The sequence below is a fragment of the Gossypium arboreum genome, chromosome 11 (genome assembly GCF_025698485.1).
Source record: "Gossypium arboreum isolate Shixiya-1 chromosome 11, ASM2569848v2, whole genome shotgun sequence".
In the NCBI taxonomy this organism is placed as follows: domain Eukaryota; kingdom Viridiplantae; phylum Streptophyta; class Magnoliopsida; order Malvales; family Malvaceae; genus Gossypium; species Gossypium arboreum.
In genome coordinates this window covers 12,127,249-12,199,337 of record NC_069080.1, presented here as the reverse complement: position 1 = coordinate 12,199,337, position 72,089 = coordinate 12,127,249, and the positions used below count along the sequence as shown (strand labels likewise).

General features: G+C 33.9%; 4 protein-coding genes across 5 annotated transcripts; 2 read left to right on the top strand and 2 right to left on the bottom strand.

The window, feature by feature from the left end:
- The first annotated feature begins 32,936 nt into the window (after positions 1 to 32,936).
- Positions 32,937 to 35,531, top strand: LOC108471117 (tlg2p-like protein a). Its single transcript, XM_017772707.2, has 8 exons — positions 32,937 to 33,432; positions 33,539 to 33,812; positions 33,962 to 34,051; positions 34,175 to 34,246; positions 34,552 to 34,629; positions 34,698 to 34,763; positions 34,846 to 34,926; positions 35,159 to 35,531. Exons 1-8 carry the CDS (start codon positions 33,242 to 33,244, stop codon positions 35,264 to 35,266), a joined length of 960 nt encoding a protein of 319 aa, XP_017628196.1. The 5' UTR covers positions 32,937 to 33,241; the 3' UTR covers positions 35,267 to 35,531.
- A 1,302-nt stretch (positions 35,532 to 36,833) lies between these two features.
- On the top strand, positions 36,834 to 38,628 carry LOC108471452 (two-component response regulator ARR2-like). The gene is made up of 5 exons (XM_017773068.2): positions 36,834 to 36,936; positions 37,121 to 37,273; positions 37,354 to 37,707; positions 37,782 to 37,867; positions 37,938 to 38,628. The coding sequence occupies exons 1-5, from the start codon at positions 36,834 to 36,836 to the stop codon at positions 38,496 to 38,498; spliced, it is 1,257 nt and encodes a 418-aa protein (XP_017628557.2). The 3' UTR covers positions 38,499 to 38,628.
- A 78-nt stretch (positions 38,629 to 38,706) lies between these two features.
- Positions 38,707 to 41,722, bottom strand: LOC108471339 (COBRA-like protein 7). The gene is made up of 2 exons (XM_017772972.2): positions 40,918 to 41,722; positions 38,707 to 40,373 (listed from the first exon to the last, which is right to left on the bottom strand). Exons 1-2 carry the CDS (start codon positions 41,471 to 41,473, stop codon positions 38,959 to 38,961), a joined length of 1,971 nt encoding a protein of 656 aa, XP_017628461.1. The 5' UTR covers positions 41,474 to 41,722; the 3' UTR covers positions 38,707 to 38,958.
- Positions 41,723 to 45,393: 3,671 nt separating this feature from the next.
- Positions 45,394 to 49,020, bottom strand: LOC108470471 (probable galacturonosyltransferase-like 7). 2 transcript variants are annotated; one of them, XM_017771791.2, is made up of 2 exons: positions 47,381 to 49,020; positions 45,394 to 46,265 (listed from the first exon to the last, which is right to left on the bottom strand). In XM_017771791.2, the coding sequence occupies exon 1, from the start codon at positions 48,505 to 48,507 to the stop codon at positions 47,404 to 47,406; it is 1,104 nt and encodes a 367-aa protein (XP_017627280.1). In that variant the 5' UTR covers positions 48,508 to 49,020; the 3' UTR covers positions 45,394 to 46,265; positions 47,381 to 47,403. The 2 variants fall into 2 exon arrangements, with proteins under 2 accessions (XP_017627280.1, XP_017627281.1); XM_017771792.2 differs by lacking the exon at positions 45,394 to 46,265 and adding an exon at positions 46,628 to 46,972.
- Positions 49,021 to 72,089: the final 23,069 nt, after the last annotated feature.

Below are 72,089 nucleotides of genomic sequence, written 5' to 3'. Positions count from 1 at the left end.
GCTAAACCGACATTTTTACAAAGAAATATGTGAAGCTCGGAAGAATGATGAGAAGTTACAGAGTTAAGCGACACAGTGTGAGTCAGGTAATGATTCTGAATTTCAGATTGGTTCTGATGATTGTTTATTATTTAGAGGTAGGGTATGTGTACCTTAGAATTCAGAGCTCATACAGAAGATTCTACGCGAGGCCCACAGTAGTACTATATCTGTACATCCGGGGAGTAATAAAATGTATAATGATCTGAAAAAGATGTACTGGTGGTCGGGAATGAAACGTGATATCTCTGAGTTTGTATCAAGGTGTTTAATATGTCAACAAGTTAAAGCTGAACATCAGGTACCTTCGAGGTTACTTCAGCCAATCACTATACCGGAATGGAAATGGGAAAGAATCACTATGAATTTTGTAGCGGGGCTACCTTTGTCTCCGAGGAAAAAAGATGCTATTTGGGTGATTGTTGATTGATTAACAAAGTCAGCTCACTTTATTCCGGTACGTATGGATTATTCTTTAGATAAACTAGCTGAACTGTACATATCTGAGATTGTCAGGTTACATGGAGTGCCTGTCTCCATTATATCAGATAGAGATCCCCGATTTACGTCTCGTTTCTGGGACAAATTGCAAGAAGCCTTGGGTACTCAGTTGTATTTCAGCACTGCATTTCATCCTCAGACAGATGGTCAATCTGAGCGTGTAATTCAAGTATTGGAAGATATGCTCCGATGTTGTATACTAGAGTTTGAAGGTAATTGGGAAAGGTATCTACCTTTGATTGAATTTGCTTACAATAACAGTTATCAGTCTAGTATTAAAATGGCTCCGTATGAAGCTTTGTATGGTAGAAAATGTAGAACACCGTTATATTGGATAGAGCTCAGTGAAAGGAAGATACATGGGGTTGATTTGATCCGGGAAACAGAAGAAAAAGTAAAGGTTATTCGAGATAGTCTAAAAGCAGCTTCCGATTGTCAAAAATCATATGCCGACCTTAAGCGAAAAGAGTGTAACAGTCAAATTATTCAGTGGTGTCGGAAATAGTGATTCGAGATCACTAAATCCGATGAGTAATTTTAGAAATTTTAAAAAATAATAATTATAGGCCAAGCGCGAACTTAAAAGAATTATTTTTTAATTAGTGAATTTTGCGACTTTAAAAGAATTAATCAAGAAATTAGGGTAAAAACGAGGTATCGAGACCTCGGATTCATAAACCGAGCCATAAATATTTTTATAAATATTTATGGAGTGTTATTAAGTTAGTATTAAAGTTTCGTTAGAAAATTTTAATGTTTGGTCAGTCAATTAATTAAAAAGGACTAAATTGAAAATAGTGCCAAATTTATTAAATTGTGATTAAATAGTTTAAGTGATTAAAAAGGAGGGATTTAAAAGGAAATTGGACCCAAATTGTATGGGTTGGACGGTTGGGCAAGAAAATCAACAAAAAAAGACAATGAGAAACAAGGGCAAAATGGGAAATTTTGTAAATTAAACATATAAAACAAGACAAATTTGAAAAATCTAGAGATATCATCATTTTTCTTCGGCAAAAACGCCATGGGAGGTCTGAAAGCTGCTGGTTTTTCATACTTTGACATATGTGAGTTCAATTCTTTCCCTTTTCTTTGATATTTTTATGTTTTTGTGACTTTTACAATTAGGTCCAAGTGTTTAATTCATTAGTTTTTGATTTTATGAACAAAATTAAAAGCTATCATTGATAAGTGTTGGCTGTTTATGATGATATAAAATGAATTTGAAGCTTTGATTTTGTTGTTTGATGATTTTATCAAGTAATTTCAATAGAAACTGATTTTAGGACCTATGTGAAAAAGTTGTGAATTAAGGTTTAGTGTTAAAATTATGATTTTCAAAGGTTGTGTAATAGTTTAGAATGATGGAATAAAATGTTAATTGAGAAAAATTAGCTTAATAGATGGGCTAATTGAGCAAGGACTGAATTGTATGAGCTGTGAAATTTAGAGGAAAAATGGTAATAAACATCTTTAACTAAAACAGTTTTGGACAGCAGCAGTAGGTTGACTTTGAAAAATCACCATAAATTTTATAAATTGAATTAGAGGATGAATAAAATATGGAATTAAAGCTTATTGAGTCTAGTTTCTTATAGAAGAAACAGTGTAAGCAATTGAGATGTAAATTATGAGATATAATGAATTTTGTGAGACAAGGTTAGAACGAATTCGGGTTCCCCTGTTTTGACTTTGGAAAATCACCAAAAATTGGATAAAATTAATTAGAGGCTCAAATTTATATGCTTAGAATCCTTAATGAGTATATTTTCAATAGAAATCAATGGAAACATTATCCGAGTTCTGTACTGTGATATAATTAATTTTTAGTGAAGAGAGGTCAGAATCGTAGGATAGTGAAACAGGGGAAAATTAAATTATTGGCTAAACCAAAAAATTCTAAAAATTTTATGGTGGAATGATATGTGAGTCTAGTTTTAGGGAAAATTTACGGATCTTAATTTCGAGCTCTGTAGCTTGAATTATAAATAATTGAGTGACTATGACTCGTGTGAACAGCTTGATGTGAGCATTAATAAGTAAATTGTGAAATTGTACTTACAAGAATGTTATATACATTAAGGATGTGGAATGCAGAGGAGGAGGAGGAAAACAAATGATATATGTTCATAAGAAAACAGTATAAGAATGATACATATCATGACATATATATATATGACTAGTTTCAATATGCTGCTTGTTGGGTATGAAGTTGGATTGAAATGTCTAAGGCAAGTATTTTATTTTCGCGCATCTGAAATGTGGTATTTTATAAAGATATGATCTAGCTTTAAATATATATGCTTGATGATTAAGCTGAAAATATTTGGTAAGATGATAATCATGGTATAAAAGTATAAGTGGTACCATAATAGACAAGGTAAAATGAGTATGAGAGACACATGTATGATGACATACAAATGCTATGTTTGTAGTTTAATTGAGAATGTTTAATCATTAAATGAATACCATGTTATATGCTTTTGATTTTGTATAAGTGTGTAAGAGATTAAGGTCGACCAAGGCTTGGAAAATAGCTTAGATATTGACCACACAGCAGAGACACTACTGCAGTGTGTCTCACCAGATATGGAACACGACTTTAGGACACGGCGTGCGATGTGGCCGTGTACCCTAAATTGATGATGATGTCATGAACAGAAAGCTCCACGGACAAGGGACACGGGCGTGTCCCAAGCCACACAGGCGTGTGGAATCCACACGGCCTAATCACACGGGCGTGTGGGTACTGTTCACAAGTAAACTTTTTAAAAAAAATTAATTAAGCGAAAAATTTTACAAGAAATCAGTTGAGCTCCGACTTGATTTTAATGTTCATGTTGGGCTTCAAGGGCCTAAATAAAGGTCGTTATATATATATATATATATATGATCTCAGAAATTGAATAGTAATATTTCGATTAATCTGTAAATGTTCTGTATGTATTGGTAATACTCTGTAACCCTGTTTCGGCGATGGATACGGGTTAGGGGTATTACAAAGAGATTGAATTTCAAGTCGGTGACAAGGTATTTCTGAAAGTGTCTCCTTGGAAGAAAGTTCTTCGATTCGGTCGAAAGGGTAAATTGAGTCCAAGATTTATCGGGCCCTATGAAATCATAGAAAGAATTGGACCGGTCGCTTATCGATTGGCATTACCACCGGAACTTGATAGAATCCATAATGTTTTTCATGTATCTATGTTACGACGATATTGATCAGATCCTTCACATGTTATTTCTCCGATAGAAGTAGAGATTCAACCGGATATGACTTACAGTGAAGAACCGGTCAAGATATTGGCACGAGAGACAAAAGAGCTTAGAAATAAAAAGATAAATTTGGTGAAAGTATTGTGGCCAAAGCACGGGATTGAGGAAGCAACATGGGAACCGGAGGAGGCAATGAGGAAACAATACCCAAACCTCTTTACTGGTAAGATTTTCGAGGACGAAAATCCTTAAAAGGGGGGGAGAGTTGTAATGGCCTAAATTCAAGGTTATCGGAACAATGGTTTAGTAACCATAGATCCAATTTAAAGAGAATTTTATTTCAATATTTTTGCTTGAAAATTGATATGATAGGAAAATCATATGAAAATATTGATAGGAAAATTTTATCGATTTAGTGATTAGTTAGAAAAAGAAATTATTGAAGAAATTGGGTAAAATAAGGTATCGGGACCTCTATCTAGTAAAACCGAGTCGAAAATAATTTTATAAATATTTATGAAATGTTATTAATGTGGTATTAAAATTTCGTTAGGAAATTTTAATGTTTGGGTAGTCAATTAAATGAAAAGGACTAAATTGTAATAAGTGTAAAAGTTGCTAGAGTGATTAAATAGCTTAAGAGTCTAATGAGAAAGGATTTAAAAGGAAATTAGACCCAAAATTTATTTGGGCTGGACGGAAAGGGTATGAAATCAGCAGAAAAAATTGATAAATTAAGGGTAAAATTGGAATATTGCAAAATTAACTAAATAAAACTAGGACTAAATAGGAAATATCTAGATTTTTCTTCATTTCTCTTCAATTCCAGCAGCTAAAAACGCCATAGGAGGGTTCTCTAAGCTGGTATTTCATAATTTTTGCACCAAGTGAGTTAATCCTTGCCTTTTTCTTGTAATTTTTGTGTTTCTAAGACTTTTACAACTAGGCCCTACTATTAAATTCATTAGTTTTTGATTTCATGGATGAAATTGAAAGTCACCATGGTTGAGTGCTGTAATTTTATGATTAAATAGAATGAAATTAAAGCTTTAATTTGTTTATTAGATGATTTTATTAGGCAATTTCAATGGAAATTGATTTTTAGGACCTAATTGTGAAAATGTTTGGAATTAAAGTCTATTGCTGAAATTCTGATTCCTAAAGGTTGTAAACTAGTTTAAGGTGATAGAGTAAAATGTTAATTGAGAAAAATCAGCTCAATTGAGAGGCTAATTGAGTAGGGACGAAATTATCATTTATTAAAAGCTCAGGGGAAAAATGGTAATAAACAGCTTACACTAAAACAGTTTGGACAGCAGCAGTAGACTAACTTTGAAAAATCACCAAAAATTGTAGGAATCGAATTAGAAGATGAAAAAAATATAGAATTAAAGCTTATTGAGTCTAGTTTCTCATAGAAGAAATATTGTAAGCAATGGATTTGTAAATTTTGAGATATAATGAATTTTGTGAGATAAGGTCAGAATGAATTCGGGTTCCCCTGTTCTGACTTTGAAAAATTATAAAAAATTGAATAAAAATAATTAGGGACTTAAATTTATATTTCTAGAATTTTGAATGAGTCTATTTTTAATAGAAACAAACGAGAACATCATTTGAATTTTGTATAAAGAGATAATTTATTTTTAGTGAAGTAGGGTCAGAACTGTTAGACAACAGAACAGGGGTGACTTTGAAGAATAAACTGTCCTGATTGGCTAAACCAAAAATTCTGAAAATTGTATGGTAAAAATATATATGAGTCTAATTTCAGGGAAAATTAACGGATCTTAATTTGGAGTTCCGTAGCTCAAGTTATAAATAATTTAGTGACTATAACTCAAGTAGACAACTTTGAATAAACTATAAATAATAGTTGAATTATAGAGAATGTTGCATATGAACATGAAATGTATTAAATTGATAATTAAATTTATTTATTTAGATCCAGAAGATTCAAATACAAAGCTAGATCGAGGAAAGGAAAAAGTTCGGGATTAGTAGATTTTTACTGTTTACAAACAAGTATCAAGGTAAGTTCGTGTAACTTGAATTATATTCTGAAATGCTTGAATTTATATGTTATTGATGTGAATATGATTTGAGTGTTCATTATATGGAAATTTATGAAACATTGATATATTTGATAAAATGGGAAGAAATCCCGGTTGAATGAAAAGAAAATTCGATGGATCTCTGAAAAGGAATTGACGGTAAAAGGATCTAGCCCGGACGGGTGATCCTATCTGATATAGCCCTTTCAAGAATATGTGTAAAATGGATTTAGCCGGACGGGTAATCCGAATTAGGGTCTGAATTTAGCTTTGACTGGTAATTGGATCCAAGCTCATTAGAGTAATTGTCGTTGCAGGATTTAGCTTTGGACTAGTAATCCCGACAATACTCTATGAGTTTATATTGCGGATTTAGCTCGACCGGTAATCCCGCCGCAAGGTTGAGGTTCATGGAGTGTGCTCTCTGAAATGGATATGTCGCACATGAATATGAATTGACGGACCCGGAATTGTACAATAAATGTGTACCTCTGAAAATCCATCGAAATTCCGATAAATTCAACGGGATAAATATGGAAAAATAACAAGGAAATGGAAATCATGGTATTGACGAGCTCATCAATCATAGTATATATTATTGGTACATGGAAATTATTGTACTAACTTGAATGTTGAGTTTGTGCATATTAGGGTTATAATGCATTGAATGGATATATGGATGTTTATGGTATTGTATTGAAAATATTAGGTAAGTATAATTCTTGTTACATGAGCTTACTAAGCACAAAGTGCTTACCCCGTTTCCTTTTTCCCTATTTTGTAGTGTTAAGAGCTCAGAGGTCGGATCTGGTCGGAGACACATCACACTGTCGACCTCAGGATTTTGGTATATAAAGAAACTTTATTTTGGAAATCAATGGCATGTATAAGCTAACAAAGTAAATGTTAACGTGAAATGAATGTAAAGTTAGCCATTAGTATGGTTAACAAACCTGGTTATAGATAGGTGATGACGTTATCTTATATAAATGCATGAATCTATCATGAAAATATGTTGAATTGATTTGGTTGATGTGGATTGGTCTCGATTTAATATTACAGGGAAGGTTAGATATTTATAAAAGGGCTATATTGAATATAAAAAAAAAATTTAATTCGTAAACTCCGGTAATGCCTCGTACCTTATTCCGGCAATGAATACGGGTAGGGGTATTACAAAACTTGATGCGAAAAAAATCTGTAACTGCATCATGTCACTGGTGAAAGACATGCCCACCATTCCTATATCAGTCTTAGAACTGTTCATGGGTCGGGCTACCTGCTCAGGCCCGAAGGCCCTCTCGAAATTTAGGAGGGTTTGGGTAAAAATATTAGGCCCGGAAATGTGCTTGGGCAAAAAAAAAAGCCCATTTAAAATATGGATCAGACTAGAGCTTGAACATTTAAGGCTCAAGCCTAGTCCATTTTTAAGTTTATAATTCTTTTTATTATGTTATTTAAAACACGTTAAAAAATAAACATATACTAAATATATAATACTACTCTAATGTAAACATTAAAATAATGTTAATATGACTACATAAAAAATATAATATATAAATTTATTAAATATTAATATAATATAATATAAATATTTTAAAAAATAAAAAATAATATGGGTGGGCCTAAAATAGGCTTGGGTTAGTTTTTTGTAAATATGGACAGGTTTAGGGAAAATTTTAAGCCCCTATTTCTAGTTAGGCTGGACTTGAGCAAGCATAAAATATGTTAATATTATGCTTAAGCATGGTTCGATCCGACCCATGAACACCTCTAATCAGTCTTGATTGCTGACATGCAATCTCGATTTCAACACAGAGTGTCAAACATGAAAGCATGGTAGGATAAACAGATGGTGATGGAACAATTGTACGGTGTTTGAGATGTTTGTACAATGAACTTCATGTTGGATATGGTGCCCTAAGTGTAATATATTCATTTGTAAACTTGTATTTTTTTTGAACAGATTGGTTAATAAAACAATTAATGGATTGCATTAATATACTTTGTATAATGTCCTCATGTGGTTTTTGTATGCAAAGTAAAATAGAAGCAAATATTGGCTCATTGGTTGTCTAATATTTAAACTAATACTAAGCGGTATTATGTGATTGGATCATAATACAGAAAGATAACTTGTATTAACAAACTAACCTGAACCTAAACATGTTCTTAGGCTAATCGTAATGAGCACACCGATTGAAAGACTAATATGTCGTCTATCAAGTCCAATTGGGGAGATGTCTTATCTTGGGCATCGGAGGGAATAACTCCTAGAAGAGAGAGACATAGATGTGACTAGCTAGATTGACAATACATGAAACTGAACCTAAAAAGAATTGACCTTGAATCTGTTCATAGATTTATTCACTTGTGACGGTCAAAGTGTTAGATACCTTAATCATGAATGGATGATGGACTATGTAATGTATGCGTGACTCATATACTTTGATGTAAGTAAAAGATTGATTTCAAATAGATAAGGAACCAAAAGTTGGTGTGTTGGGTATATGACTTTTGCAGTATATAGTGTCATTCACAACAGTGGAACTCATAGCCCGAGATATAGGTAAATGATATCCTCTTATAGGCATTACATGGTAGATGAAAAGTAAACATTACGATGAGTTGTTCGTATTTTTTATGAATGACTTGATTACTATTTGATAGTAATTGACTTTTCATGAAAGAAGATATAACGGTTGCCACGAGATAAAATAGAGTCATATTGGGAGAGCGGGTTTACCCCAAAGAGATTAAAGATATCCTGTAAGGGTAACACGCTTATGACAAGGTCATTGAACAAGCACTGATCAAGTTACTTTTGTAACGATTTGTTATTAGGGAGAGCTCAATCGCGATACTATAGTGAAATGACTTTGTGACTAGATGAGTTTATAATTAATAGGTGAAAAATTAGAACTTAGTTATAAATCATTTAAGTCCTAATTAGATATGTCCCTTCGTTAGCTCATTGAAACATAAAATAAATTGCATGTAAAATCAAATAAACATAAATAAATAGAAATGGTAAAGTTAGAAAAATGGAAAATATTTGGAAATGAATGTGGTTTTCTCTAAATGAAAATGACTTGAAAATTTAATTTATGGTTTTTGAATTATTATTTAATTAATTAAATAATTGAAGTTCAAAATGGAATTAAATTAATTGGTCATTGTTAATCCGTTGAATGTTGAAATATTAAATATATTTTCTCACGATTCTTTTACAAAGAAAGTTGGAATAATTTAATTGGAATTAGAATCGGGTTAAGAAAAATATTTAGTCAAGAATTTAATTAATTAATTTAAATTAATTTATTATGATTATTTTAGGAAATAGAAAAACAAGTATTGGATTTGATTGAATTATAAAATACTAGATTAAATTAGAATTTAATTATTTATTATGTTGATACATGAGATGGCAAACCCTAATTTATTTAACTAGGGTTGTCGCATTTCTCTCTCCTAATTAAATTAGAATTTTGTTTTTCTATTGAAATAGATTTCTACTAATTCAACAAGAGCTTCACTTTTTCTCCATATAATTTGATGGCACTGATAGGGTTAAATACGTAAATTTGAGATATAGTTATTCTGCCCAAAAATAGTGAGAACTTATTTTCTAAGTATAAATTATATTTTTCGGAAATAAGAATTATACTGGTTTCTATTAAAAAGAGATTTATTTTTCCACTGAAAATAAAATAAAGTAAAAACTTTCTAGTTTTGTGTTTGATTTGAATTCGTTTGAACCTACACTCGAAGCAGTTTGTGGTATAAGAATAGCAAAGAAGGTCGTTCAATTTAAAGCCAAGAATGACAAGATTCATCTGGACGAAAACATAAGTGTAATTTCAATAAAGGGTTTATTGTTTTGAATATCACAAATTGGCTCAGTTTTCAAAATTTTAATTTTTTACTGTGCAAGAAAACCATTTTCAAACCGAAATTTTTTCAACATTTCAAGGGTGGTTAGCCGCAATACTAGAATACGCGCCAATGACTATGGTTAACTTGCAAACACTGCCTGCTTACGGTTCAGATGACCTACTAGATTTGGGAAAAATAATTTTTCCATTGCTTGTTATGAACATTCGATCCATGCATTAGGGCCTTTCCGATGGAACTTAGTTTTATAGGAAATATGCACAAATCCTACTTATTGCGGTTGCACAAGACGATAACCGGAATGTACTACTGATAACCTTTGCCATTATGGAAGGTGAGAACATGAAATCATTACAATTTTTCATGACGGACTTGTGGAGGCATGTTGTATCAAAATTGAGCAAATTCAAATAAAGTTTATTAGAAAAAAAATGGAACAATTACTTCACATTTTACATGTATCAAAAATGATGGTTGGATGGAGTTTTCCATTGGGTGAAATGTTGTGATGGCCTTCATTAACGTTTGGGTTGTTCGTGACAGTTAATCGAGAGTTTAATGTTTTTCTCACCCGAACCCACATTCTTATCATCCATTAACAAACTTAAAGGTGTATCAAAATAACTCAAAAATTTGTATTGTAGTGGGCCAAATTTGCCCGGCCCAAACAAACACAAAAGACCAAAACAAAATATAAAATAAATCAATAAACAAAAAGTTTAAAACACAAACAGCCCATTTCAGTGTCCTTTTACAAACCAAATCATTGCAGTCCAAAACCTAAAATTAATACATGACCCTAAGCCCAAAATTAAAATCCAAGACCCAAGTCACAAAACCAATACCCCATAGCCCAGTTACATGACCCATAGCCCAAAACTAATAAAACTAGTCCAAATTATATCAGCCCAAGTGGCCCAAGATTCAAAAATAGGGCAGAACCCTAGCAATCTGTTTGCGTCGCAGCAGCCCAAGCCTCCGTCATCATCCGTACCCTCCAAAGAGCCACGCCACGCCCAAAGACAAATCCGTCGATGCCAACGCACCCCGTACCTGCGAAGAACAGACAAACCACAGCAGTAGCAAATAGAAAAACAAAGAAAAGTTGTATTTTTTATTTTTTATGTTTTGATCTTTTGGGGATTTTGGCTATAAGCCCTGTGTATTTCGATTGTAAAGTCTCTCTTTTTTTTTGGGGGGATGAGATACGCATACTACAATACATATTCTAAATAGTAGAAAAGAAATCAAAAAAGTTATCTAAAGGTGATTTCAAATCTTTCCCTCTTTTCCATCGATTTGCTTGCATTATTTTAGCATAGAAAACGAAAAGGATACTTGAAACAACACCGATGAAAGCCCTCATGTCTCAGGAATTTTTTGATTCGGGCTAGGGTTGTTTTCTCTTGCTCTTCGTCGGATTTCGCCTTATTTTTGACAGAATAGTATAGGATTTTAAAGTTTTTTTTTTAAAAAAAAAAGGGGAAAGGAGTACTCTTACAGGATCTTTGTGGGCGAGGCATTCTTCAGCAAGATCTGACCCCCGTTCGTGCTCCTTCAGCAAAGAGAGTGAAGGGTTCTGTTTCTTTTTTTAAATTAAAAGGTTACTTGTGCTTTGAAAGAAAAGTAAATGGGAATAAGTGTTTCAGCATTAAAATAAGTCTGTGTCTTTTCATTAGGAGTGGGGAATTTTTGCATTAAATCCTTCCTTTTGTGCGAATATTCAATTGCACCTTATTTGTTTGGCCCTTTTTTAATTTGGCTCTTTAATTCATGCGCGTTTGTAATTTAGTCCGCGTTTTAATGCTGCATTGTGAGGACCGGTATATTTTCAGTTTAGATCCTTCTGCATTATCGCGCCTCGCGTATTGGTCCCTTTTTTTCATTTGTTCCATTTTCTTAATTTTCCCCTCTTGTTTTAGTTTAATTTTGATTAAGTCCTTTAGTTCATAGCCTTTTTGTGTGTTCTTAATTAATTATTTTTTTAATTTTAGGTCATGGCTATTCCATTGTTATAAACTGTTTTCTCTTAACAATGTGAACATCATGTTTTATACATTTTAAATATTTGTTTCCTTTATATTATTATATATGTATGTATATATTATAATAGTGTCAATATATTTTTATATGCATATACTGGCTTTGGTCTTTATATATATCCCGGCATTTTTAACGTATTTCTTTATTATTCAAATATGCTTTGCATGTGTTTGGCATAGGATTTGAGTTATTTTGGATTTATTTATATTACTACATGTATTTGATTCATATGTATTATTAAGCATGTATATACATTATCATTTCTATACAAATTTGCATGTACCTTTTTTAATTCATAGGTATACATGTCGATATACTTGTTACTTTAATAGATTTTTATTTTAAAATACTCTTTGTTTTATGACTTTTTCATTCTCTTTATGTATGTATACAAAATTATTTTAGAAACTCCTTTGATAATTTTAAAGTTATTTTTGAATATTTCTTTACATTATATGGCTTTTATGTTTTATATAGCCTATTATTTAAATGTTTTGAAATTATTTTATAGCGCATTGGTTTCTAATTGCTATATTATTTTTATGTCTTGTATTGGTTATTCTATAACATACGATGAATATTATTGTGGCATGCTATCATATGTATTGTTTTGCTTGAATGGTTGTTATATTATCATCTTTGTCATTGCATTATTATAGTAATTATTTTCCATGCATTTTTGTAATCGTATTACCTTTTTTGATTAGTCCCGCTTAATTATTAGTTTATTAATGGACCATGTCTCGTATGTACATATTACCCCATTCATCGTTTTCTTTTTGATTTTCGAAATGTGGTTTTATAAAATCTAAATTTTATGATTAATTTTGTTTCATTTCAAAAAATGCATTAATACGTTTTAAGCTAGTTTATAAGTATTCACTTAAAAATTCTTTAAAACGAAGACGATATTTGATATTTGGCAATCGTGGAATCGTGCCCTAACGTGCTGGGTTGTAATTTCTCGTTTGCTTAAAATAATCAAATATCCCTCCAAAATTTCACGCATGTTTTCTAAAAATTATTTAAAACGAAGGCAATATTCGGTGATTGACAATTCGGGAATCATGCCCTATCATGCTGGGTTGTGACTTCTCGTTTGCTCAAAACAATCGAATATTCCTTTAGGTTTTCACTAATGTTTATTAAAAACCTTTCAAAACAAAGGATGTTCAATGTTTGGCGATTTGAGAATCGTGCCCTATCATACTGGGTTGCGCTTTTTCATTCGCCCTAAACAATCGAAGATCCCTTTGAAGTTTCATTCACGTTTTCTAAAAACCCTTTAAAATGAAAGAAGTGTTCGATGTTTGGCAGTTTGGGGAATAGTGCCCTATCGTGCTGGGTTTCGATTTTTCGTTGGACTAAATAGTTGAGCATCCTTTCGTGATTTTCAAATTATAATTTTTTTAGACGCCGAAACAAAAAGATTTTTGACAATCAACTCGGGTTATTCAACATTTATTAAAAGGAGCCACATTCCGAAAAACATTTTTTAGACATAAGGACAGTATTTAATTGATTTGGTACCAATTTTGGGCGTAGTGAGGGTGCTAATCCTTCCTCATGCGTAACCGACTCCCAAGCCCATTTTTCTAAAATTTTCGTAGACCAGAGTCATTGTTTTAGTAAATCGCAAATCTTTTATTAAAATAACCAAATTTTTAGATGATCCGATCACACCCAAAACAAAAAGATCGGTGGCGACTCCCTTATTCCTGTTTTTTTAAAAGTCGATTCCCCCGTATTTTCATTAAATTTAAAAACTTAAATTTTTTTAAATCGAAAGATGGTTTCGACAGCTTGGCGACTCCACTGGGGACTTGAGAGTCGAGCCATGAAAATCGATTATTTACTGTCCTTTTGTCAAAAACCGAAAATGTATTTTAAAAATCATGTATCTTTCGATTGCATTCGATTGTATGATTGTTTCGGTGCGGGTCTTGTATAATAGTACTGCATTTCATTGCATGACCACCGTGGTCACACCTTCTAAGTGGGAGTAAGAAACTATGCTTTCGTGAGGTTTTCACCTCCGCATGGGCTAGTGGATTGCTTCCGGGGTACATCCGTACCTATGATTTCGTGAGATTTTCATCTCCGCATGGTCATAGGGAAATGTATCCCCCCGAACCGAACTCGATCTATATGAGCCTATAATGGGTGAGGATTGAAGAATCTGCTGGTTCGGGTACCCCTTTTCCTAGGACTAAACCATATATAGTAAACCTTAGGAGCTATCCTTGGGTGGAGCCGCGTCGAGCCTTAGTACTTACCTGTATATGCGTTATAATCACCGTTTATGTGCTTGCATTCTATCGCTATTATTTGATATTAACCGATGTTTTGTTTTGATTGTCTTTTTTGCATGACATTGCATACTAAAGGAGGTGTTAATCTACATTCAATTACTAAGTTAGAAAATTTGACATGGAGAATGAATTTCTTAGTAAAGTCGAGGATAATGCGGCTGTTCGTGCTTGGTCGAAAAGGCTACAATCTGAGAGAGGGGATAGCTTGGCAAAAGGGCATGTATCGGAGCTACGGGATTTCACTCGCGTCAATGTAGTACAGAATGAGCTACAAGAGTTGAGAGACATTTGGGCTAGTTGGGATGAAAGGATCAAGCAGTTGTTTTACCAAAGTTATGGTGATATATCCTACCTGCTAGACATTAGAGTGGATAAGCATTTGTTCCGAGCCTTGGTGCAGTTTTGGAATTCCGCATATAAGTGTTTCACCTTTGGAAAAGTGGATTTGGTACCTACTATAGAGGAATACACTACGCTACTTAGGTGTCCAAAGATTCAGGTCCGGAAAACTTATGCTCGGGTTTTTAGTAGTCAGGCTTTCGTGAAGAAACTAATGAGCATTTCTGGGATGAGCGAGCCTTGGGTCACCGTTCGGATTCAGCTAAAAGGAGATAACAAATGTGCCCCTTGGGAGAATTTGCAAGATTTGATCTTGACTCATCCAGACGAAAGAAAGATGGTCGATATATTTGCCTTAAGCATCTACGAATTAGTGATCTTTCCTAAGGCTTTGAGGCACGTGGACGAGGCGGTCATCGACTTGTTCGATCTCCTTGAGAAGGGAATCACTCCAGTACCAGCGATATTGGCAAAAACTTTCAGATCTTTGAGCTCATGTCAGAAAACGGGCGAGGGACGATTTATTGGATGTGCTCAACTATTGATGGTATGGTTTCATGGGCACTTTTGGAAGGTAGACAAGGTTTCCTACCGAGTCTTTTCCGAAGGTTATTCCCCTTTAAAGGAAGAAGCAGCTATATAGAGGAGAGAGGATATCTCGGAGGAGAAATGGATGGATATTTTTCAAAACCTTAAGGAGGGGGATATCGAATGGAGAGCTTATTGGATGGTCCCTGATGAGATCATGTACCGATATGGTAACTTCGATTGGGTGCCACTGTTAGGAATCTGGGGAGCTACCGGGTATACTTCGTTGATAGCCTTGAGGCAATACAAGTCGAGGCAGTTTGTACCCATGACCTACGGACTTGCTCAGAGTGAATTCTCTTTTAAGGGTGCTCATTATAAAAAGAGAGTTCGGGAGTTATCGGATGCTTGAAAGCAAACTTGTTGGATGAAAAGGTTAGCTGTCGGTTCCATGGTAACGCCCGAGTACAGTGAGTGGTTTAAGAAGAGGGTTAATGACAATATTCCTAGGCCAAACTTAGAGAGTGCTCGACCTATCGGGGAACAATTACAAGTCGCCCCATCAGAATTGGAAATTATAAGGCAAGACTTTAAGAAAAAAAGTTTGGAGCTTGGGAAGAAGATCGAGCAATTGGAAGAAGAAAAGATGCATTTAAGGTTAGACGCCGACGTTCAGAGGTCAGAGGCTGAGAAGTGGAGAAAAGGAAAAACCAAGGCTGAAGAAGACCTAGACAGCCTGAAGATGGACTACAAGAAGCTACACCTATCTATGAGGACTGCGGGCTTAGGTAAGACTTCCGAACAATGGCGCCATGAAATTTGGGAAGAAAAGGCCAATACCGACCGGTGGGAAAGAAAATTCTGAGAAGCTCAGGCGCGAAACGAAGATTTGGAGAAGTGTCTGTCGAAAAGTAGAAAAGAGCGAGGTGAATTAAGGGCTAGAGTAACAGAACTCAAGAAGTCTCTACATCAGTACCGAAATCGTAACACCGCAATAGAGCTGAGGGCGAGTTTGAACAAGATAGAAGAAATGAAAGGAAGAATAGGAGAGTTAGAGGCATCACTGCAGAATTGTGAGATGCAGATCCAGTTTTTCGAGGCAAACGAGGATCGTTGGAAAGAGCAGCTTCACCATGTGCAAGACCAAGTCAGAAATGATATTATCTTATGGGGAAGCCATAACCCGATTCGGAGGTAGCCGACTACTTGCGAGACTTTAGCGGTTCAGCGGACACACTGAGCGTGAAATATGAGTTGGAGTCGGATCGCGGACAAGAGCTGGCCTCGTTGCTTAAAAAAATTAAGACTTTAAGTGTTAGAGCGAGATTTTATTTGTAACTCGACTTTATGTAAAAGATTTTATTTTCAAGTAAAATTTTCTAAGGGCAATTGAATCAAAAAAATTGATGCCTCCTTTGCATTCATGCATTTGCATTTGCATCATATCACTATGCATAAAAGGCCATAAGAGTTTTCTAATTAATTAATTAAAAATTATTTCAGTAACCTGGAAACCAATGAAAACCAACCAACCACACACCACTATGGTACAAGGAAAAAATCAATGGATAAGAGACTCGAGAAATTGGAGCAGATGCAAAAAGAAATACAAGAACAAATGCAGTCTCAGATGCAAGAGCAACTAGCCAAGATTCAGCGAGAGATGAAAGAGCAAATGATGGAGTCCCAGAGGGAAATGATGAGTCAATTATCCCAGCTGCTGTTGGGAGGAACGGATAAGGGAAAGGGCCTTATGGACAAAGTTGAAGAAACTAACGAGGATCCTCAATACCCCCTGGCTTCACTCCGACGTATGTACCGATGAAGCTCGAGATTAATTTACCAAAACCATCTGTCACGATTATGCCCCAGCAAGTTCAGGCCGGAGCTTCGGTACCGATAAATTTCCAAACCGGCTCAGGCTCTAACTTTGTCAACAACCCGAACTATCCGCCCGTTCCCGACTTGGATGAAATTGCCGAAGAGGAAAAGGCGAGGATGGATTCGCAAAAACAATTGGAAGAACGATGCAGATGGCTCGAGGAAAGATTCAAAGCTATGGAAAGTGTGGATCATCATCAAGGGATTGATGCCAAGGACCTGAGTTTGGTCCCAGATTTAGTCCTTCCCCCAAAATTCAAAATGCCTGAATTTGAGAAATACAATGGAACGAGCTGCCCTGAAGACCACATCACTATGTTCTGCAGGCGAATAACGGGATATGTTAACAACGATCAGTTATTAATCCATTGCTTTCAAGATAGTCTGGTCGGGGCGGCATCTAAGTGGTACAACCAATTAAGTCACTCTAAGATTAACTCGTGGAAGGACCTGGCCCAGGCCTTTATGAAACAATACAATCACGTGACAGACATGACCCCTGACAGAATCACTCTCCAGAATATGGAGAAGAAATCGAATGAAAGCTTCAGGCAGTACGCACAAAGATGGAGGGAGGTGGCCATATAAGTTCAGCCACCACTTCTAGAAAATGAGACAACGATGCTCTTTATTAATACCTTGAAGACTCCTTTTATCACTCATATATTGAGAAGCGCCACTAAGAGCTTCTCTGATATAGTAATGACGGGAGAAATGATCGAAAATGCTGTAAGGAGCGACAAGATAGAAGCCGAAAAAAGTACCAGAAAGTCGATCCCGAGGAAAAGAGACAATGAAGTGAACAACACGAGCACATCTAGCAAAGGTCAGCCTAAGTCATTCACCGTAAATCAACCCAAGGTGGTGACCACCAATCAGCAAAGCTCTATAAGACAAGAATCCAACGCAAGGGAGAATACAGAAAGACCACAATTTACCCCTATACCCATGACGTATAGGGAGTGTACCAGAACCTGTTCAACGCTCATGTGGTCTCCCCTTTCTACCTGAAGCCACTGCAGCCCCCGTATCCCAAATAGTATGACGCGAACGCTCAATGTGAGTACCATGCGGGAATCGTTGGACACTGTATCGAAAACTGCGCAGCGTTTAAAAAATTAGTTGAAAGACTCATTAAGATGGGGATCGTGAGATTTGACGACTCAGCCATATCCAAAATAGCGGGAAACCCACTCCCCAATCATACCGACCAATGAGTGAATGGGATATGTGAAGGCTTGAATAAGAAGACCAAGTATGAGGTTGCGGAAGTCAGGACTCTGTTGAGGCGAGTATGGATGGAGATGGTCAAGAGAGGATTGATCACGTTGGATTCAAGGGAAGAACCTGAAGAAGAGAGAAATTACTGTGAGTTTCACGACGAAGTAGAGCATGAAATCCAAGATTGCGTGGAGTTCAAGGCCCTAATTCAAAACATGATGAACAATAAAGAAATGGAATTTTATGGAGAAGCCAAAAACCCCGTAATAGGAGATATATGCGAATCAGAGGGAGAATCGACGGCACAAAACCGAACACCTAACTATCCTGTGGTGATCATTTTGAGACCTAAAAATAATAAAGTTGGAGTACAAATGCCACCAACGGTCATAATCCAAAGACCTGCAGTCTTCCCTTACAAAGACAGCAAAAAGGTCCCATGAAATTATGATTGCAGTGTGATGACGCCGGGAAAGGAGAGCCCGATTGATGCTTCAAGAGGGGATCAGGACAAGGGATCCTATACACGTAGCAGGAGACGTTACGATACCGCGAATGAGGAGGCACAACCCACAAAAGGAAAAGCCCAGATGGTCGAGGAAATGGAAGGAAAAGCAACCAAACCTGTTAACGAGCCAGTTAACGAAGAATAGGCCAAGGAGTTTTTAAAATTCCTAAAGCATAGTGAATACAGTGTGGTGGAACAGCTACGCAAACAACCAGCCCGCATTTCAGTGCTGGCCTTGCTCCTGAGCTCGGAAGTCCATCGTAGCGCGTTAATGAAGGCCTTGAATGAAATGTATGTTCCCAATGATATCTCTGTTAACAAGTTAGACCGCTTGGTTAACAACATCAGCGCTGATAACTATATCTTCCTTAATGACGATGAGATACCACCCGAGGGCATGGGGTCGACTAAAGCTCTGCATATCACCACACACTGTAAAGGGTATACGCTGCCAGGCGTACTAATTGACAATGAATCCGCCCTAAACGTCCTGCCATTGACCATGCTGAGCAGATTAACTATAGACAGCTCTCACATGAAGGAGTGCCAGAACATCGTGAAGGCATTCGATGGCACGGAGAGAAAGGTGATGGGCAGAATCGAGGTACCCCTTCAGATTGGGCCAAACACATATGAGGTGGATTTCCTTGTAATGGACATTAAACCCTCATATAATTGCTTATTAGGGAGGCCTTGGATACATTCAGCCGGGGCAGTGCCTTCCTCGTTGCATCAAAAATTGAAGCTGGTGTCAGAGGGAAGGTTGATAACGATTAAGGCTGAAGAAGATATTATTGCAACTGTGAGCAATAATGCACCCTATTTGGAGACAGATGACGAAGCAATCGAATGCTCATTTCGATCTTTGGAATTTGTTAACGTGACGTTCATCGCCGAGGGAAGCAAAATTCCGGTGCCGAAATTGTCCAAAACCACGAGGATGAGCCTCCAGCTGACATTTGGAAAAGGGGCCCTACCCGGAAAAGGACTTGGGAGACATCTACAAGGAAGAACTGAAACGCCAATACTGAAAGACAAGAGAGACCGCTTCGGCTTAGGATTTAATCCGGACGCGAAACGAAGGAGAAGGGAGCTGGAAAAGAAGCAGGAAAGAAGGAGAGCTAGATTAATGGGGAAGGAAATCAAGTGGGAACCAATGATATTCCCCCATATATCGAAAACATTTGTGTCCGGGGGAATCATCCATCCCGAAAGAGACACATCAATGATGGGAGCTATAGAAAAAAGCCTGGAAAGTTTGGACATCAATGTCATGTACGAAGAGGAGACCGGAAGAGAAAGTTTCTCGGACATTGGCCCTTATACACCTGGAAGTGTTCGGACAAATTGGATCATGAAGAGATCCTGTAGTTTTAGAACGAATACAGAGTAATGTCCAAAACACACTTATTGCTCTAGGCCTAGGAGTGATAAGAATCTTTTGTGAAATAGGCTGATGTTTAAAAACGATATTTCAATAAAATGCACGGTTATTATCATTTTTTAAGCAGATGTTATCTCGTCCTTTCAATTTCATTCATAACCATACAAATGATTACTTTCAAATTCTTTTATTCTTGAAACATTCTTTTAAATACTCTTTCATTCATCATTCATAATCATATCACGCAAATAAACGTTTCGAATTCTTTTGATTCTTTGTATCTGCCTTCGTCCTCATAACAGGTCTCAGATATTAATAATACGAGTGACACTGCTAGAGACTCAGAATTTCCTTTCGAGCAAGATGTGTGTATGGATGATTCTCAGGATTTTGAAGATGACCAAGGCTGTAACCTATCTCCTGATTTGCTGAGGATGGTAGAACAAGACGAGAAACAAATCCTACCTCACAAAGAATTAGTTGAAATTGTGAGCTTAGAAGAAGGACAAGAGGTGAAGATCGGAACATGTATCACTACGGAGATGAAGCGAGACCTCATTGAATTACTTCAAGAATTCAAAGATGTCTTCGCATGGTCATACCAAGATATGCCCGGATTGGACACTGACATCGTGGTGCATCGACTCCCCATAAAAGAAGAGTGTAAGCCAGTTCAGCAAAAACTCCGAAGAATGAGGCCCGATGTCTTGCTAAAAATAAAGGAAGAGGTCCGAAAGCAGTTTGACGCTGGATTTCTGAAGGTGGTAAAATACTTAGATTGGGTAGCCAACATCGTCCCTGTCCCTAATAAAGATGGAAAAGTGTGAATGTGTGTGGACTATAGAGATTTGAATAAAGCCAGCCCAAAAGACAATTTCCCACTACCTCATATCGACACCCTAGTGGACAATACGGCAGGACATTCACTGTTTTCGTTCATGGATGGTTTCTCGGGATACAACCAGATTAAGATGCACCCTGAAGATATGGAGAAAACCACGTTTGTAACCATGTGGGGCACGTTCTGTTACAAGGTGATGCCGTTTGGACTGAAGAATGTGGGGGCAACTTATCAAAGAGCCATGGTAACCCTTTTTTACGACATGATGCATAAAGAAATCGAGGTCTATGTTGATGACATGATAGCTAAGTCCCGAATAGAGAAGGAGCACATACAAGTCTTGAGAAAACTATTCTTGAGGTTGAGGAAGTTCCAGCTAAAACTCAACCCAGCCAAATGTACCTTCGGAGCTAAGTCTGAAAAGTTGCTCGGATTCGTGGTTAGTGAGAAAGGAATTGAGATTGATCCAGAAAAAGTTAAAGCCATACAAGAGCTATCCCCGCCACGCACTCAGAAAGAAGTTCGAGGCTTTCTAGGAAGATTAAATTACATTGCTCGGTTCATTTCACAACTGACCGAGAAATGTGACCCTGTCTTTCGCCTCCTCAAGAAATGTAACCCAGCTAAATAGGATGAAAAATGCCAAAAGGCTTTCGACAAGGTCAAACAGTACTTATCCAACGCCCCGGTGCTGATGCCACCTAATCTCGATAAGCCATTGATACTGTAGTTGGCAGTATTTGAGAATTCCATGGGTACGATTGGTTGGATGACATGAGCCGGAAGGAAAGAAAAAGCCATTTACTATCTTAGTAAAAAGTTCATAGAATGTGAGACAAGGTACCCGCCGATAGAGAAGTTGTGTTGTGCCCTAATTTGGACAACCCGAAGGCTGAGGCAGTATATGTTGTATCACACCACTTGGCTCATATCAAAATTGGACCCTTTAAAGTACATGATAGAGTCAACAGCCTTGAATGAAAGGATGGCCCAATGGCAGATTCTACTTTCTGAATTCGACATAGTCTATGTGAATCAGAAAGCAGTAAAAGGAAGTGTAATAGCAGATTTTCTAGCCAGTAGAGCTTCGGAAGACTACCAGCCGCTGAACTTCGACTTTCTGAATGAAGACCTAATGTGTATTGCTACGGCTGAAGAAGGGGCTCTAGAAGACCTTCCTTGGAAATTGAACTTCGATGGGGCATCAAATGCTGTGGGCAATGGAATCGGGGCCGTCTTGGTATCCCCAAACGGAGATCATTATCCATTAACTAGTAAATTGGATTTTGATTGTACAAACAATATGGCGGAATATGAAGCATGCATCATGGGTATCCGCGCAGCCATAGAACGCAAGATTAGAGTACTAGAGGTGTATGGGGATTTCGCGCTAGTGATTTATCAACTCAAGGGAGAATGGGAAACCAGAGACCCCAAGTTGATCGACTATCGAAAACTGGTCCTTGAATTGGTTAAAGAATTTGATGACATCACCTTCCACTACCTTCCACGAGACGAAAATTAGATGGCTGACGCTTTGGCTACTTTAGCCTCCATAATCAAGGTAAACAAACAAGAAGATGTCAAACCCATCCGGATGAGCATTTATGAAATTCCGGCCCACTGTTACAATATTGAAGAAGTTGAAGAAAGAGATGATTACCCTTGGTATCACGATATATTGCAATATGTGAAGAATCGTGCATACCTGGACCAGGCAAGCGAGAATGACAAAAGAACGCTAAGAAGATTGGCCATCGACTATGTCTTAGATGGGGATATATTATACAAAAGAAGAAAGGATCAAGTGCTACTAAGATGTGTAGATGCTACAGAGTCTAAGAAAATCTTGGAAGAAGTCCATGAAGGCGTCTGTGGGACACATACTAACGGCTTTACAATGGCCAGACAAATTATGAGGTTCGGGTACTATTGGTCCACCATGGAAGGAGATTGTATCAATTACGCTAAGAGATGTCATAAGTGCCAAATCTACGGAGACAAAATCCATGTGCCTCCTTCACCGCTGCATGTCATGGTTTCTTTATGGCCATTCTCTATGTGGAGCATGGGTGATTGGACCGATATCGCCGAAAGCTTCCAATGGGCATCGATTCATCTTCGTGGTTATCGACTACTTCACCAAGTGGGTAGAAGCCGCTTCGTATGCTAGTGTGACCAAGTCGGCAGTGAGCAAGTTTCTGAAAAAGGAGATTATATGTCGATATGGAATGCCGGAGAGGATTATATCTGACAATGCATTAAACTTGAACAATAGTATGATAGTAGAAGTCTGCAGTCAATTCAAGATCAGACATCACAACTCGTCGCCGTATCGCCCGAAGATGAATGGGGCAGTGGAAGCGGCCAATAAAAACATTAAGAAGATTGTGGGGAAGATGACCGAAACCTACAGAGACTGGCATGAGAAGTTACTATTTGCCCTCTTTGCTTATCGAACGTCAGTCAGAACTTCAACCGGGGCAACCCCTTTCTCCCTGGTCTACGGAATGGAAGCAGTGTTGCCAATCGAAGTCGAGATCCCGTCTCTTCGAGTGTTGTCAGAGTTCAAGTTAGAAGAAGCCGAGTGGATCCAATCTCGATATGATCAATTAAACCTAATTGAGAAAAAGAGGTTAAGAGCTATCCGTCATGGTCAGATGTACCAAAAGCGAATGATGCGGGCTTATGACAAAAAGGTTCGCCCTAGAGAATTCCACGAAGGAGACTTGGTTTTGAAAAAGATCCTTCCCATACGTAAGGACTTTCGAGGAAATGGATGCCTAATTGGGAAGGGCCTTACGTGGTGAAGAAAGCTTTCTCGGAGGAGCATTGATTCTAGCCGAGATGGATTAGAAACTTGCCCAATCCTGTAAACTCGGATTCGGTCAAGAAGTATTTTACCTGAAGAAAGAGAGGCCAGAATGAAAACCCGCAAAGGGCGCTCTGAAATTTAAAAAAAAAAAGAAGAAGAAGAAGAATGAGAGGCCAAGGTGAAAACCCGCAAAGGGCACTTTGGAACCAAAGGGGTTTTTGAGTTGAAAACCCAAAAACGGGCAGCTCAAATTTTGAATATGGGGCATATGGTAGTCTTGTACTTCCAAAATCAATAAGATAGAGGAACAATACACCTTGGAGCATCAACAAAATACACGGGATCTCCTGAACACACATTTGGTTCGAAGGAGCCTTTGAGAAATTAGAATAGTGAAACTCGTGTTGCGATATCTGGGGCACCTTTTTCTGCACCTTATCAGAATCGTTATCCTATGTATTCACATCAAATTTTGCTTAATAAAATTCCATTGGTCCATTATGATAATCTCTTTCGAGCATTTTTGTTGAAATCGCGATTTTTGAACATGTAATATTCACACAAAAGATGTTATGCATATTACTCTGGAAAGTCTCTAAATGGTACAAGGACCTAAAACAAGGCCACTAGTCAGGACTAACCAGGTTCAAAGTTGGAAAACATTGAGAAAAGAGTAGTCCAAATTATGACTATTTCTTCAAATTTTCTGTCAGAGATAACGGCTAAGTGAGAAGACGCGATAGCACATCAATGATAGAACCCGGACGAGTTATGAGCAAGGATGCCTTAAGTATTTAAAAAGAAATCACTCTCATAACATTTCTACATTCATAATCATTCATTTAGTTAGGAACACTTGATTCATCTCGATCATAGCATCCTAATTATTTGACATACACAGATACAGGAAACCCATTTTACACGTCATGTCTTTAGAAGACAGTATGGCGACATTGGTAAATCCTACAGATTTGGTGTCTTTGTATTGGCGGAGAGCAGATCGAAGATAGCAGATTTGGCGTCTCTGTTTTGGCGGAGAGCAGATCGAAGATAGCAGATTTGGCGTCTCTGTATTGGCAGAGAGTAGATCAAAGATAGCAGATTTGGCATCTCTGTATTGTCGAGGCGATCAAGATAGCATTTGGCATCTCAGTATTGTCGAGGCGATCGAAGATAGCAGATTTGGCATCTCTGTATTGGCAGAGAGCAGATCGAAAATAACAGATTGGTGTTCCCGAGTTTCCAAGAGCAAGTTGAAGATAGCCAATTTGACACTCCTAAATACATCAGAATACCTTTGGGGAAGATGAGGTTCAAGATTTTGAGACTTAGCCAGACCGGGCAAATTTTGTCCTTTTTATAGTCTTTGCTCTATTCTCGTTACATGACAATGAGCAAAGAGGGGCAGCTGTAGTGAGCCAAATTTACCCGGCCCAAACAAACACAAAAGACCAAAACAAAATATAAAATAAATCAATAAACAAAAAGTTTAAAACACAAACAGCCCATTTTAGTGTCCTTTTACAAACCAAATCATTGCAGTCTAAAACCTAAAATTAATACATGACCCTAAGCCCAAAATTAAAATCCAAGACCCAAGTCATAAACCCAATACCCCATAGCCCAGTTACATGACCCATAGCCCAAAACTAATAAAACTAGTCCAAATTATATCACCCCAAGTGGCCCAAGATTCAAAAATAGGCGTAACCCTAGCAACTGCTTATGCCAAGAAGAACCCCAACCTGCATCCTCCGTTCCTCCAAAGAATTACGCCCACCAAAGACAAACTTATGTACGATGCCAACGCACCTCGCACTACTGAAGAATGAGACAAACCACAAGAGAGTAAATAGAAAAACAAAGAAAAGTTGTATTTTTTATTTTTTATGTTTTGATCTTTTTGGGATTTTGGCTATAAAGCCCTGTGTATTTCGATTGTAAAGTCTCTCTTTTTTTTTGGGGACGAGATACGCACACTACAATACATATTCTAAATAGTAGAAAATAAATCAAAAAAGTTATCTAAAGGTGATTTCAAATCTTTCCCTCTTTTCCATCGATTTGCTTGCATTATTTTAGCATAGAAAATGAAAAGGATACTTGAAACAACACCGATGAAAACCCTCATGTCTCAGGAATATGGTGATTCGGGCTAGGGTTGTTTTCTCTTGCTCTTCGTCAGATTTCGCCTTATTTTTGACAGAATAGTATAGGATTTTAAAGTTTTTTTTTAAAAAAAAAAGGGGGGAAGGAGTACTCTTACAGGATCTTTGTGGACGAGGCATTCTTCAGCAAGATCTGACCCCCGTTCGTGCTCCGTCAGCCATCAAATTGATATGGTTTGGGCGGTTGCTTAATGAACCCAAAGAGAGTGAAGGGTTCTGTTTCTTTTTTTAAATTAAAAGGTTACTTGTGCTTTGAAAGAAAAGTAAATGGGAATAAGTGTTTCAGCATTAAAATAAGTCTACGTCTTTTCATTAGGAGTGGGGAATTTTTGCATTAAATCCTTCCTTTTGTGCGAATATTCAATTGCACCTTATTTGTTTGGCCCTTTTTTAATTTGGCTCTTTAATTCATGCGCGTTTGTAATTTAGTCCGCGTTTTAATGCTGCATTGTGAGGACCAGTATATTTCCAGTTTAGATCCTTCTGCATTATCGCGCCTTGCGCTTTGGTCCCTTTTTTTCATGTGTTCCATTTTCTTAATTTTCCCCTCTTGTTTTAGTTTAATTTTGATTAAGTCCTTTAGTTCATAGCCCTTTTGTGTGTTCTTAATTAATTATTTTTTTAATTTTAGGTCATGGCTATTCCATTGTTATAAACTGTTTTCTCTTAACAATGTGAACATCATGTTTTATACACTTTAAATATTTGTTTCCTTTATATTATTATATATGTATGTATATATTATAATAGTGTCAATATATTTTTATATGCATATACTGGCTTTGGTCTTTATATATATCCTGGCATTTTTAACGTATTTCTTTATTATTCAAATATGCTTTGCATGTGTTTGGCATAGGATTTGAGTTATTTTGGATTTATTTATATTAGTACATGTATTTGATTCATATGTATTATTAAGCATGTATATACATTATCATTTCTATATAAATTTGCATGTACCTTTTTAATTCATAGGTATACATGTCGATATACTTGTTACTTTAATAGATTTTTATTTTAAAATACTCTTTGTTTTATGACTTTTCATTCTCTTTATGTATGTATACAAAATTATTTTTAGAAACTCCCTTTGATAATTTTAAAGTTATTTTTGAATATTTCTTTACATTATATGGCTTTTATGTTTTATATAGCCTATTATTTAAATATTTTGAAATTATTTTATAGCGCATTGGTTTCTAATTGCTATATTATTTTTATGTCTTGTATTGGTTATTCTATAACATACGATGAATATTATTGTGGCATGCTATCATATGTATTGTTTTGCTTGAATGGTTGTTATATTATCATCTTTGTCATTGTATTATTATAGTAATTATTCTCCATGCATTTTTGTAATCGTATTACCTTTTTTGATTAGTCCCGCTTAATTATTAGTTTATTAATGGACCATGTCTCGTATGTACATATTACCCCATTCATCGTTTTCTTTTTGATTTTCGAAATGTGGTTTTATAAAATCTAAATTTTATGATTAATTTTGTTTCATTTCAAAAAATGCATTAATACGTTTTAAGCTAGTTTATAAGTATTCACTTAAAAATTCTTTAAAACGAAGACAAGATTTGATATTTGGCAATCGTGGAATCGTGCCCTAACGTGCTGGGTTGCAATTTCTCGTTTGCTTAAAATAATCAAATATCCCTCCAAAATTTCACGCATGTCTTCTAAAAATCATTTAAAACGAAGGCAATATTCGGTGATTGACAATTCGGGAATCATGCCCTATTGTGCTGGGTTGTGACTTCTCGTTTGCTCAAAACAATCGAATATTCCTTTAGGTTTTCACTCATGTTTATTAAAAACCTTTCAAAACAAAGGATGTTCGATGTTTGGCGATTTGAGAATCGTGCCCTATCGTGCTGGGTTGCGCTTTTTCATTCGCCCTAAACAATCGAAGATCCCTTCGAAGTTTCATTCACGTTTCCTAAAAACCCTTTAAAACGAAAGAAGTGTTCGATGTTTGGCGCTTCGAGGAATAGTGCCCTATCGTCTTTGGGTTGCAATCTCCGTCTCATCCAAAATAATCGAATATCTCTCGAATTTCACTCGTATTTTCCCAAAGTGAGGCAATGATCGATGTTTGGGAATTCAAGAATCGTGCCCTCATCAGATCGGGTTTCGATTTTCGTTGGACTAAATAGTTGAGCATCCTTTCGTGATTTTCAAATTATAAATTTTTCGGACGTCGAAACAAAAAGATTTTTGACAATCAACTCGGGTTATTCAACTTTTATTAAAAGGAGCCACATTCCGAAAAACATTTTTTAGACATAAGGACAGTATTTAATTGATTTGGTACCAATTTTGGGCGTAGTGAGGGTGCTAATCCTTCCTCATGCGTAACCGACTCCCGAGCCCATTTTTTTAAAATTTTTGTAGACCAGAGTCATTGTTTTAGTAAATCGCAAATCTTTTATTAAAATAACCAAATTTTTAGGTGATCCGATCACACCCAAAACAAAAAGATCGGTGGCGACTCCCTTATTCCTGTTTTTTTTAAAAGTCGATTCCCCCGTATTTTCATTAAATTTAAAAACTTTAAATTTTTTTAAATCGAAAGATGGTTTCGACATGTATGTCCTAAAGGTTTGACTAAGAGGTATGAAGTACTGGGTGCAAAGCTAAACATATCAGTCATCATTTATGACCCTTATGATTGATAAGCAAGACTGGAATCGGGCATCTCTGAACAATAGGAGTAGCCTTGGAACTCCGGCGCAAAATTGTCATTGTGCAACTCTAGATGATAAGAATTACCCTTCGGTTATGTTTGTGTCCTTGCAGGTTCGAGCTCGATAGCAAGATGCAGATGTCTTCGGTGAGGAAAAGAACGACTTGATCCACTTTGCTAATGTCCCCATCGGTGCATGTGTCTAGGGATTACCATCAATTAGCCACCAAAAAAATACAACAACCCATTTTTAATATACCAATGTTGATAGTGACTAAGAGCGTGAAATCCCCCATACAATAGTCAATATGAGGCCTTCTATCCATTCGAACGCTCCACATTACAATCAATTGTTGATGTTCCAATGTCCAATTCCTTGCATTCCCCCTTATTAATGTGATGGACATTGTCAAAGTTGACTGGAACATTCGGAACATCTCGCTTACACCCAAATTGTCGTAGAATTTGTTTCCTGTTGTACCACTCAATAGTTGAAAAATTCAGAATGGGTGCGTTAATGGACCACACATATGAATAGTGGTAAGTCGATTAGGGAATTATACTTGTAATGACCCAAAGTTTACGGGTATTGGAAAAATTGATTTTTGGGCCATTATTTCCGCAAAATGAGTTCATAAATATTTATTAGAAATATTTACGAAGTTAGTAGTGTGGTTAATTAGATTTTAACTAAATAAATATAGCTTAATTAATGTTAATTAAGTATAAGAATTTAATTGAATAAAATGTGAAAGTTTAATTATAAACTATAGAAAAATCAAGGGACTCAATTAGCAAATAAGCCTTAAAGTGACAAATGTGAGGTATAAAATTAATTACATGTGTATAAAGTATAATACATACATGTGTAGTATAAGTATATGTTTACCTATATTATAAGTAAATAATAATAATTACTAAAATATAATAATAATATAATATAATAATATAATAAAGAAATAAAATAGAAAAAGAAAGAAAGAACAAACAAAGTGGAACGAAATAGGAAAGAAAAAGAAAGGAGAAAAGAAAAAGGGAAAAATTAGGGTTTTGGAGTTTCAAGTTTGATTGGTAAGTCAATTTTATCCCTTTTCTTGTAATTTTAGTGTCTATGAAATCCTAAGAAAAAATACTATTTGAGTTATGTTGAAATTTAGAAAGTTATTGAATTTTTAGATGTTTATTAAGTTGAATAAATGGAAGAATTAAGCGTAATTTAATGGAAATTTAAGTTAGAAGTGAGAGAAGGATTGAATTGTAAAGATAGATATAAGTTTTGTTATAGTAGGGATTAAATTGTTTAAATTGTAGAATTGATGTTTTATATTGAATATTAAGAGATTGAAACTTGTTTAAAGTAGGTATAAAATGAAAACTATAAGGTTATTTGAAGAAAAATAATGGTTATGGTGGAATGACTAAATTGGAATTTATGTAAAAGTTATATGGAAAATTAAAGAGTGTGTTATTAAATAACATATATTGATAATTTTAAATGTTAAATTTTATGTAGCCAACGTAGCACCAAAAACATCATCAAAAAAGAGAAAGGAGAAAGTGAACGAGGATATCAAATAAATTCGAGAATTTCGGTTTGTATTTTTATAAACTATGTTTAATGATTTAATATAATGTAATTGTTATTTTTAATAGTTAGAATGTATAATGAATGATATGATGAAAACTGTTACTGCTTCTATATTGAAATGAAATGATTTGAATACCCTATTAATAGTGTCGGGATAGTCGGATACAATTGGCATGCCATAGGATTGGAAGTTTTCAAGGATATTCCGACTGTGTGTCGATGAGACACTATATGTGTCGACTACTGTGACTGTTCCGGATTCATTACAAAGAGGTACCTCGTACCTGACTATGATTGTTACTGTTATTGTTACTGTTACCCTACGGTGTATTTCGGTTTTGGCCGATGAAACACTGTATATTATCCCCAGTGCGTGGGTTGGATCCGCGTAACCGTTTAGATCCGAGTTATGTTAATAAGGGTAAATGAAAGTACTGAAGACTGTTTACTATTGATTATGTGACTGTGACTGGTATACGAGGTTGAAAGATATCAAGTGATAAGAAATATATATATATATATATATATATATATATATATATATATGAATTGCTTAACTACATGAAAGAGATATGAATGAATGTATAAGGCTTTAAGTTACAATGTATATACATGGTTTACTATTGTTTTAAGTATTAGTTTATAGAAATACCACTGAGTGTATACTCAGCGTACGGTATGTTTCCGTGCGCAGGACTAGGTACGAAAGAAAGCTAAGGACTCAGCATCCAAGCCATTCCCGAACTCAAAGTGGTGAAGTACCTTTCTTTTGGTAAAATGGCATGTACCTAGGCTGATAAGATTTTGTTTTGTAAATGATAAGAATGAGCATGAAAGATGTTGAAACATGGTATGAAATATGCACATTTTGGAAGTTAAACTTACCTGAGTTTGACTAGTATGATAATGAAGTATAATTATGATATGAATTGTGGTTCATAATCTTAAGAAGTATTGAAGTGAATGAATGAATATTTGCTAAGTTTGAATGGCATAATGAATGATATTTGATTTAAGAATTATTAGTAAATGTTTGGGTGTGAATTAAATGTGTTTAGCAAGTGAAAATAGCTTAAAAATGGTCAAAAATCATGTTTTCACACGGCTAAGTCACATGGGCGTGTGCCCAGGCCGTGTGGCAAAGTCAGAATCGCCCATAGGCTAGTCCCACGGTCGTGTGTGCAAGTCAGATCTGCCCACGGCCTGGCCCTACGGCCTGGCCACACGACCATGTCCCAGGCTACACGGGCGTGTGCCCCTATCTTCAAGAAAAAATTTTTAAAGTTGTCAGTTTAGTCCCGAATCACTTCTAAAACATATATTGGGCCCCGTAGGCCCATATTAGGGACTTTATGATGAAATTTGATAAGAATTAATCTAGAATACAAAATTTATTACTCGATTTTATATAAATGTTAGTGTATAAGTTTGGTAATGCCTCGTAACCCTATTCCGGTATCAGATACGGGTTAGGAGTGTTACAATACTCGCAACGTCTAGTGCAACATATGACATCCACACGAACTGTACAATTAATAACATTGTTATAGTGACATGAACAAAATAACATAACTAAAATAATTACATGACATTAATATAATATTATTTTGAAAAAAATACCTCCTATCCGACGTATGTCTCAATAATTTTTTGTATACAATGAGAATTTTTGACTTCCCAATCCCCGAACAAGTACATCATCTGAAAATAAATCAAACTTGTTAGATAACATTTTCATAAAAAATTATTCTTAATCGATGTTTAATTTCTTTTACCTATGAACAAGTGGGAAAATGTATTGTTGATAACTGAACAATGCCAAAAATAGCATATTGTATAGTACCCATTACTGCAGCAATAGTAAGCACCCACCTATATATTGTGCATCGTGCTTTGTCGTTGCTAATACAGTTGAACCCCAACTATATGGATGAGCAACTTGAAAATCAACCAACAGAGGTAAGTACATCAGACGAACTTTATTATTACATGAACCCAACATGAGTATCCTCTATTAGCTTTAGTATATACGCATGAGCAGCGCACATCTTCTCCCATTCAAAGACACTATTCGGTAAGGTTTCAAATTTTTGTTTGAGTCAGGAAAACTGGTAAACTTAGCATCACCATCACCCGATGATCGCACAAGCAACTAATAGCAAAGTAACGCAGGTTCGATCGTTTTACTTAAACCCGTGAATACATCATTGTCAATTGGGAGACCAAGTTGCAATGCAACATCTTTTAAGGTGGTGATGCACTTCCTACAAGACAAGTGAAATGCGTGAGTCTCCAAGCGCCACCTCTCAACCAAGACGAATATTAAGTTGGCCCTAAGCTCAAATGTCCTAATCAATATCGCCGTTACAAATCCTGCAACATCCAAATAAGGGAAAATACGTTTTTCTGGTTGTTAGCTCGAACCATGGACACATGCTCTCAATACACAGTACTCACCTTGTCCATAACAAATTACCATTTTAATTAAATGTCAATTAAAAAAATAATGACAAGCAAATTTATAAAATACCCGTGAATAACAAGTAGCAAATTTTTTTACTGGCACATTAATCATCATGGCAATGTTATCAGTTGCTTTGATCAATGAGCCTATTTCACACAAACAAAATTGAATAAACATATCATTTTAAAACAATAACACTTCCCCCTAATTTAGCAAAAACTCATTTTTGTCAATAACTTTTTTTAAATAAAATTTTCAAATAATAAGTGACAGGTAACACCGTGAATAAAAAAAAAAAAGAAAAAGAAGAAAACAATGAGAGTTGAAGAAAAAGAAGTCCTTAGCTGTTAACAAAAAGCTAAAAAAAAAATTAAAAAAATAACGAACAAAATTATATTTTTGTATATCTATTTAGTATACAAAGACAGGCCCAAATGACCATAAAGGTCCAACAAGTGAACGTTGGCTGTTTGCAGTGGCGGATGAAGTTTAGGCGGTCACATTAGGCCCGGGTCAGATCAACAAGAACGCGGATCCGTCTTGACGGTTGTGGTTAGTGGACCGGAGTATGGAGAGAGATTTGTTGAGAATTCAATTCAAAGCTTTTACCATCTTCAACCGTTCCCTCTCTCAATTTCTCATTCCAAAAACCCTCAAAAAAGAAAAAAAGATCCAAAATTATTAGCTTGTAATTCATTTCATTTCCGATTCCCAACGAGATCGGTACCCGTTGGTCTTTGTTCCCTAATGGCTACCAGAAATCGGACCGTCCAGTACAAAAAAACCAGGGATGCAGTGAAGAGCGTTCGAGCTCCTCTCTCTTCCTCAGCCTCCAGTTCCGGCGGTCCGGTTATTGAAATGGTTAATGCTTCTTTCCTTCGCTCCAATCGCTCTTCCTACGCTCCTCTCAGCACTGAAGAAGACCCTGGTCCTTCAAGGTAACCGATTTTCTCTCTTAATTCTTTTTCTTCATTAAAATAAAGTTCTTGTATTTGCTTAATAATTTCTATCAATATCTTCTTTTTTTTTTTATTATTTCGGTAGTGGCGCGTTTACGATAGGTTTACCGCCGTCGTGGGTCGACGATTCGGAAGAAATAGCGGCTAATATTCAACGAGCTAAGGCCAAGATGGCGGAGTTAGCCAAAGCTCATTCCAAGGCTTTAATGCCTTCATTTGGAGACGGCAAAGAAGATCAACGCGCGATTGAGGTTTTGACCAAAGAAATTACAGATCTATTAAGGAAATCTGAGAAGCGATTGCGAAATCTTTCGAACAACGGATCTTCCGAGGAGTCCACTCTCCAAAAAAACGTACAGGTAAATGCTAATAATTCTCTTTCTTGAACAATGTGGATTCTTTGTCCTAGCTTCACTTATAGATCATGAGAATTTGGTATAAATAAATCTCTGATTATTTATGCAGTGATTTACTTCTTTATTTTTTTGTTAAATTCCTCTTTCGGCAGCGTTCGCTCGCAACAGACCTTCAGACCCTATCTGTGGAGCTGCGGCGGAAACAATCAACTTATTTGAAACGGCTACAAAAGCAAAAAGAGGTTTGTTTGGATTGTGTTTTGGTTAGGTCAGGTTAATCTCTATGAAGCTTGCTGCTGCAATGCACGATGGTTGTATGCCCTGCTTAACTTTGTATATGTATTTGTTTTATGGTGTTGGAACAGGATGGTGCTGACTTGGAGATGAACTTGAATGATAACAGATATCGATTGGACGACGATGACTTCGGTGTCATGGTAAGCCCTTTCCTTATTTGTACTTAGTATTGCTACTGTTTCAATAGGTGGAATTATTAGGCTGTACTAGGTGTTAAAGCCTACTGGATTTCAATTTCTACTACCAAGTGACTGATGCTTTTGTAGAAATTTATATGTCAAACTCAGCTGAAGTGTAAATTGTGGATACTTTTGTTATTGGAATTTGCTTTGAACAAAGTTCACGTGTTTTTGGAAATGTTTTGGTATATGATTGATTGCAAGGACTGAAAAATTATGATGGTCTAGTACTCCAGTACAAACAACATGATGGGTGATTAATGCAGGGTTTTAATGAGCACCAAATGAGCAAGCTGAAGCAGAGTGAGTTCTCAACTGTAGAAAGGGAGAGAGAGATTACGCAGGTACCTGAATGCATGTTGTTTATCGTTTCAATGGCAGTTCCCTTCTAATGAATACAGTTGTTTTGCAGGTTGTCCAGTCTGTAAATGAGCTTGCTCAAATCATGAAAGACATCTCAGCCCTTGTGATAGACCAGGTTTGACTCGCATGTTTCTTTTATGTTATTAACTGTGGTTGTTCGATACTAACTGAGTTATGTATTTAAAATCTCCAATCAGGGCACAATTGTTGATCGAATAGACTACAATATCCAAAATGTTGCTACATCAGTCGAGGAGGGCTTCAAACAGCTCCAGAAGGTGTTGTATATTTCTGACCCATGCTTGCACATACACATAGGCAAAAACTCATCCGCTAATGTTGCAGTCATATCCTGAATTCCCCTCCCCAAACCCCTGGATACCAAAGATCACCTCTCATTTAGTATTCGGTGACTTGTGTATTCAATGTGTGCATTAGTTGCTATGCAGTCCCGCAGTTGCAGTTTTAATAAAACCTGAGAGTTGTGTATGACTTGTATTGGAATTGCAGGCTGAACGAACACAGAAGAAGGGAGGGATGGTGATGTGTGCAACAGTGCTGGTTATTTTATGCTTCATCATGATAGTCCTATTGATCCTAAAAGAGTTATTGCTATGATCGTTTTAGGGTACAGAACTGACAGCGGCTTAACACCCTAGTTTCACATGATTCATCATGTATATATGATGTTCCCGAGTAAGATGGACGCTGATGATAATAAATATAAACTGCGTTGTAAATAGTTTCGTAATGGTAATGCACTGTTTTTTCCGTAGAAAACTCATTTTTAACGTTGTAATGAGGCGAGTTTGTTTTAGTTGTAACGATTCATTCTTTGTGGGTAATGCTCAAACTAATGAAAAAGTGGAATGCATTACAGTGATCGTCTTGTCTGCCTTGAACTCTTAATATTCTAAATAATGTAGTGGCACACAAGGTTGATCCTTAGTTTCAAAACTACCGTGCTATGATCAATCTTATCTGACTATGGTTGATTATCTATAATCGAGGAAAATAATGTCATCTACCAACCATAAAATAATAATTGATATAACCAAACCTTCAAGTTAAGGCTTTTGTTTCTTTCGCTAACGTTTAGTTAATCAACGGGATATTTCTAAGCTTCCTCACGGTGAGGTGAGGATACAAAATAATTATTAAAGATATTAAACTTATAACATATTAAAAATATCTAATATATACTTAAAATTATTAAAATATTAATTAAATACTTAATTGTAATACCTTAGTTAATACATAATTATATAAACTTATTATTTAATGAATAGAAAAGTTAAAAACTTTTAATTCAAAATAATTAAAAGTTTTCATAAAAATAAATAAAAAGTAAAAAGAATTAAAAGGCTTTCAAGTAAGAGATTTTAAATGAAAAGTAAAAAGGTATTGATAACAATAGATATATTAGTTTATTAAAACTGAAACTAATAAAGGAACCTAAATTTTAATAGAAATAAATTTAGATATTAGTTAAAAAATTTATTATTAAAGTGAGCATGTTGATAATCATTTTAGTAAAGAATAATATGAATTCATATTTAGATACGTTAACTTCTGAAATTTGATAATGAATATTTAAAACTCATACTTGAATTTACTATAAAGTAAAAAATTAATATCTTAATCTAGATTGAGAATATCCAAATATATAAAAGAGAAAATAGATAATATTAAATATTGGAGAATGAAACAAATAAATGTAATGGATGTTAGCATTATATAGAATTAATAATCACTAATAAATGAATAAAATATGGATTATAACTAATTAATAAGAAAGAGAAAGAAGGTAGTAATTTTCGGGTAGACCGCAGCTTCTTTTCAACAGTTAGAAAAACCTATATAGACTTCGGAGCTAAAAAAGCGTCCCAACTTAACAACCTATCCATGAGAACAGAATTTTCAAAATTTTCAAAAAACAACAACAGAGTTTTCAATATAAAAAGAAAACCAAACAACCTAAAACCCTAGAGATTGTATCTCTCTATCTCAGCCTTACTCATCAATAGTTTGGATACCAAAAAAAAAAAAAAAAAAAAAAAAGAAAAACATATCGGACAATTCAAGAGATGTGAAGTGGATAAAGGTTTAGCCACCAGCTTCTTCAAACAGGTGAAAAGAAAATTTTAAAAATCGGTAATTGAGAAAAAGAAGGTGTGCAATGACTATGGCTGGTGAATTCCCGGCTGGTTTGAAGATTCTCATTGTTGATGATGATAGAACATGTCTCTTAGTACTGGAAAGAATGCTCCGGAAGTTTTCATATCAAGGTTTGTTATGTATAACATTCATCCTATTATACTTAAATTTTTTACCATAATCAATGCTCCTTCTTCTTCTTCTTCTTCTTCTTTTTTTTTTTTTGTTATTGTTGGTTTTATTTTCCTTTAATCATGATTTGACACAATGGTATGTAATTAATATATAGTGATGATTGATGTGATTGATTTTCAGTTACCAAGTGTCAGCAAGCGAGGGAAGCCCTTGCTTTGCTTCGACAAGACAAAAACAGATTTGATATCGTCCTATGTGATTTACATATGCCTGATATTAATGGATTTGAGCTTCTTCAGATCATTGAAGTAGAGATGGATTTACCGGTTGTTAGTAAGTACAAAATACATGCATTAGTTTCATGTTTTTCAAAATATTCCTTTTTCACTTTTTCAACGTTTATGGTGATACAGTGATGTCTTCTGATGATGGAAAAGGAGTTGTTATGAAGGGTATAGTCCATGGAGCTTGTGATTATTTGGTAAAACCAGTTCGCATGGAAGCTATTGGACTCATTTGGCAGCATGTGGTTCGCAAGAAGAAGAAACGTTTCTCGGGAGAAATTACTAGGTCATTGCCATTACAACCGGCTGACAATGCCGTCCCGCCAATGGATAAAAGAAGCCTGAAATACCGGAAACGGACAAGTGAAGACGAAGATGTAGCTGAGGATGGGGAATCCTCCGAGGGGAAGAAGCCGAGGATGGTTTGGACACAAGAGCTCCATGATTTGTTCGTTGCTGCTGTAAATGAACTAGGGCGTGGTAGTATGTACTCTACCTCTATACACCCCTTCAAGTTTATTTACCAAAATGCTTTGTCTTGACAAATGTTATTTCAGATGCTGTTCCTAAGAAAATTTTGGAACGTATGCAAGCTATGAATGTGACTTTTCTTACAAGAGCCAATATTGCCAGTCATCTTCAGGTGAACTTTATACTACGCAAGAATATATGTAGCTGGTCTTACAACTCATATCTTAAATTACATGTTGCAGAAATACCGCATGCATCTTCAAAAGGAAGGTCCAGTACCCTCCAGTGATAGCAGAGATGTGAATGCTTATATAGACCACCGCAACCTACAATTTCAACCTTCACCCACTACTCCATATCAACTTCCAATGCAAAATCTAATCACCGAGAGAGCCAATGGAAACGTATTAAGTATAGCTCCAAGTCATGTTGATGGAGGGAGCAATATTTTCAACTCCAACATTGCCTCGGAATCAAGTTGCTCTCTCCCAACTCAAGTCACCTTGTATAATCTCTATCGAGCAAACTTGTTATACCAGAATGATTTTCCTCCTACTAGTAATGGTGTTGCTATCTCTAATGACAATGCATTTCCTCCTAACGATGGTGTTGCCAACTCTAATGACGAAAGTTTTTACTGTAACGTAGTAGACGGTACGGAGCTTTCGAACCCATTTTCAGCTGTTGCAGTAGACGGTACGGAGCTTTCGAACCCACTTTCAGCTGTTGAGGAGTTGATCCACGAGCCCTCATTTTTGGTCGGACAATATGATCAACAAGCCTTCTTTCGTGGACCAATTTGAATAGGGTTAGCTAAAATTGTTCACTGATATGTTATTTGACGGATAAGCCTTTTGAAGATTTTCTTCGCAAAACAAATCCTGGTTTTCTATCCTCTGTACGTCTCGTGCAGTTCTATTTGTTTTATTTAGACATTAAATTAGTTCAAAATTTTCTTTCAATGTTATATATCCTTTCCCTTTTTCTTATATGTATATAAAGATGTAAGACTTTGAAAAAGAGGAGCTTGCTTCTATATTAGCGATTAAAGTCTTCATCCATGTGAAGGATTACACTTACTGCAAACAAATGGATGAATAATTGAATACATGCTACTGAATAGCGATACCATAAAAGTCTACTATATGCAGTAGTAGTTCAATGCTAAAAATCCACCTCTAACCCAAAGGTATCGAGGCTAAGAAGGCAACTGAAAAAAGAATTTGGAGTAGTTGAAATAACAAATTTGTCCAAATGCGGTCACTACTGCATTAGCAATAGAAGAGCAAGTGTTAGAAAGCCAAAAACGCTGCTTCTACCACTGACCATGGGAGCTTTGCTAGGAAGTCTTGTGGGAAGTGCACATTCCTCTCCGTTAAACAATACTTTTTTCGGGAACCCATCACCGGCAGCCACTTCAATTCCCGGTGTGGACTTCTTCTTGAAAGAGATAACTGATTGTTGAGTGCCGGGAACACGGGGATCCTTTTTCGGTTTGGCACCATCTGTTTCGGCTAGAAGATAATTCAAACCCGGACGACCTTGCATGAATAGTGTATTGTTGGAGCCAAGCAACTTGCTTCCATTGAAGGTGTAGACTTCTTCAAAGCCTGGTACTGCTTTATCCAATTGAACTGCTGCAAACCAGTCTTCAAAGCTAGAATCACCCCAGTTAAAAAGAGTAATCCTTGCAGTCCATCCATCTTTATGATCTGATAATAAGTGCCAGTTTATGCTAACTCCACAGTTATCTCCACAAGGCAATGGATTAGGAACTGATCGTCGTTTTATATCAGCCCACGACAATTGTTCAGCAGTCCTGTTCTCGAAAGGGATAAGAAGAGCATTGGGTCGTAGAAGTAGAGCCGGCTCTGTAGCACTGCAGGTTTGGCTTGGGTTGCTGTTGCAGCCACAGGCACATGTATTGCATGGAATAGCAGAATCATTGAAAAAAGCAGAGTATGAAACACAACATCTTGGAACTGCCTGCTTGGATTGTGTTATACTGCAAACCACTTGCCAACTAGCAATTGACGCTGTTGCTGATGGCAAACCACTTGGATCAGGGAATTGACTCGGGGTAACTCGTATTGGAGACCCGCATTCGTATTCCGGATTCAGAGTGCCATTGATCTTCCAGTTCTGAGGTGGAACTAACTCTGTTCTATTCAAGTCTGGAGGCATTTTGTAGACTTGCATGTTGAAAGATGATATAGACTTGCTTGGATCCATTAAAGGAGGCAGAATGGTCCCGTTTCGACAGCAAAAGGGAATTCTTCCAAGGATCGAGTCATTGGCTCTTGTGGGAGGCAGGTCAACAATAGTAGGCCTTCTCTCACAATTCAATACCTGCGAAAAATCCATTTCTTTGTAGTGCTGACCTTGCCTGCCGAAAATGCAGTCTGTTGTATCAACAACATAAGGGTAAGCTCCTCTCATGGCATAAATGAATTCCTCCCTCATCCAATCAAAGCTCAATTGCCATTTATCAAGGCGACCAAGAGGGTTATGAATTGAGATTGAAACCTGTGCCCAGTAATTATCAGTATATGCCCTTATCACGTCATACATGATTACAAGATCACCTTCTTGCCTGGCCAAGAATTCATCATTTACCCCATTGTTCGAATCAGAGTTTATATCATCTTGAATGCAGCATACATGCATCACATTGTTCCCTATTGAAAACCCACAAAAATTAACTCAAAAATGAATAGAATTGCAGGTAGATTTCCAAGTTTTAAATTCCTAAGACAGATTAAGTAGCTAAACAAGAAAGTAAAATATATCAATGGAATACATATCAAGTTTTCACGTTTCAATATATATATATTATTACTTTCCTTAGACTTTCATAAAGGAAATATTAATTCTGAGTGCAACTTATGGTTTATCTGGTCAAAATATTAACATACATATAACAGGTCAAAGTTGAAATGTATTCATGCATTAAAGCCTTAAATGTTGACTTTTCGACAAAACTTATACTAGAAATTATTTAGAGTTCGTTTTCATACAGCAGATTTTTTTTAATCATGGGGATGTATTCATTTTCTCATTACGTAAAGCTACAAATTATCATTTTCAACAATTAATTAGAACAGCAAATTTCCTTAAGGTTCCTCTGTTTTATAGAATTATTTCACCTACTATGTTCCCAATTAGCGTTCTTGAATATAAAAATAATCACAAAAACTATTTTCATTAAAAAATATATTAGACCTTGATTGGTGGCGTTAAGACAAGAATACCCATTGTTAACCAGACTAATATTAAGCGGCATGGGAACATCCGGAGCTGCGACACCGAATTGAGTACCCACTAAACCGACCCTAACCTCCATTTGTGCCCTGTCCCCGGCAGTCTCCACAGCCGATTTAAGGTCACTGATGGGGAAGCCGGCGAGAACGGTACCGTTTCCAACCTCAGCAGGGAAGGAACTCCCATCGGCCAAAACAGCGTTAGAAGCAGAGACCAAGAGCTCCTGGTGCTGAAACCCAACGAAGGCTTTCCAAGACTTGAGCTCGTGACGTCCGTTGTTGAGAACAGTTAAAGTGGACTCGAAACGGTAGGCTTGGTTGGTGGGGTCGGTGGGAGGGATGGCATGGCCTCCAGTGTAGTTGTACGATAAGAAGATGCCGTTGCATGAGTCGAAAGGGGGAGGTGGTGCTGGCGCCGGGGAAGGGGTCTGGGGTTGAGAAAGTGAATTGTCGAAGAGAGAAAGCAAAAGCAAAATGAAAGAGAAGATGATAGAATGGAGTTGGGCGGGAACAGCCATGGTTGATGATGTGGTTTCGATTCGAGAGAGAGGAAATATTTTTGAAGGAATTCAAAGTGGAGAGATTGGTTTGATTAAGTGAGAAAATGGGTTTAAAGAAATGGAATTGGTAAATGGAGAGCCGGCTATGTTTCCCTTTCTTCTTCACTGCAACTTGGCTGGCATAAGTAAAATAGTGGGAACCGGTCTTTGCCCTTCTTTCATTTGCTTCTTCTATTTTTCTGTTCTTTTCAAATTTTGCTTTATTTTAGAGCCGGTCTTACTTGCTTAATTTTTTTTAATCTATTAAAATATTTATGTTACATTTTAGTTATTTATGTTTAAAATATTATGTTTTAGTTATTTATTTTATTATGTTATAATATTTTAGTCACTAAACTGTTAATTTTTGTTAACAATGTAACAGTAAGCTGACATGGTATATTAAATTATCATTTCGAACAAAAATTTTAAAATTAATTTAACAATCGATTCCTATACATTTTCGTTTTGAGCAATTTAATTTTTTTCTTTTATGTTCTTTTAACTTTTTTCTTTTCTTTATTTTTCAATCTCTTCTGCTTCTCCCTCTGTTTTCCACCCTTTATTTCTTTTAGTGTAGTTTTTTTATATTTTTTATTTGTTAAAACTAGTCCCTATACTTTTATTTTTTTAAACAATTTATTTTTTTCGAGTGAGGTAAGCTTATAGACTAGCTTTAACAAATAAAAACATAAAAAATTACGTTAAAAGAAATGAATAAGGGAGGAAAACAGAAGGAGAAGCAAAAAGAATTAAAAAAAAGGAAAGTTAAAAGAACATAAAATAAAAAAAATTTTAAATTGCTCAAAATGAAAAAAATATAGGGACCAATTGTAGAATTTAACCTAAAAATTTTTATTTAAAATAATAATTTAATGTGTCATGCCAACTTAATGTTACACCATTAAGACAATTAAAGGCTTAGTGCCTAAAATGTTACAGTGCGATAATGTAAGTGGTTAAAATGTAACATTTCAAACATAAGTGACTAAAATGTAGCTTGAGACAAATAAAAGTGACTATTTTAATAGTATACTCTCTTTTTTTAATCTAACTTGTATGACCAAGTTTTATTGTTTTTTAAAGCTTTTTTTGTTTTATGTTTATAGTTTTTGAAATTTATAGTTTTACATAAAAATCATTAAATTATTAGTAAGTTTATATTTTGGTCATTTAATTTTAAAAGTTATAAAATATTCATTGATTATTTGAAAGATTTCATTTAAGTAATTGAATTATTTAAAGAAAGCTATTTAGATTATAGTTCACAAGTTCGTGACATTTAAAATTATTTTATGAAAAAACTGAATTGTAAAAGAGAAGAAAAAAGAATTTTCAATTGGTATAGATTTATGCAGAGGAAGCTATTCAACAACAGTTCTAATAGTCCAATAACTTGAATGAAAATTTTCAAATAGTTTAATCACCATTTTATAACTTTTTAAAATTGAATAATCAATTCGTAAACTCAATAATAATTTAATCAACTAATTTACCTGATTAAAAAATAAGAAAGAAATTACAGTTGCATCATTAAGTTTTTTTTATATAAAATGGTTATTTAATTTTAATTTTTTTCTTTTTCAGTTACTATCTTTTAAATTTGGTATAATAATAAATTTAGCTTTCGATTTTTACACATTATGTCAATTTAGTCTTAATTTTTAAATATTTAACCTCAATGTTCATATGTTACCTAATTTTATCCTAATTTTTATTTGAAATATGATTTAATACACATTAAATTAGAAATAAAAGCAAAAGTATATATTTAAAAATTGTTTATTATTAAATTAAAAATTCTCAACTACATTATTTTCCTTATACTTCAAATAACTAAGAATTTGATATCTCTCAATGATAATTAATCCAATTTTGCTATTAGTTGACAACTATTGATGAAGCAAACCAAAACTCAAAAATTATTATTTTTAAACTATTAGACTTGCAATCGAATTGAATTAACGAAGCGGATACTTTTTTATTTTGAAGCAATTAAATTGACTATTTTTCAAATTTTAAGTCGTTTTGCTTCTTCTTGTTTATTTTTCATTAAATCTAATGCATGGGCAATATTGACAAGATTCACAAAGAAAAGCAAAACTATTAAAGGATCAAATTACACTATGTGTAAATATTGAGGGTTTAATTTTAGAATTAATAGTAAATTGACACAATGTATAAATGTTGAGGGTTAAAGTTATTATTATGCTAATTCTAAAAGCTACTACGTCAACTTTCTATTTCTCATTTAATAGTTAATGACCAAAAAGAAAAAATCAAATAATTAAGTGAGTATTTTGTAATTTTCATAATTGACTAACTAAAAATAAACTTAACAAGAATTGGGGACTATTAATGTTGTTTACCCTTATTTTATTATAATTTGTATTTTGTAATACTTCATTTAACCACAGCATAAAATTATTATTTTGATACCCCACAGCACAAAATTATAGAAGATGCATCGTTTAAAAATTCACTGCCACGTAATACTCGTAAGATAATATAATACTTATATGTAATAATAGTCCAATGGAAAGCATACAAAAGACGTTAATTCGAACTAATTTAAACAGTAACTTAAAAAAAAAATGGAACAGAGGGGCCCATGATTTGAAGCTTCCGGCTCGTTTGGTGACTCGTCCTCTTGAAATACGGGCCATCTGTTTCCTCAAAAGCCCATATTAAAATGAAAACCCCCAAAAGGGTACCCTTAGTCATTCATATGTATTTCTATGCTCTATTGCTAATATTAAAAATAATAAGATCTGTACTAAACAAAAAAAAAAAAAAAGGTCGTTTCAGTTAATTTATATATATACTATATGACCAATTAAATTAAATATGTTCCGATTCTTATCATTTTTCTTGAATTTGTTTGGTCATTCATGTCGTCTTCTATGAACAAGTCTCTTCTTTTTCTATGCTTTTCCAGAATAAATTAATAATTAAACTAATTATGATGGAGATGGTTGGCAAGGTTCTGTTGAACCACGTGTATGAAATAAAATTTGAAGTTAATTTTGCATGGCCTGCATAAAATAATGTTCAATTAGTAGCCCAGTGAGACATTTGCATGGAGAAGAGAGGCAAATAATCATCGACAACACGACATATACATATTGTTCCTTTTTTATTTAATTATTTGGTTGTTTTTAATCAAAACAAAACAGACGCTTGAAATTGTTATTAGTAAATCAGATACATACTTCAATTATTATTAATAAATGTCGGGAGGAAAGAACAACATGTTTATTTAAACTCCTTACAATTTAAACATGTTTATTTAATTAATTATCCAATTTAAACTCTGTATATAGTTAATGAATAACTTGTTTGCCTTTTGGCTCCTTTTTTACTTGAATCCTTTATGTTATGATGGAATGCAGAACAATTTTAGGAGTGCATAATCTGAATGACAAAACTTGATTGCCCCAAAACAACTTCATACAAGGCTGCGTATGTCTCGTTAGCTAGAAAAGGTAACGCCTTGATCAAAAGCAAGAAGGCTGGAGCCATGAATGCTCTGGTTCGAACCAGACCTCATCATGTTCATGTTAGGAGGGTCATTACCTTGCTGTTTTTTGGCTATCAGTAAAGGGACGTGCTTTATGGTTGAAAGAGGTGATACTCTTTGCAAAGGGTACATTCTCAAGGTACAGGACAAGATCGTCTCAATGTATCTACCATATGAGATTCTAGGTTTACAGTAATAGCACCTTGTTTTAAAATCAATGATTCAAGATACAGGATAAGAGTGCCTCAAGGTCAGGTTTCTTATGACTTGAATTTTCACATTTAATGTTTGCTTTATATTGCTATGTTTGGAGTTTCATGCTTCTTATGAGCACATAGCTTGATTAGGTTTAAAAAATCACTTGAAGAATGCAGCAGTATGAATGATCTTTCTCACATTTATTCAAAACCTGCTTTCAAATCCAAAATCTGTATACATTCAATTAACATAGGACACGAAATCCATTCTTACTCCCACCCCTGACAGCCTTTTGAGTCCCTCCAAAGAATTGTTCTGATGCCCCACACCATTGTTTAATGATAAAGCTCCATTGGCACTTTATTCTCATTTATCCTACTAAAACCTTTCTTTTTGTTGCATGCTTGCCCACAAGAATCTATTCTATTTCTACCCACTGTCCTATCTTCTGTTTCCTGGCATTGCGTCAATACTTTTCAATGGCTCCATTGAACTCAAAAGCTCCCACGGCTTGGCTGAATCCACATGGCTCAAACAAAGTTGCAAATAAATGTTAAATCCATAACCTTCTATAAACTAAATGAGTTCCAATTTCGAATTAGGTATTTTTCTCTCCATTTCATGACAAAAGCAGGCTACAAGGGATATTTTCTGGTACATTGACACAAAGTGAAACAAAAGCTGAAATTCCTGCTCACTTGATTAAATATAATGCTAGGCGTATGTATGCATCCCCACACAAGAACATGTTTATAATGTAGTTTGGAGTGGCAAAGAAATTCAATCATCCATGTGGTAATCTGTCCCACTTAGCTAGTCTACTTGCAGCTAAAGCCTGCAACAATACCCAAATTATGTAAAAGCCATATTATATAGACCTAATTTAGGTTCAGGACGGCGGCCGTGGCAACCTCTCCTTAGAATCATCGAACCTCGCCAAATGATTAAAACTAACGGGATTAGCATATGATTAGAACAATTGAGGTCAAAAGCTATTAGTATCTGATGACTTTCATGATTTCACCACCAGCAACCATGTAGGTCCAGCAGCAGCTGTTACCATAACCACGTCAAACTTTAATTAATTAATCAAATTATAGAAGAATTTTCTTTTGCATTATAGATAATAGATATTCTCAAAGACAAGGCCGCTCGCATGATGCCACATAGCCAATTAAGCTATAATATTAACGATGAACATGAAAGGATCAATATTATAGGGCGCTACAAAGATCCAAACTGACTGGCTACCTGTGCTGTGTTGAACAAAAAATAGAATCCAATAGGCCACGTGTGGGCAGGGCCAAAGAAATCGATTTTTCCCATTCCTACTTTGGACATTTCCTACGCTACAATGACATCTGGGTCCCACCGATGCCGCCATATTATGATGGGATTTAGCTCGACATCTTAGCTTCTTTTAAACAACCGCTCATTATTAATCATTATAATAAAATAATTTATTTTTTGGATAATGAGATAATAAAAACAACAAAATTTACCAAGAAAATAAGCACAAGAATCAGACCCCAAAGGGAGAATTTGTGGGTGCGCAAAAGAACAGTGTTATCAGGTTGGTAGCTCACAAGCCTTCCGCCGCTACCACATAAAAGCAAAAAGCAACCCGAATAAAAATTTTACAAAACTCCATCAACTAAGCAAGAGGCTTGACCAAAACATCCTTCCAATGCCTATAATTAGTTCTCCACTCCCATTTCAATTAGGTCCCTTTCGGCCACCACTGAAAATGAACCAACCAACTGGATACAAGAAAAAAGAAATCACATTTCCTTGTCCACTGAAGTGAGGTGAGGTGAGGTGAGGTGAGGTGAGGTGGTGTGCTTATACTGATACACATAGAGCAATGCCACTAGCTAAACCTTAAAACACTAACCACATTTTGCCAAAATGGCTTACTTCTCTGATCCCATTCAATATCTATCCTCTCTTTTTTTTCCTTTAAAAAAAAAAAGACGAAAACAAAAAGCGGGCCAAATAGAATAGAAATGGATTGACAAATTAGTCAATAAAATACAATAGAAAAGACAAAAAAAATGTAGTAGTCATCATCAATCATCAATTCATCATAGAAAACAAGACGCAAGAATAATGTAGATGAAATGACGAACTGGAGAAAATGAAACAACAGTCTGGGTAGGGATTTTTACCGAGGACTATGCCAACTGGGACTTCAATGTGGGTGTCTGTACAAGTCATATGGCGCCCATAGAGCATCAAGCGGACATGGCCTTTTTGAATCCAGCCTAAGCCATGGCTTGCCGCTGCCGGACCAATGCAAGAGGCTAATCGGACCCGGATGCAAGTCTCGACAACTTCCCCGCACATTGTCCCCACCCAGCCCGTGTTGGTTCCATCTATGCTCAATGGGCGCCACGCGGCCCGCAAAAACTAGCAAGAACGGCGGCAAGGAACCAAGCTCGTAGATTCGGTTGCTTTTCTGGATCTCCATCCACCTTTCGATCCGTCTAGTGAACCCGGCCCGTCTCCATCTCACCAGATCTATCACCATCACCCCCGTGTTAAAATAACATGGTTTCCTTCCTCTGAAAGTTCCTGAAAATCGATCGTCCGACCAGAAACTGTTAGTAAAATATTTTGTGAAGTTGGCATGACAATACTCCGGTGCTCCAATTGTTCGTGAGCGCAAGTTGGTATTCCATAGCTTAGAGATATCGTCAACAAAAACCAGATCAGAATCCAAATAAATCACTCTTCGTACGCATGGCTCTAGCAGATCCGCTAGGTAATTTCTAGCATAATTTAACGGCTGTTCAAGCGCTTGCCTAACTGAAGACGATATCAAGTTTCGTACAATCTCAGGATCGAAATAATAAACCTTGAATTTCAATTGGGGGAAGGTTGATCGAACGAGGGTTTCCATATCGGTCTCTGAGACAAGGAAATGGAAGAAAACGTTCTCTGGACACAATGAATGCTGGAGAATGGAGTGAACGGCAGCGATTAACCCACGGAGGTACTGAACATCTAGTGTTATAGCCACATGCACCAAAGTAGGATCACAAACGCCAGTGGTTTGGTGGTCGGCGAAGCCACATTCATCGGCATTGCGAAATTCGAAAGCCTTTCGGAAAGAGAATCTATCGTCCTGTGAGTCTGGTGATGTGGACACCTGAAACGACGGTAACCGGATGTAACTGTCGAGGTGAGAGGATCTAATGGCTTCAGCTGGAGGAAACGACTGGAGTGAAGGAGAGAGAACAATCATCACCATTGCAGCTGAAAAGAAGCCAGAGAATTGTATTATCCAAAGCATCTTAACTCTGTAAATCCCTCTCCACTTATTTTTTTAGATTTGAAATCAAACCAATATTGTAAGATTATAGAGAGGGATGATCGAAAGAACGATAAGGTTCCTTTTCGGTCCGCCAGAGTTCAAAAGAGTAGAATGAATAAATATGAAGAAAGAAGCAAAGCTCAGAATCGCCCTTTTTTTTTTTTTCTTTGGGTTCTGTGTCAAATTGGAAATTGCCGTAGGAACGAAGCGACCTTTGTTGGGAAAGATATATAGAAAAGAATCGCCGAAAAGATAACCAGAACGTAGAATAAGAGGGCCCGGCGCTACCGTGTGCCACCGTCCCAACCCTCTCACTCCCTTCACTTTTTAGTCCCCTCTTTTCTCAATTAGAGAAGCTGATGGGGGTAACCCAAGAGAGAGATAAGAGGCAAAGACTTGAAATAGAGAGAAAGACGGAGGGCAAGATGAATAGATATATTCTTTTAATTTCCCTTAGCTTCGCGTTTTCTTCTATCGTAGATATCCACGATCAAACTTAAAAAAATAATTTTTAGGAAAAAAATATTAATAGCATAACAAAAAAAATATTATGAAAAGATAAAGGGTTTTTACAAACAAAAAGTAATTATCGAAATAATATAATTTCTTTTTAATTACTCTAATATTATATAATGTGCGTGGAAATTCAAATTAAGATAGCGATTAATGATTTCGAGTGACAATAATGTATTCATTCTGTTAAAATCAAATATGATAGTATTGAAAAAATATACATGAGGATTCTTTTTCTTTTGCCTTGCATTTTCAAGTGATTTGGCCTCTTAACCTTTCATTGTTTTAAATATATTTTTATTGATGAATTATGGTTAAAATTTTAAAAGTAAATATATTTTTTATTTTTAACTTCAAAAATAATTAATTAAAAATAAATTAACTTAGAAAAACAACTTATAAAATTGAAAAAATTCAAAAAAATCTTAAAACAATTTGAATTTACGATATTGTCATGCCTAGTTTTGATAGAATAAATGTATAGTTGTAATCTCAAATCTTCAATTACCATATTCATACTCAATTCGATAATTAAATTTTTTTTATATTATTAAAAAAATGGATAAAAGATATAATATAAACCGGGAAATGGTTGGAAGAAGGAAAGCGCCTAGTTGTCCTTGTCTTGAACAAGAATGACGATTGTATCCCGAACCCTCCACGTACATTTGGTACACTTGGATAGTTATACACGTCACTCACTCCTTTTTACTATTAATCAGTTAATATATTTAAAAAGTAACCCACATAATTATATTAAAATTAGATAATAAAATATAAGAAGAGATGACATAGTTAGCGTGGCATGGCTTGGTTTAAATTCCGACGTTTTTTTATCCCCTCCCTTTGAGAGGCAATTCTGATTTTGGTATTGAATCAGTTAGTAGGAGATTGAAATTGGCCTAAAAAGCAGGCTAGACAATTGGATGAAAATGGATCTATAAATGTCATTTCATAAAATATATAATTTATAAACGGAAATTCCTTTTTCTTTTTATCTTGTTCATTTCTGATTGGGAGATGGGAAAGTGCAATTCACATTCTGATTTATTTTATTTTATAATTTTCTTTTTCGGCTTGAAATTGACTTTCTTTGTTTTACACAGTACACCATTCACGGTATATTAGTTGCCTTATTACAAGTCTATCCAGCTAGACCATGATTTCATTATACAAAATTTTAGGGGTTTTTTTTGTAATGGAAGGAAACAAACAACATTTAAACTCTGTCATCATGCAGAACATTTAAAATCTCATCAGGTGGAATTGAAAAAAACAAAAAAACTAAACCCAACATTCCCATTGAAAGCCATTGCTGCCATTGCGTCTGCAGTTCTATTCACCTCTCTAAACGTATGGACCACCCTGACCTCCAAATCCCGGCTCAACGACCGAACAACCGCATTATTCTTAAATATCCACTTTCGGTTTTGTTATGTCTCTAATGTAACTTTTTCATTAAAAAGTAAATCTAATCTAACTTCATTTTAATCTATTTGATCACTCGTCAAATAAAGCTTAAAGCCTTATTAGTTAATACGTGCATACATTATTACATTAAAAAGTTTTAAAAAATATATTTAAAGTTACAAATATTAAAAATCAACTATTTAATTTGAACGAAAATAAAGCTAACCAATTAAAATAAATTTAGAGAAAAATTCACACATTTACACATGTTGATGGTTAATCAAATAATACAAAAATGATAGTGGAGATATTCAATACACCTCGTTTGGTTCAAGGCTAAGGGCTCTTCAAAAGGGTGGTTAAAGATGGTAATAGTTCAAGGTGTATCAAGATTGGAGTGTAAAGGGGGAAAAATACTCACTTATACTACTGATTTACATCGAGAAAGTCCTTACAACTAACTAAGGTTACTGAGAGGTGGAAAGTTGACACAATGACACCTATCACTATCCATTAAATAGCTTAATAACTTTTTTAGTTATAGTCCAAGAAGACATTAAAATGTTTGAAATAGGGACACATTTCAACCCTGATACTCCAATGTCATCCCATAGCATTCTCCAAACACACTTGCCTTACACATGAGCTTGTTGCCCCAACTCATTGCATGGGATCACCATTTCCTTCGATCTCTTCCGCTCATGACTTAAACACCATGTTACTCACTCGTTGCTTTTGCATGCTGTTTGTCCTTTAAGATCCGCCTTCGAGCACTTCTCATCTCAAAGCTCAGGTTCCATCTATTCTATCAAATGGGATGTCATGACAACATTGTAGAGCACAATATCAAACTATAACATATGACATGTAATATAATCTTCCCCACCGTTAACTAGCCCTAATCATAATTATTGTCCCGACACTTGCACTTTACGCCTGCCATCCTTAATCTTTTAATTTATCCCCAAATATTTTTAGGGTAAATTACACCAATAGTCATTCAACTTTAGGATAGCAACTTTAGGGTAGCTAACAAAATAGTCATATAGGTTTCATTTCAATCACTCAATTTTTGAAAAATAACAAAGCAGTCACAAACGTTATAAAAATAATAATAAAACAATCATTGATTAACAGTTTCCGTTAGTGTCTTAACGGGACCATTGATGTGGCCTTAACGGGACCACTGATGTGGCCAGTTAACTTGCCACGTTGAATGCCCACAGTGGAAACCCCCCAATTTAATAAGAAATTGAAAAAAAAACCCTAAAAAACCCCTTTAACAATAGAGAAGAAAAAGAATAAGAAAAAAAAAGAGACTGTAAAAAAAAAAAAGTTTTATTTGCCTAATTTGGCGAGGTTTGATTTTTTGCCATTGAAACACCATGTCTTTGCTCTTATTCTTTTTTCGTCTTCTTGGCTCTCTTCCTCTGTAACCGTCCACCATTGCAACACCATGTCTTTCCAAGATGTTATGCAACCACCAAATAAATAAATCTCAACTTCACTAAAACACCGAAAAATAAAGATAGATAAAATTTCTTTCAGACCCGAATCAATGAAAAAGAAAAAAATATGACTCATCGATTGAGCTAGTAAGGGAGTTGAATAAATTTGGAAAAAAACCTAGAAATGAAAATCTTGTAAAAAGTGGGTCATTTCTTCAAAATTTGAAGATTTGAACATTATTTGCCATGATAAGAAATGAGGAGAAGCTTAGGTAAATTGCCTTCCCCTTGTGTTACTGTGACCCCTAAAGCAACAGCATTCTAATTTGAAGTTGCAACAACCATGCTTGAGTAATTGCAAAAGAATATGAAGCAAATAGGTTAAAGCTTTGGCCCTAGATCATTACCTTTGAAGTTTGGAGGAATCACTTGTAGAGATGTAGCATGTGATTGATTTGAAAATTGAAAGCATTTCCATTTTTTCTCTTCTCCTTCTTCTTATTTTTCTTTTTCTTCTTTTTTTCTTCTTAAACCCTAAATTGATACTAATAGGATTGTTAAATTGGTGGTAACTGGCTAGCTAGAGAATTTTTTAACACCAAGCAATCTATCATTTAACTTTACTGTGACATCTGTGATGAAAAATAATAAAAATAACTATTTTATTATATTTCTAAAATTGAGTGACTGAAATAAAATTAATGTAATTATTTTATCAACTATTAAAAGATTAAATGACTGTTGATGTAATTCACTTGTATTTTTATTCACAACGTCGTAACATTAACTATTCAACATGTAAGACATAAATTAAAAACAAAATTACACGAAAGCCAAAGTGGTTAAAAAGGAAAGCTTTAATAGTAAAATCTAGTGAGTTTTGTCTTCTCCCGTCAGAAAAAACGCAAGAGAGGCCTGCCCCACTGCCACAGTTCCACTACCACCAATAGATTGTGGCCACGCGGGTTGACAAGGAAAAACCAGGTGTACCCATACGTCGGCGTTGAGGGTACAACGGTGTAGCGGGTAATATGCTGCCCACTACAGCTGTGACTGTGGTGGCAGCCCAACCAACGTAATTTAGCATGATTTTACAATGCTTTGTAAAGCGTGTTCCTCGGAAAGCTCATCGGCAGTCCGTACAATTTCACTCTTTTTAAGAGTCTTTACGTTCTCAAGGTTGGACTCCACATTTTAAACTTCACTAGAGAAAGATAATTATTAATGGAGATGCAGGTTTCCGACATATGGATTTGATTCGCTGGCTTTATGATATAGTTGAATTGTACCTGCAGATTCAATTAATTATTGGGTGCAGTATTAATGCGACATTTTTACCATCTTTGGGGTAACAATTCCCTCTTCTTTTTTCTTTTTTTGAACCAATTGGGGTAGCCCATTTGATAATGTATACATTTATTCGAAAATAATAATTCCCGCCATGGTTTACCTTTTGGACAAGCCATCATATTTATTTTTTCCTAATTTGTTTTTTAGTGGATTTTTATTTGTTTTTCTTTAAGCGGATGTTTTAATGTCTGACGCTTTTTATTTTTGTATAAATTACAAATCAATTTGAAAAATTAGGTTGTTTCTAATCTTTTAATTATTAGATAGGACCATATGGTTAAAGGTGCTTATAGGTCGGACCTGGTTTAATTAAAATTTTAGATTCATTTATTAAGTTTGAGCTCGACCCGATTCGAAAAATGAACTTAAAATTTTACTTAAATCTAATCTAAATAAAAATGTTAAAATCCGAACCCGACTCACCCATGTTTATCTTTATGCCAAAAATAGTTACAAATAATTTATCAACTAAAATAAATAATTGAATTTTAAGTGATATATAAATTACAAATTATTTGGGTTTTAATATTATTAAATTTGTATACAAACATGATTACAATTATTATTAAAAAATTATTAAATCAATGGAATACAAAGATTTAAGTGATGATATAAAAATAAAAAATATTTTATTTTTAAACTGATGAATTGTGCATTCTTATAATTTGTAATTTTCACGATATTTTGAATACAAATTATAATGTAGTGTATAGTATATTTAAGCATTAATCTGATTAACCAAAGAATTGGTAAATATTTTTAACCATTAACCCGTGCATCAATTTAAAATTATTTTAATTATAGTATTTTCACACATCTCTTAATATTATTATATATGTTTAATTTTATCACCAAAATATTCTATCACACCTCTTAAATCTAGTGCTACCAGTTTTAATTGGGCTGCCTGATCATCTGGCCTCCAATACCCAGACTTCCCTAGGCCGGTTAGTATTTAAGTACCGAAAGTGATGGGCACATAATTTACTATTTTATTATTTATTCCTTTATCAAGCGTTCCGTTTTATATTCTAATAAAATGAAAGAAAAATTATATTTTTATGAACTAGTTTAAAATTACAAATCATTTTTCAATCCGTTTTAGAAAAATGGATTTTCATATGGATAAATAAGCTTATAACCTAAGTAAGGGCATTAAAATGGTGGAACAGGAGTTTGGCATATTGGGTTGGATTTTGCGTGGTCTGCTTCTAGCTTGCTCCTTCCAAGCCAAGAGCTAGTTGAACATTTTTATTTTCTTTAAAATATGAAAAATATTTAAAAAACGTGTCAAAAAATTCCAACATGATAGACACAATATTTCAGGCTAGGTGTAAACTAAGGTCAATTCTAAAACAACAAAACTCATTATTAGATTTGAGTTTGGAAGTATGATTAACACCCCATCCACACTAAATTTTAACTCAATTATGGTACTAGTTTGAAGGAAATGCACATGCTTACATGGAGACATGATGTTGATTTCCCATATCACGACTTTAAAGAAAACCATGATCAGAAAAATTAAAAATTAAAAATTTTAATCGAAATTATGCTTAAGAAAAAAAAGAATTTCATCGTAAGTTTTAGCCAAAGTGGTAGGATTGGCACCCTATAATGTGTTAAAACCTAATTCCATGATTTCCATTAACGTTTCCATCAAATTTTTAATCTTATAGGTACAGTAATTAATTAATTAAATCTAAAGATAAACTTGGGCCAAATACAATGACGATAGAAACCTTAGAGTTGGATTAATTAAATTTTACCTTTCCATAAGTTCATGAACAAGCGAAAGAAACAAAAGCCATTAACTTGAAGGTTGGTTATAGTAATTATTATTGTATTGTTGGTAGATGACAAATTATTTTCCTTCATCATATATTGGCTCCATTATTACATAATCAACCCTCATATAGATATGATTGATCATAGCATGGTAGTTTTGAAACTAAGGAACACGCGATGGTGACGATGAAATTTGTACTTCCTTCAAATTTTTACTTTTTTTAATTTTATATATAAATTATCATGTATTTTAGCTCTGATATAAACTTATTCATAGGTCGGTGCTCGAAATGTGGGGGGTTTGGGCAAAAATATTGGCCCGAAAATTAGACTTGGACTAAAAAATAAGGCCAGTTTAAAAAACGAGCCAAGCCTCGGGTAAGATATTTTTGGCCCGGGTCTGGCCCAAATTCACTAAAGGATAAAAAAATCTTTTTTTTTTTTGTTTTTAAATATTATTTTCTTATTGTTTTCTCCCTATTTTGCTACCATTTTACTATTATGTTATACTATTTTATTGTAATTATTTGGATATTGTATAAAACTTATTTTATTGTTAATTTTGTTATTATTTTAGAGGCATTTACTTGTTAAGTTGCATCTATCTTAGTGTTATTTAAGTATACATATTTTTTAAAATTTATTTTCAATTTATTGGAAAATATTTATTTTGATGTATTATATATATTTTAAATTTATATAAAATAATATAAAAATTAATGGGTGGGCCCGAGTTTTAACATTTTTCGGGTCGAGTTTGGACAAAATTTTAGGCCCATTTTTCTGGCCGGGCCTAGCAAATGGGCCTAAATTTTTAGTTGAGCCCGACCCAGATTCGGCCGGGCCCATGCACAGTTCTAATATGATGTTCATATTATATAACATTCGCTACCTGTTGCTTTCATTGCAATTTTCAATTTTTTAAATTATATATATAAATTATCATGTATTCTAGATTTGTTGTCCAAATTATATAACATTCACTTCCATTGGTTAAATGATAATAATCTAATATTAATGTATGATGGGCTTTGAAAGACTAAACTTAGAAGCTCAATATGGACAAGTCAAATTTCATAATTAATTGATTTGGCTCATACCCATACATATTAGGTTAGTGATATTGTATTTTGATTTGTATGACTTGCTATGAAATTATCTTCCTTTGGTAAGTTTCAGGCACCACCAAGATAAAAAAAAAAAAAAGAGGAGTTTGATGTTGAGACCGAGAGCACAGAGTAAAAAAATACAAATTATCTTTTTCTCAACTCCTCACGCAAAAAACCTCTCGGTAAATATTTTTGCATAAATTATATTATTTATTTATTTGAATTTTTTTCTTTTTCCTAATATGTTGTTTAATATATTATTACAATCTTCAAGTTTTTCGATTAAGTTATGGTCAATAAAAAGATTGAATCATTTTTCAAGAAAAAGGTGTTAGAAAGCAATAATGATCAATCAGTTCCTCAACCTTCTGTTATTAGTGGAGAAAAATCAAATATCAAGTCTTCCTAAGCTCTTCTAGGAGATATTAGGTCTTTTGAATCCCAAGATCCTAAACGAGATATCGAGTCTTCCCAAGCTTCTGAACGAGATATCGGGTCTTCTCAACTCCCTGAACGTTCTTGTAAGCTGCCAAGAGTCAAAACAAAGGAATTTGACGCTTCTTCTTTAGAGTGTGATTCAAGACTTTGAAAATCTATTTGGGGATTACCCTCCAAATCAACAAGACAAAATTCGTCGAGCTTACATTAAGTTTGGGCCATATCAACCGATTCCTCCAAGTGAGGCTCCAACATCTACTCAGTATATTGACAAGAATGGACGCCGATTTCCCCCATTTTGGTATAAGTTATTCTCGGATTGATAAATTCACTATCGGTTTGATATATTCATTGTTGGTATTGATTCATTGCTAACAGAAATGAATTCTCGCTTTAATGATGAGGTAGTAGAGTTACTTGTTTTTAGCTTTACTTTGGATCCACACGATGTTGGAAAATATAAACATCAAATATATAATAAGGGTAATTACATGTTACTATTTACTAACATGATAGTTTAGCTAAAATTAAAAGTGATCTAATTTGGTTAAGGTTTATTGGCTTTAATTATTAAATAAAGTATGAGTCAAATATGTGTAGATACTCTAGTAATTGAGTTCTAATTATTTTCTAATTAATGATGGGTTAATTAGGAATTAGGGCTAATGTGCCAAAGTTATATATATTAAGGTTATGGTCCCCAAATTACATACAATATATCTTTTCTAATATCCCATCATTAGGAAAGAGAGAGCAAATATTATCTGAATTTCTTGTATGCTAATTTGGGAGATCAAATCCTCAAGATTCAGAAAAACTTCAAGGAATGCATGAATTCAGGTACGCTTCGGCATCTTGTTTTATTCTTGTTTTGTTCTTGATGATTTGACATGACAAATCCTGATTTATGATTTCCTAAGTTTTATATCATATCTTAATTTATGATTCTAACACACGATAATTACAAAACTTTTTGGGTAAAAAATATTTTCAAGCCTATGAATGATTTTTATTCGGACCATTTTCCGGAGTAAGAAAAGCTACACATGAAGATTCAATTGGAGCATTTTCAACTTGATGCTCATCTAAGCACAGAGTTCTAGAAAGCTTTTACAATTGGCGAGTTTTGACAAGTGCTAGGTAAGACAAATAAGTCAAGTATTTATCTTCTTCTTGATAGAATTATTTGTCTTGTGGTAACTCTTCTCATATCTACTGCATCAATCGAATGAGCATTTTTAGCCATGAAAATTGTGAAGACAAGACTTTGCAATAGAATGAAAGATGACTTTCTTTCAAATTACTTGATGGCATACATTGAAAAAGAAATAGCTTGAGAATTTTCAATAGATTCTATCATTGATGAGTTCGATATTATGAAAAAACGGAGGTGCAATTTAGGATGCCTAGTATTGAGAAATAGAAGTATGATCAAGTTTTTTAAATTTTAATTTTGGAATTATAATGATATTTAAGAAATTTTTAGTATAGTATTAGTTATTCTTTTTGTATATTGAAAAGAAATATGTAATTTTATATGATGTGATTTTTTCTTTTAGTATTTTTACAGTAAAATCATTCATACTTTTTAAAAAATATTAAATTAATTAGTTTAATAAAAAATTTGAGAAAAATTGACACTTCTTTGCATTAAAAAAAATCGTTCAAAGTGAGAAGTTTTGGCCCCTTGAAGCAAAATCCAATATCCCTCCTTATCTGAATGCCACTACATTAGTTAGAATATCGAGTTCAAGGCAGACAAGACGATCATTGTAATACATTCCACTTTTTCATTAGTTAGAGAATTTCCCACAAAGAATGAATCGTTACAACTAAATGTTGGAACATTTTCAAATATTTATAGTCTTCCAATAACTATAAATGAATGAGTGTAATTAATCAAAAATTATATTCTTTGATTTTTGAAAAAGAATTATAACTATTTAAATAATTTTATTTGAATAGTTATAATTAAATGAATAATTATGTGTTTATTTTAAAGACATTATTATTCGAAAGACACCTATTGATGAAAGATGTCTTTATGAAGAGACGTGAAAATTCTTATAAATAAGAATGAGATTTCATTTGGAAATCATACCATCAATTTCTAATATTCTTTCTTTCCTTCCTTCATTTTCTAATATTATTAGATTATTCTATAAAGTATTACTGTAGAAATCCTTTATAGAAATTGAGTTTTTTGTCATACATCTGCTCAGTGTGTAATGGGCTATTCTCGTCAGTGCAAAATGCAAATAGTCATTGGCTTCATTATATCCTTGAGGTTAATTTGCTTGGAACTCGTTTGCACACCGAAGATAGGTGAGGGCGAATATAACCTTAAAGATAGTGGCTTGATACACGCCCTGGAGCCTTGTCCTATTTCTTCTTCTGTTCCAGTTCCGTTCGTGTGTTTGAGATTTTCCTCATCGAAGATTTGTACTAACAATTTTAATGTTACAATTCATGATGACTACCATAACTCATGAAAGTGGAACACTAAGGGAGTTGGCTTCCAATTTTGTCAAACTTGATCGGTTTGATGGTGACAATTTTCGATGATGGCAGAAAAAGATGCACTTCTTGTTATCAACTTTGAAGATTGTTTATGTTTTGGATACTCTAAGACTTAACGAGACTGAAAATGAATCTGTTGCTGTAACCCGAGAAAGACAAAAATGGGACAATGCTAATTACATGTGCATAGGCCACATATTAAATGGTTTATCTGATGGTTTGTTCGACACCTACCAAAACGAGGTCACTGCTAAAGAATTATGGGACAAATTGGAGACAAGATACATGATCGAGGATGTTACAAGTAAGAAATTTCTTGTCAGTCGTTTCAATAATTATCAAATGGTTGATGGTCGTTCTGTTATGGAACAATTCCGTGATATTGAAAAGATGCTGAATCAATTCAAGCAATATGATATGAAAATGGATGAAATGATTGTTGTATCTTCCATAATAGACAAACTTCCTCCATCTTAGAAAGACTTTAAAAGAAGTCTAAAACATAAGAAAGAGGAAATATCTCTTGAGGCTTTGGCAAATCATCTTCGTATTGAAGAAGAATATCGAAAGCAAGATCAGAATCTAAATTCTAAAAATGCCAAAGTGCATGTTACGGAGGAAGTACAAACTACTAAACCATTCAAGAGAAAGTTCAAACAGACTGATAGAGCACCTAAGTTTAAAAAGAAACAAAAGGGCTCATGCTATCATTGTGGTAAGCTGGGACATTCCAAGAATGAATATCAATTTTTAAAGAAGAAATCATCTTCTAAGGCTGATAATAACGAAAAGTTCATTGCAATGATATCTGAAATTAATATTGCTCAAGATGATAATACATGGTGGATTGATATCGGAGCAACCAAACCTGTGTGCAAAGACAAAAGCATGTTCACAAAGTTCACACAATGTGAAAATGACAATGTCTTATACATGGGAAATTCTTCCACCGCAGTAATCAAAGGCAAAGTGTCTGTTGAACTACAATTCACTTCTGAAAAGATTTTAACCTTAAATGATGTATATTATGTACCAGAAGTTAGAAAGAATTTAGTGTCTGGAAGTCTGTTAAATAAGTTTGGTTTTAAACTTGTTTTTGAGGCATATAAGTTTATTTTGTCTAAGGGAGGAATTTTGTAGGGAAAGGGTATATGGATGAGAGTATGTTCAAACTAAATATTATTAATAAGAATAAAAATGTTATTTCTGCTTATATGGTTGAGTCTTTTTGTTTATGGCATTATAGATTAGGTCATTTGAATTATAGGAAATTGAATGACATGTATAAGTTAGATTTAATTCCTGTTTTTAATAATAATATTGGAAAATGCAATACATGTATGTTGACTAAAATTATAAAAAACCCTTTCCCTAAGGTTAAAAGAAAAACAAAATTGCTTGATTTGATACATAATGATTTATGTGACATGCATAATACTCTTACATTAGGTGGAAAGAAATATTTTGTTACTTTTATTGATGATTGTTCTAGATATTGTTATGTATATTTATTGCATTCAAAAGACGAAGCACTTGATAAATTTAAAGTTTATAAATCTAAAGTTGAACTTCAATGTGAATCATTTATCAAGTGCTTAAGATCGGATGGAGGTGGAGAATACTATAATCCAAGTTATTTTTAATCTACTGGGATTATCCATCAAGTTTCAGCCCCTTATACACCACAACAAAATGGTATAGCTGAAAGGAAAAATAGAGTCTTGGCTGATATGGTAAATTTAATGTTATCATATTCAAGTCTTGGACAGGGTTTTTGGGGAGAACCTGTTCTAACAGCTTGTCATATATTGAATAGAGTTCCTAATAAGGAAACTAAAATAACCCTCTATGAACAATGGAAAAAAAGGAAACCAAACCTTAATTATTTGAAGGTTTGGGGTTGTAGAGCTATTGTCAAAGTTCCCACACCTAAACGTAAAAAGTTAGGTGAAAGAGGAATTGAATGCATATTTATAGGATATGCACATAATAGCAAGGCATATAGGTTCATGGTAATTGAACCAAATGATTCAATTTCAATTAATACTGTTATTGAATCAAGAGATGCTATTTTTGATGAAAATAGATTTAATTCTTTTTCAAGACAATTACAGCCACAAAAATTGATTCATTCTTCAAAATGAGAATGAGATTCCATTGGAACAAATTGATAATAATGATGAATCTTGTCAAGATTTAAGAAGAAGTAAGATGATTAAAAAGGTCAAAGATTTTGGACCAGATTTCATTATGTTTCTTGTAGAAGGAAAAGGTGAAAGTATATGCAATAAGATACCTTATTGTTATAATACGGAATCTGATCCTATTACATTTGAAGAGACAATGAAATCTCAAGACTCTGTTTTTTGGAAAGAAGTAATAAATGATGAGATAGATTCAATAATGGGAAATCAAACTTGGATCTTAGTTAATCTTCCACCGGGTTCCAAACCAATAGGTTGTAAATGGATCTTCAAAAAGAAAATGAAGGTCGATGGAACCTTTGATAAGTTTAAAGCAAGGTTGGTAGCCAAAGGTTTTACACAAAAACAAGATATTGATTACTTTGATACCTATGCTCCAGTAGCAAGAATTGCTACAATTAGACTCTTAATATCACTTACTTCTGTATATAATTTGGTTGTTCACCAAATGGATGTTAAAACTGCATTTTTAAATGGTGAATTGGCAGAGGAAGTGTACATGGAACAACCGGAAAGATTTTTTGTTCCAGGACAAGAGCATAAGGTTTGTAAGCTTGTTAAATCTTTATATGGACTTAAATAAGCACTAAAACAGTGGCACCAAAAGTTTGACAATGTTGTTTTAGCTAATGGCTATAAAATAAATGAATCCGATAAGTGTATATATAGCAAATTTGAAAATGGAAAATGTGTCATAATTTGCTTATATGTAGATGACATGCTGTAATACGCTGAAAATTTTTACAGTAAGATATTATCCTTGATATAGTAAAATAAGGGAATAAAGTGACAAAAAGGGAAATTTTGAGTTATGTCAATATTGAGAAGTATATTATGATATATTAATTCAAGAAAGGACTAAATTGTAAAAGTGAGAAAAGTTTTGTTGCACAAGAGTAAATATTCATAATTTGAGGGGTTAAAGTGTAAATATGAAAAAGTTGAAAGACCAATAGTGTAAATAATTTAAGAGTGGAATGATCTAGAAACTAAGGAAAATGGATGAATTAGGACCAAATTGAATAGATGAAGAACTATAAGGGACTAAATTACAATTTTACCAAATTAAATGATGACTCAATGATGGAATTTTAAAAGATAATGAAGGGCAAAATGGTCAATTGGAAGAGAGAAAATCTAGAAAGTAATAATAATGCTAGAGATATTTTGATATTTTATAATTATTTAATTAGATAAATATTCTTTTATTAATACTTTAAGATATTTTATTATTATTTTATTAGTATATAAAGAAAGAAAGATGAGAAATTCTCATCCATATTTTCCCATGCACTAACGTGAGAGAAAGAGAGGAAGAAAGAAAGTTTTGCTTTCTTTACAATTTGGTCCTTTTACCAAAAATTCACCATTTTCACCCAAAAATCAAATGAGTTTCCATAGCTACCAAGAGACAAAAATGTTAAGGAGAGCATGGGGAGTTAGAATATCGAGTTGGATTCAAGAAATAGAAGCTGGAGGAGAGAGAAAATCAAGTTAAAGATTAGTATCAATAGAACAAGGTAAGTATATCAAGATTTCAATATGTTTTTAAGTTTGTTATTATTGACAAAGCATGGAAATAATGTTATAGTAGAGTTTTCTTACATAAGGTCCTTTGTTTTTGATATGTTAGTGAAGAGAAAATAAGAGAAAGTGATGAGAAATGGTGTAGAAAAAGAAAATAAGGGTGTTATAACATGGTAATTAATAGCTTGCACAAAAACAGTTTGGACAGTAGCAGTAGACAAAATTTGAAAAATCACCATAAATTGTAGAAGTCGAATTAGAAGATGAAAAAAATATGGAATTAAATCTTATTGAGTATAGTTTCTCATAGAAGAAATAGTGTAAGCAATGAATTTGTACATTTTGAGATATAATGAATTTTGTGAGACAAGGTCAGAATGAATTCTGGTTCCCCTGTTCTGACTTTGAAAAATCATAAAAAATTGAATACAAATAATTAGGGGCTAAAATTTATATTTATAAAATCCTTAATGAGTTTATTTTTAATAAAAACAAATAATAACATCATTTGAATCTTGTATGGGGAGATAATTAATTTTTGGTGAAGAGGGATCAGAACTATCAGACAGCAGAACAGGGGTAACTTTAAAGAATAAACTGTACTTATTGGCTAAACCAAAAATTCTAAAATTTTTATGGTAAGAATATATATAAGTATAGATTCAGGGAAAATTATCGGATATTAATTTGGAGTTCTATACATCCAGATATAAATAATTTAGTGACTATGATGCAGATAGACAGCTTGAATATTCATAAAAGTAAATAATAAAAATTATGGATAATGTTACTTAAAAGTGTGTTATCTACATTAAGGATGTGGAATGGAGAGGAGGAGGAGGAAAAATATGTATGAATATTCATCTAGCATGGCTAATTTGCATATTTTAGGCTCAGGGACTAAATTGAATAAAAGTAAAACTTTATGGGCAATTTTGTAAACATGTCAGAAATGACCAAATTGCATGAAATGGATTATTTTATTATTTAAAATTAAAAAATTGAATGAAATTATTAATTTAGTTCAAAATCGGGGGAAAACATGTTTTAGGGATTAAATTGAAAAGTGTTGAAATTATGAAAAATTCTGATATTTTATAGAATTCATGGATTGTTATCAATATATATGAGAATAATAGCTGGAATTAAGGATTAAATTGCAAGAATTTTATTTTCCTGACCCTAAGGATGAAATCGTCATTAATTAAAAGTTTAAGGGCAAAATGGTAATTTTGCCTAGAGCATTAATTAAATGCATTAGAATATGAAATGAATGAAAATGATGATCAAATTTATTTATAAAGATCCGGACGACTTAAATATGAGACTTCATCGTGGAAAAGAAAAGATATCAGATTAATGAAATTATAAACACAAACAAGCAATGAGGTAAGTTCGTGTAACTTGAATTATATTCTTAAATGCTTGAGATTGTATGTTATTTATGTGAATATTATTTGAATGTTAATTGTATGAAAATTTATGAAACATTGATAAATTTGATAAAAGGAGAAGAAATCCCGGTTGAATGAAAGGAAAATTCGATGGATCTCTAAAAAGGAATTGACGGTAAAAAGGATCTAGCCCGGACGGGTGATCCTATCCTGATATAGCCCTCCCGAAGAATATGTATAAAACGGATTTAGCCGGACGGGTAATCCGAATTAGGGTCTGAATTTAGCTGACTGGTAATTGGATCCAAGCTCATTAGAGTAATTGTTGTTGCAGGGGATTTAGCCTGGACTGGTAATCTCGACAATACTCTATGAGTTTATATTACAGGGGATTTAGCCTAGACTGGGAATCCCACTGTAAGGATGAGGTTCGCGGGAGTGTGCTCTCTGATATGAAATGTGTAAGACCATGGTTGAAAGATACCACGGCAACCTGTGTGTAAGAACATGGTTGAAAGATACCATGGCAACCTGATATGAAATGTGTAAGACCATGGTTGAAAGATACCATGGCAACCTGTTATGAAATGTGTAAAACTATGGTTGAAAGATACCATGGCAACCTGATATGAGATGTGTAAGACCATGGTTGAAAGATACCATGGCAATGTGACATGAAAAGAATAAGACCATGGTTGAAAGATACCATGGCAACATGACAAAAAATGAGTAAGACCATAGTTGAAAGACACTATGGCATCACGTCAAAGATAAATAAGACTGTGGATGGGAGACGCTATAACATCTGTTGAACAATTGATATTCAGGTAAAATGTATCAGATGACGAATGGTTATATGAAATGGTTGTGTGAAATGTTTACAAGAACTGGTCATATGGAAATATATGTACAAAAGCGTTGTATGAAATAATTATGAAAATGGATAAACGAAATAAGTATAAGTACATGGAATATAATTTATGTTAAGATTGATATAAGCTATTACCAGAATAAATATACATAAAATATATGGAAATGATGAAGCATAAAATATTGATATAATGAAATGAATGATATATGCTTGTGAAGAAACGGTAAGAGCATGATATGTTTCATGACATGTACATATATGATTATCTTTGATATGTTGATACAAGGAAATTATGTAATTGAGACTATTATTAAACTCAAGTGCGACATGTCGAGAAAATAGATATATCAATGTTGAATTTATATGAGATATGTGCAAGTATACTAACAATGTTTTTGTTTGATGCTTATACAAGTGCCAAACTATTGATTGAATGGTAATATATTTATTTTATATGATGCACTGAATCGGTAAGTATTTTAATTTTTTTTTGTGATCTGCAAATGGTAGCAATGCTCCGAACCCTGTTCTGGCAGCGGATACGGGTTAGGGGTGTTATATTTAGTGGTATCAGAGCTACGGTTTAGTCGGTTCTCGGACTAAACATAGTATATTTGAAGTCTAAAAACACATGTCATTATAATATGTGATAGTATGATATCTCCCGACTCTGATGAGATTTGTTTTACTTATAAAATGAGTGCTTTCTAACCCAAGATAATTCTGATAATGCTAAAAACGATACTCAAGTATATGAGTACATAGTTGATTAGAATGAATCGGAATTCATAAAGGTATGAATAAATACATGTCGATGATGAATGTTATGTGTATTATTAAAAGTAAATTATATTGCTACACGAAATATTGTGCTGATGACTAAATTACAAAATATATAAAAGTGGTATATGAAGTACATGATAAGGATTATTAGTAAATTATGGATGAATAGTGAATTTTGAAAAATATTACATGTATTAAAGGTAGAGAAGACATAAATAAACAGATTATTGGTACAAGGATTAAATTGTAAAGCATGTAAAACCATTATGTGAAAGGTGTAAAAGTGATATGCGTGCATGAAATAATTTGCCCAAGTAGACAAGATTAGAACTACTAGGAAATTAAGGGACCTCAGCATGCTCTCTGATTACTAGCACGTTAGTGCTCTCTGATTATTAGCACATTTAGCACATTCGTACTCTCTGTATAGCACTTCAGTGTTCTCTGTTTAATAGTGCATAATAACGCACCTCTGTATAAGTCCCGTATATCCGAAGTGTTCTATCTAGTCTACTGGGCCTCTGCTAAGTAAAAAGTAAACAATTTTCGTTATGAGGAAAAGGATTATCTCTGAGTAAAAATGTTAATTATGATGAAACAGAACTCGTAAAAGTACAGATAAATGTTTTATAGTACTTGAGAATGATAAATGTTATATGAGTAAATACATGACAATTAAATTATGAGGCTTTACGATCTATACCCCTTTACTAATACAGTTATATGCAATGAAAGTCATGAGATTTATATTGATTAAGTTCAGAAGCGAAAAGTGAAAAACTCAATGGTTGAACAATTGATAATACAGTCGGAACTGAGAATGAGTTAATAAGTAAAGATGGGTTCTGAATAGAGATATTAGATTTTTCTCAAACTAGTTGAGATATACAATATCACTGTTAAAGAAAGAAGTTATTTATGGGAAAATTGATTTATTTAAATATGATATTTACAGAATAGTTAACTGAAAATTTCTTCCGAATTAGTTTTTTTTGAGTGAAGTAAATAATGTGAAATTATTGATGACTATACTAGTCAATAGATTGGTGAATAAATTGCAAAATATTTAAATATAGCCGTTATAACTGGGTATATTATAGTAAATTTTTTTTTGAGATTTTATATGGGTATCTTATATATATACTGATATTTCCAGAGGCATATGGAACTGTTCATGTTTGGATGCTATAATCAATATATGGAAAGGTTGGATAAATATGTTAATAGACAGAAATTATCGCAAGTCTAATTAATTCACAAGTGGTACTACTCTATCTTTCTTTGGTTTTCCAAGCCAATATATGTGATAGAACACTTGATAATAAGATTCATATGATATTATTTTCTATTTCTGTTGGTAGAAGCTCTGAAAGGCAAATGTGAAATATTGTATTAAAAATAAATTGTGAAATGAAAGGATAGAGAATGGATATAAATGATAAACTGGGTAAATATGTACAGAAAGAAACTATAGAACTACAGAAATAATGAAATTCATGATCAAAAGAGAACAACGAAATTTTGAGGACGAAATTTATTTAAGGGGGAGAGAAATGTAATACCGTGAAAATTTTTACAGTAAGATATTATCATTGATATAGTAAAATAAGGAAATAATGTAATACCCTGAAAATCTTTACAGTAATATATTATCCTTGATATAATAAAATAAGGAAATAAAGTGATAAAAGGGAAGTTTTGAGTTATGGCAACATTGGGAAGTAAATTATGATATCTTGATTCGGAAAGGACTAAATTGTAAAAGTTAGAAAAGTTTTGTTGCCTAAGAGTAAATACTCAAGACTTAAAGGGTTAAAGTGTAAATATGAAAAAGTTGAAGGACCAATAGTGTAAATATTTTAAGGGTAGAATGATCTAGAAACTAAGGAAAATGGATGAATTAGGACCAAATTGAATAAGTGAAGAACTATGAGGGACTAAATTGTAATTTTACCAAATTAAATGATGACTCAAGGATGGAATTCTAAAAGATCATGAAGGGCAAAATGGTCAATTAGTAAGAGAGAGAATTCTAGAATGTAATGATTATGTTAATGATATTTTAAATTAATTAATTAGATAAATATTATTTTATTAATATTTTATGAGATATTTAATATTATTTTATTATTATTTATTTAGTATATAAGGAAAGAAAGATGAAAAATTTTCATCATCTTTTCTTTCCATGCAAACTAACGTGAGAGAAAGAGAGGAAGAAAGAAAGTTTTACTTTCTTCACAATTTGGTCCTTTTACCAAAAATTCACCATTTTCACCCAAAAATCAAATGAATTTCCATAGCTACCAAGAGAGAAAATGTTAAGGAGAACATGGGGAGTTAGAATATCAAGTTGGATTCAAGAAATAGAAGCTGGAGGAGAGAAAAATCAAGTTAAAGATTGGTATCAAGAGAATAAGGTAAGTACATCAAGATTTCAATATGTTTTTAAGTTTGTTATTGTTGATAAATCATGGAAATAATGTTATAGTAGAGTTTTATTACATAAGGTCCTATGTTCTTGATATGTTAGTGAAGAGAAAATAAGAGAAAGTGATGAGAAATGGTGTAGAAAAAGAAAATAAGGGTGTTATAACATGGTAATTAATATCTTGCACTAAAAGCAGTTATGGACAAAGCAGTAGAGTGATAAATTTTATAAATTGAATTAGAAGATGAAAAAATATGGAATTAAATCTTAATGAGTCTAGTTTCTCATAGAAGAAACAGTGTAAGCAATGAATTTGTAAATTTTGATATATAATGAATTTTGTGAGACAAGGTCAGAATGAATTCGGGTTCCCTGTTCAGACTTTGAAAAATAATAAAAAATGAATAAAAATAATTAGAGGCTTAAATTTATATTTATAGAATCCTGAATGAGTCTAGTTTTATTAGAAACAAACTAGAACATCATTTGAATTCTGTAAAATGAGATAACTAATTTTAGTGAAGAAGGGTCAGAACTGTCGACAGCAGAACAGGGGTGACTTTAATGAATAAACTGTACTAATTGGCTAAACCAAAATTCTGAAAATTTTATGATAAGAATACATATGAGTATAGTTTCAGGAAAAATTATCGGATCTTAATTTCGAGTTCTGTAGCTTAATATATAAATAATTTAGTGACTATGACGCAAATGGACAGTTTTGAATGTACATATAAGTAAATAGTGAAATTATTGATAATGTTACTTGTTGTATGTTATATAAATTAAGGATGTGGAATGGAGAGGAGGAGGAGGAAAATATGTATGAATATTCATCTAGCATGGCTAATTTGCATGTTTTAGGCTCAGGGACTAAATTGAATAAAAGTAAAATTTTATGGGCAATTTTGTAAAAATGTCGAAATGACTAAATTGCATGAAATAGATTATTTTATTATTTAAATTACAAAATTTAACAAAATTATCAATTTAGTTCAAGATCGGGGAAAACATGTTTTAGGGATTAAATTGAAAAGTGTTGAAATGATGGAAAATTTTGATATTTTATAGAATTCATGGACTGTTATCATTATATATGAGAATAATAGTTGGAAATAAGGATTAAATTGCAAGAATTTTACTTTCCGTCCCTAAGGATGAAATCGTCATTAATTAAAGTTTAGGGGCAAAATGGTAATTTTGCCTAGAGCATTAATTAAATGTATTAGAATATGAAATGAATGAAAATGATGATCAAATTTATTTATAAAGATCCGGATGACACAAATACGAGACTTGATCATGGAAAAGAAAATATATCGAATAATGAAATAATAAACACGAGCAATCAATGAGGTAAGTTCGTAACTTGAATTATATTCAAATGCTTGAGATTGTATGTTATTGATGTGAATATGATTTGAATGTTCATTGTATGAAAATTTATAAAACATTGATATATTTGATAAAATGGGAAGAAATCCGGTTGAATGAAAGGAAAATTCGATGGATTTACGAAAAGGAATTGACGGTACAAAGGATCTAGCACGACGGGTGATCCTATCCCGATATAGCCCTCCAAAGAATATGTGTAAAATGGATTTAGCCCGGACGAGTAATCCAATTAGGGTCTCAATTTAGCTGGACTGTAATTCGATCCAAGCTCATTAGAGTAATTGTCGCTTGCAGGATTTAGCTTGGACCGTAATCCCGACAATACTCTATGAGTTTATATTGCGGATTTAGCTCGGACCGGTAATCTCGCTGCAAGGATGAGGTTCATGGAGTGTGCTCTCGATATGAAATGTGTAAGACCATGGTTGAAAGATACCATGGCAACTCGATATGAAATGTGTAAAACCATGGTTGAAAGATACCATGGCAACGTGATATGAAATGAACAAGACCATGGTTGAAAGATACCATGGCAACATGACGAAAAATGAGTAAGACCATAGTTGAAAGACACTATAGCATCATGTCAAAGATAAATAAGACCGTGGATGGGAGACGCCTAGCATCTGTTGAACAATTGATATTCGTAATATGTATCGATGACGAATGGTTATATGAAATAATTATGAAGATAGATAAACGAAATAAGTACAAGTACATGAAATATAATTTATGTTAAGTTTGATATAAGCTATTACCTAATAAATATACATAAAATATATGGAAATGATGGAGCATGAAATATTGATATAATGAAATGAATGATATATGCTTATGAAGAAAGCGGTAAGAGCATGATATGTTTCATGACATGTACATATATGATTATCTTTGATATGTTGATACAAGGAAATTATGTAATTGAGACTATTATTAAACTCAAGTACGATATGTCGAGAAAATAGATATATCAGTGTTGAATTTATATGAGATATGTGCAAGTATACTAACAATGTTGCTGTTTGATGCTTATACAACTGTCAAACTGTTGATTGAATGGTAATATATTTATTTATATGATGCATTGAATCGGTAAGAATTTAAATTTTTTTTAGTGATCTGTAAATAGTAGTAATGCTCCGAAACCCTGTTCTGGCAGCGGATACGGGTTAGGGGTGTTACAAATAAAGTGACAAAAAGGGAAATTTTGAGTTATGTCAATATTGAGAAGTATATTATGATATATTAATTCAAGAAAGGACTAAATTGTAAAAGTGAGAAAAGTTTTGTTGCACAAGAGTAAATATTCATAATTTGAGGGGTTAAAGTGTAAATATGAAAAAGTTGAAGGACCAATAGTGTAAATAATTTAAGAGTGGAATGATCTAGAAACTAAGGAAAATGGATGAATTAGGACCAAATTGAATAGATGAAGAACTATGAGGGACTAAATTACAATTTTACCAAATTAAATGATGACTCAAGGATGGAATTTTAAAAGATAATGAAGGGCAAAATGGTCAATTGGAAGAGAGAGAAATCTAGAAAGTAATAATGATGCTAGAGATATTTTGATATTTTATAATTATTTAATTAGATAAATATTATTTTATTAATACTTTAATAAGATATTTTATTATTATTTTATTAGTATATAAAGAAAGAAAGATGAGAAATTCTCATCCATATTTTCCGATGCACTAATGTGAGAGAAGGAGAGGAAGATAGAAAGTTTTGCTTTCTTTACAATTTGGTCCTTTTACCAAAAATTCACCATTTTCACCCAAAAATCAAATGAGTTTCCATAGCTACCAAGAGACAAAAATGTTAAGGAGAGCATGGAGAGTTAGAATATCGAGTTGGATTCAAGAAATAGAAGCTGGAGGAGAGAGAAAATCAAGTTAAAGATTAGTATCAATAGAACAAGGTAAGTATATCAAGATTTCAATATGTTTTTAAGTTTGTTATTATTGACAAAGCATGGAAATAATGTTATAGTAGAGTTTTCTTACATAAGGTCCTATGTTTTTGATATGTTAGTGAAGAGAAAATATGAGAAAGTGATGAGAAATGGTGTAGAAAAAGAAAATAAGGGTGTTATAACATGGTAATTAATAGCTTGCACAAAAACAGTTTGGACAGTAGCAGTAGACTAAATTTGAAAAATCACCATAAATTGTAGAAGTCGAATTAGAAGATGAAAAAAATATGGAATTAAATCTTATTGAGTATAGTTTTTATAGAAGAAATAGTGTAAGCAATGAATTTGTACATTTTGAGATATAATGAATTTTGTGAGACAAGGTCAGAATGAATTCGGGTTCCCCTGTTCTGACTTTGAAAAATCATGAAAAATTGAATACAAATAATTAGGGGCTTA

Excerpts from the sequence above, each read along its gene's own strand:
- LOC108471452 (XM_017773068.2), top strand. The coding sequence starts at position 36,834 with ATGGCTGGTGAATTCCCGGCTGGTTTGAAGATTCTCATTGTTGATGAT. Across the intron at positions 36,937-37,120 it reads CCGGAAGTTTTCATATCAAG|TTACCAAGTGTCAGCAAGCG; the intron begins GTTTGTTATGTA and ends ATTGATTTTCAG. Across the intron at positions 37,868-37,937 it reads ATATTGCCAGTCATCTTCAG|AAATACCGCATGCATCTTCA; the intron begins GTGAACTTTATA and ends TACATGTTGCAG.
- LOC108470471 (XM_017771791.2), bottom strand. The coding sequence starts at position 48,507 with ATGCTTTGGATAATACAATTCTCTGGCTTCTTTTCAGCTGCAATGGTG.
- LOC108471117 (XM_017772707.2), top strand. The coding sequence starts at position 33,242 with ATGGCTACCAGAAATCGGACCGTCCAGTACAAAAAAACCAGGGATGCA. Across the intron at positions 33,433-33,538 it reads GAAGACCCTGGTCCTTCAAG|TGGCGCGTTTACGATAGGTT; the intron begins GTAACCGATTTT and ends TTATTTCGGTAG. Across the intron at positions 34,927-35,158 it reads GCTTCAAACAGCTCCAGAAG|GCTGAACGAACACAGAAGAA; the intron begins GTGTTGTATATT and ends TTGGAATTGCAG.
- LOC108471339 (XM_017772972.2), bottom strand. The coding sequence starts at position 41,473 with ATGGCTGTTCCCGCCCAACTCCATTCTATCATCTTCTCTTTCATTTTG. Across the intron at positions 40,374-40,917 it reads TCTTAACGCCACCAATCAAG|GGAACAATGTGATGCATGTA; the intron begins GTCTAATATATT and ends GGTTTTCAATAG.